At 51.3% G+C, this 50,985-nt stretch overlaps 1 protein-coding gene across 2 annotated transcripts; it reads left to right on the top strand.

Moving 5' to 3' along the window:
- Positions 1–8,980: 8,980 nt before the first annotated feature.
- TRIM62 (tripartite motif containing 62) lies at positions 8,981–45,251 on the top strand. 2 transcript variants are annotated; one of them, XM_030823356.1, is made up of 6 exons: positions 9,024–9,082; positions 9,520–10,051; positions 25,836–25,931; positions 31,460–31,716; positions 33,036–33,151; positions 42,887–45,251. In XM_030823356.1, exons 2-6 carry the CDS (start codon positions 9,644–9,646, stop codon positions 43,435–43,437), a joined length of 1,428 nt encoding a protein of 475 aa, XP_030679216.1. In that variant the 5' UTR covers positions 9,024–9,082; positions 9,520–9,643; the 3' UTR covers positions 43,438–45,251. The 2 variants fall into 2 exon arrangements, with proteins under 2 accessions (XP_003276445.1, XP_030679216.1); XM_003276397.4 differs by having other exon boundaries at positions 8,981–10,051.
- Positions 45,252–50,985: the final 5,734 nt, after the last annotated feature.

Below are 50,985 nucleotides of genomic sequence, written 5' to 3'. Positions count from 1 at the left end.
CTACTTGGGAGGCTGAGACAGGAGACTCACTTGAAGCTGGGAGGCAGTGCTTGCAGTGAACCAAGATCGTGCCATTGCACTCCAGCCTGCCTGGGGGACAGAGCGAGACTCCGTCTCAAAAAAAAAAACAGGATTTTTACTAAAAGAACTTCAGGACCTGCCTAATAGGTACCAATAAAAAGCTGGAAGATGTGCCTGGGAATGGATGTTGAGGCTGCTGAGTCAAGAAGGGGAATGGAACACAGGGATGGCGAAGAGAAGAGTTGCTCATATGGAGGAAGTCTCCGAGCCTCTGCATTTACCACCCTGGCAAGAACACTTGGAGCTGGGATGGTTCCGAGGACAAAAGGATCAGCGTCCAATCAGGAGATAGAAACTACACCACTACTTTAAATAGAGATCTAATGTAATGTATTGTTAAGTAGGTATAAAATTATTAAGTAGGTAACTGCAAAGGTAAAAAGAGAATGCTAAGCTGTCACAAAGGTAGCAATGACAAAAGCAGATACCATGCCTACGGCTGGTGAAACAACATAAGAAGTGGAATTATCAAAATTTAGAAGCTTACAAGAGAAGTTCCAAGAAACCAAAACGCAGATCTCTGAGGAGGAACACCAAAGTGTTGGAAACTGGTGCTAGGAAGTGTTGGGAAACTCAAACTGGATTCAGCTGCTGCTAAGGAAAGATGCTGCTGATGCCAGGGTGAAGAAGCGTTGCTAGGGTGATGCTCACAGGAACAGGAAGCTGACAGGAAGTCAATAGGAAGAAGCAAGTCCCTCCTTCCTGCAGCTGCAGCATCAATTCCCTCCTGCCCTCCTCACTGGCAGGCATAACAGGCAGCAACTTGCAATGCTGGAATGTGAATTCCTGAACCCCAGCCCCAGCACTACACAAGTTGATACAGAAGGGTGGCTGTGGCGCTAAGAGGCGACAGCTTAACAACTGACAAGAGTTACAATAAACAATGTAGAAATGCATGAAATGACATAACTGGAGAAATCAGTCAAAAGTTCAGAGGAGAAATGTATTGTCTGAAACCGAAAGACCACCAGCTTAGTAGCTTAGTATGTTTCCAGTACACCTTCACTGGAGCAATAAAGAATGAGCTCCTGAAGGGGCACTGACATCATTGAGCAACTCAGTGGTAGCTGTCCCTTCTATGTTATGTTGTAGCTACTAGGGAACTGGAGTTCCTACTGTCTGTTAACGGTGACAATAGGATTCCAGAACAGCAGAGACCAGGTAGCAGCACTTAACCATCAGACACATAGTGTATGGAATTACCATAATGGGCAGCAAAGTCAGAAAGTCAACCAAGGGGCCCTTACCCACAGAGATCTGTGGAATTGCTAATCTACCCTGAAGTTCCTAAGGGCAAGATCACTGGGTGACTAACAAGGGTATTGCTGCCCAATATAATAAAAACAAGTGCATGTAATGTGAAGACTGAGGTGAGCCATCACAGTGGAAAATCACTATCCCTCGCCCATTTTTCATGCTTAAGCTAGTCCTCAGACGCAGTACCACAGTAACTGTACACAGGAGAACAAAAATATCCAGATATTTCTATAGTTGTGGAATTCAGGGTCCGGACTGACACTGATTCCAGAGGATCCAAATTGCCACTATAGCCCTCCTGTTGAAGTAAGGAGATATGGAGGCAAGATGATAGAGTCTTTGCCAAAGCCCATTTTACAGTGAGTCCAGTGGGTCTTCGCACCCCCCTGTGACCATTTTCCCCATCCTTGAATACTTAATTGGGATTAGTAAACTCAGCAGGCAGTAGAAACCTCACATCAGTTTCTTAATCTGTAAAGAAACTGGTGAGGGTCACCCAATGCAGAGGTGACAACAGTATATACATATAGAATATTTGTTCTATAGTCCCCCTTTGTGTTAGCCAAGACTTTATCACAACTAAGCAGTGGGGTCTGGAGCTTGTCCCTCCTCTTATCTGTTATCCTTTCTACCTCTTCCTCCTCCTTCTTCTCCTCTCTTCTTGTAACAAATCGTGACTTTCCACCACCCAAAGAAGCAGTGACAGAACATGAAACTTAAGTTTATCTGAGCAGGTGCAAGGGTGAACTGTGACACATACTGTCAATGCCCTGCCATTGTCCCTCAAACCTGCCAATGTATTTGCAAGACTTCCGACCACCAGCATCCGCATGGTAGCTAAGGGATCATTTTCCCAGAACTATAGAGAGCTGACTGCACGCATCACAGTTCACAAGGGCCAAGGAATTAAACACTACCAAGGAGCAGCCTCAACACTCAAACATGGTGTATAAATACCCCAGCTCCCTCACCCTTTGGGTGGGATGCTTCTGAGGCATTGATCATTCTGAGGTTTTGTACCATTTCCCAGAGTTTCCCTGCAGGATAAATCTTCAGTTCCCCTTTGTGATAATAGTGCACCCTTATGGGGCTGCCTTCCCTTCCCTGTATCACCTTCCCACTTCCCTATTAGTGTTACTTGTGCTCCCCAAATAAACTATTTTCACTTTAGTCCTTATCTTAAGGTCAGTTCTTGGAAGAACCCATGCTAAGACACATGTGGCTCAAGGACTATGCATTGAGAAGCACTGATTTAAAGAGTGAACTCATTTCTATTTTTTTAAAATATCTCTCTTTCTCCCTCTCTCCCCTGACTCCCCTTCTCCTTCCTCCTACACCCGAGTGTGTGTGTGCACACATGTGCACACATATATAGAATATGTGAAAAAGATCTGAGGATATGATCCAAGTATTAACAATAGTTCTTTCTGAATGGTGGCTTCTTAGTTTTCCTCTCTTTTGTTTTCCTACAGCAGCAACTATGTCTCCAAAAGTATTTTTAATTGGCAATTAGGAGATGATGAGTGGAGTGGTTGGGAGCAGAGCCAGGCTGCAGGGGGCTGATGCTGGCCCAAGAGGATGCACAGGCCACAGGGGGCTGATGGTGGCACAGGAGGATGTGCAGGCTGCAGTGGGCTGGTCCTGGCCCAGGAGGATGTGCAGGCTGCAGTGGGCTGATGCTGGTCTGGGAGGATGTGCAGGCTGCAGTGGGCTGGTGCTAGCACAGGAGGATGTGCAGGCTGCAGTGGGCTGGTCCTGGCCCAGGAGGATGTGCAGGCTGCAGTGGGCTGGTGCTGGCCCAGGAGGATGCACAGGCTGCAATGGGCTGATGGTGGTGCAGGAGGATGTACAGACAATTCTCTCAAGGTGCTGGGCTAGAGACAGGCAAGAAATGAGGTGGTAGCTCAAGGTGGGGCAACTGTAGAGAGTATCATTGTAAGAGGAACTTGAGCCTGTTTCTAGGCTGAGGAAAAGCAGCCGATGACAAGGAAGAAGACAAAAATACAGAGTCAAAAGTGGACTCATTGAAGGAGTCAGGTCCCAGAAGAGGCCTGAGGGCATTCGAGGGGCCCTAGGGGAGGAATCTGTTCTCAACAGAAGGTGAGCTTCATCCTTTGGGACCAGGGAAAGGGGGTGAAGATGAATAACGTTAGAAATGCATTTATTTCAGTCACTTTTTTGTTCAGCCCTCTCCTTCATTTCACAGAGGACTTGAGGTGTTTCTATAGATAAGTTGATAGGTTGGAGGGACTGGAAGTTGAGACATCCCCACGGAGGGGGCTCCACTTCCTCCATGGAGCAGGAGGCAAGGTCCCCCACTGAGAGGAAGCAGGGGTGTCTCTGTGGGGTTACAGGAGCCAGGCAAAGGTTTGGAATAGGGAGGAGGCACTGAGCAACAGAGCCCAGCTTGCCCATTTATAAAGCCTGCTGGGTGGAGCTGACCACTCCAGCCAGGCTGCACAAAGTGGAGTCATCTCCAGCTGCTTGGGCCTCAGGCAAGAATCACAGGAGGAGCCCGGGCCGCTTACTTGTTCTGGTTTTAGATAAGTCGCTTCCCCACTACGAGCCACAGTTTCCTCATCTGCCAATGGGGAGAAACAAGTCAAATCTGGAGATTTGATCCTATTGCGAGGATCAAATCAAATAACACATACGAAGCACCTAGCACAGTGCCTGGCACTCGGAAGTTGTTCAATGTTCCTTCTTTTGCTCCTCTGCCTTCAAGTGGGCTTGAGCAAATGTAACCTGGATAGAAAGGGATGCGGATGTTGTATCTTGTATTGGTGGATGCTGTTACATGCAACAATTTTAAATACAGCCGACTCTCATTATGCTCTGTAGCCCTTAAAGGAGCTACAGCATCAGGCTTCTGTGAGTCTCTGGCCATATTTTCAGCAACCAGTCAATATACAACTTTGTTTAATTTATTTATTTATTTAGAGATAGAGTTTCACTCTATCACCCAGGCTGCAGTGCAGTGGTGCAATCTCAGCTCACTGCAACCTCCGCCTCCTGGGTTCAGGTGATTCTCATGCCTCAACCTCCCAAGTAGCTGGAATTACAGGCACCCACCACCATGCCCAGCTAATTTTTGTTTTTTAGTAGAGATGGGGTTTCACCATGTTGGCCAGGCTGGTCTCAAACTCCTGACCTCAGGTGATCCACCTGCCTCAGCTTCCCAAAGTGCTAGGATTACAGGAGTGAGCCACCGGGCCCAGCCACAACTTTGTTTTATGTGTGTTTCTGCTTAAAGACACCTTACTTAATATATAAATTGTTGATTCATTAGCATTGAACTCACAGCCAACACTACTGTAACTCGTGTCTGAACAAAGCTGATCAAGCACACGTATTTTACCCTTAAGGCACATCACAGCCTTCTTGTGCTTGAGAACACCAGAGAGCACTTCAGCACAATGCTTGGGGCCATTTTAAATAGCAAAATCACCAACAAAAAGCACGAAAAATGAGAACAATTCACACCAAATAAGTCACAAAAAGAGTATTTGTTTACACTACAACAGCTGAGACAAGAAGGCAGGGTGTCCCTTTGTTCAACTTCAGCTGTGAACATATGTGTGGGTAAGTCAAGATTTTCACCTCTGCACATAAGTATGTCCACAAATAATAACAATTGTGCCTCAAGTATTGATTTGAGGATTACAAATAAATTTTAGAAATAGGTGATTTTGCAAATATGGAATCCATAAACAATGAGGATCAATTTTATCTTTATTTTTTCTGACTACAAAAATATGTAAAATAAACAGAGCTATCTAACGTAAAAGTTAAAGGCCCCTCCATAATCCCAGCCCACAGATGAACACAATTAGAATATAGTTCTATAGAATTTTTGTTATGCAAATAATGCCTGTGATTTTGTCTAAGTCTGTGGGTGTCTATGTGTCTATGTGTATTTGGGTCTTTCTTTTCTTTTTCTCACTCAACAATAACTCTTGGATAGCTTTCCAGAAAAAAAAAAATTCCTGATGTTAATTTTTGGAGTATGAATGGAAGCAGATGGCACACGCTGCAGTCGAGATCTCCAAGTCTTAGTTCAGACCACTCAACCACATCAGATGTGGAGAGAGCAATGACTTGCCAGATGTAAAGATAATCAACAGTTTTAGTGTTCTGCATCTTAATGGAGATGGAAAAAGGTCAAGAGAAGAACTGCTCAGAGGATAAAAGTACTGAACACTGGAAAGTAAAGTGAAAGATAAGAGACTGGGTCGGGCACAGTGGCTCACACCTATAATCCCAGCACTCTGGGAGGCCAAGGCGGGCAGATCACTTGAGGTCAGGAGTTTGAGACCAGCCTGGCCAACACGGTGAAACCCCCTCTCTACTAAAAATACAAAAATTAGCTGGGCGTGGTGGCAGGCACCTGTAATCCCAGCTACTTGGGAGGCTGAAGCACGAGAATTGCTTGAGGCTGGGAGGTGGAGGTTGCAGTGAGCCAAGATTGTACCACTTCACTCCAGCCTGGGCAACAGAGCAAGACTCCATCTAAAAAGTAAAAAAAAAAAAAAAAAAAAAGAGACTGTGGCTTTCAGCCAAAGAAAACCACATTCTGTGTCCTTTGGAAGAGATTAGACCTACATATTAAGACTATCTACTGAAAGGATTTAGACAATAGAGTAAAATAGTACCAGAGTCTCTTCTAAAAACAGCTGCAAAATTGGCTGGGCACAGTGGCTCATGCCTGTAATCTCAGCACTTTGGGAGGCAGAGGCAGTTGGATGACCTGAGGTCAGGAGTTTGAGACCAGCCTGACCAATATGGTGAAACCCTGTCTCTACTAAAAATACAGAAATTAGCCAGGCATGGTGGTGTGCGCCTGTAGTCCCAGCTACTAGGGAGGCTGAGACAGGAGAATCACTTGGACCTGGGAGGCAGAGGTTGCAGTGAGCCAAGATCACGCCACTGTGCTCCAGCCAGGGTGACAGAGTGAGACTCTATCTCAAATAAATAAATAATAAAAACAGCTGCAAAATAGTATGGAGAAAGCTGGGCTGCTGCAACAAAAGACCCAAAATACAATGGCTCTTAGAAAATAAGTTTACTTCTCACTCTCTAGTCCATGTCAGGGTGGCTGTACTTCAAGCAGTCATTCAGGAACCCAGGATCCTCCCATATCTTTGCTCCATCAGCCCTTTTGAAGCATTATTGAAGCTGTGTCTCTGGTACATCTGTGTCCCCACTCAAGAGAAGAGAAAATGGAGCATGGAAGGGCAAAAGCCTCATGCCTTAAGGTCTATTTCTATTAATGTTCTATTAGAAAGATCTTAGTCACCAAGTCTCACTCGGCTGCAAGAACAGCTGGGATGTATGATCTCTAGTGGACCAGCCATTCCTCTGACTGCTACTCTATTACATAGAAGAACAGGAGGATGAAGTGTAGTGGACAGCTAGCAATTTCCATCACATCTCCTTTATTTGAGCCTTGGTATCTTCCTCTATAAAACGGGGATAATAATATAAACTAGTTAAGGCTGCTTTGGGACTCAAATCCAATAATATATGTGAGAACGCTTAGCAAGCCCTACTGTGCCTGATAAGAATTTCTCATTGATTTTGCCCTCTGGACTGCCAGCTCCTTGGGAGCAAGGAGCATAGTTTATTCCACCTCCTCACAAAGACCTGCTTGGAGTCAGCATCAGTAAATACATGTTGAATAATGAAGTCACTGTTTCATCCATCATCAAGCCTTTTTTTTTTCATTTCATTTCAAATGCTTCAATAATTTAGACTCTGCCCTGTTCACCTTCCCCACCCCCTCATTAGGGGTGCACGTCAGTATATCAGTTGGGATTCTCTGGGTTGCAAAGTGACAATGCACTACTATTAAACTGGCTTATGCAATAAGATGGACCATCTCACATATCCTGAAGTCCAGACTCTGCATCAGAATAAAAGCTTATCTTCGCTAGGACTCTCTTGGCCTTGCCCTCCCTTCTGTATTTGCTGCATCCTCAGACTGGGAGCAAGATGGCTGCTGCAATTCCAAGCATTGCCACCAAACATATCCCAGCAAAGGGGGCAGACTGTTTTGCAAAGTAAAGAGACCATTTCCTGAATTCGCCTGTCTGCCATAGGCTTCCCTTTTAGTTTTTCAGGCTGGACCTGCCCAAACCATCACGGGCAAGAGGAATGAGACCACCATAACGGACTTGGACCAAACAAGACTCACTCCTGGAAATGGGCTGGGGTCAGCCTTCTTTGGGTCACTTGGAGAAGGGGGCCACCTGAACAAAATCAGGGCTCTGCCCATAAGAAAAAGTCAAGAAATTGCTGTTGCATGAGCAACGAACTATTTTTCTGCCAATGATGGAGATTCTGGGCCAGATGAGGGTGTGATAGAGAAAGTGTTAACAATAGAGAAGTAAACTGAGAGCTTTTTCATAAACTGTACCTCAATGAAGTTTAACACCAATGAACATATTTCTGGAGGAGGCAGAAACTGGTAGCCACCCTCTATGGCTCATTTCTCACACCCCCGTATCCAACCATCACCAAATGTCACCGTGTCTGTACTTGCAATACCCTAGTCTTCTCTCCTTACCCACTGCTGGGGCCCCAGTTTGGGTCTCGCCTCCTGCAGGCACTATGACAACAGCACCTTAGAGGTGCCCAGTCTTTCCTTCCTCCTGCAACCCATGGCGTTGATGCGGTTATTCAGCTACACACCTTTACTGTGTGCTGAGTGCTCTGCATGCGCAGACACATTGGAAAAGTTCCCTGTCTTCTTCACCTTGCAGATGATATAATTATTATCTCCGAGACTTCCTGAAACCCAATCGGACCAGGTCATTCCCTTGCCTGAAAGCCCCATGCCTTCAAGAAATTCTTTACCATGACCCACAATGCCCTCCAGCCCACCCAGGCTCCTTCTCCACCCCACCCCCCAACAGTACAGAATTACTCGAACTTCCTTCACTGCGCCCTCCCCTTTCACGCCTCTATGCTTTTGGACAGGCTGTCTCCTTTGCCTAGAAATCCCTTATCCCTCTCCATCTGGCACACAAGACAAGTTCTCCCATTACTTTTTCTCCCTCTCTCCTGCTCCACCCCTCACCCCCTTACACACACACCACACACACACACACACACACACAAATACAACACTCCAGAACTGTTTGCCAATGGAGGCAGCCTCCCGGGCCAGATGTTAGCCAGGGCTTTCCAAACTTCTCCCCAAGCACTCCTTAAGAAAGTGAAGAGGAAATGGGACCCCAGGGCTTAGGAGTGTGAGGGCCTCGAACTTGCTCTAAGCAAGCAGGGCATTTCAAGAGTTTTATCTTTATATTTTATGCAGAAGTTGTATTCCAAACATACTCTTGTTCGTTTTAATACAAAATATGATTTTTTTCTACATCTTCAAATCGATGATCCAGAAGGATGCTCCTTGTTTATCTGTTGTGCTCTCAAATTAGCAGCTCCGCCTCGCCGCGGGGACCCTAAGCGAGACCTGGATGCAGTTCCAAGTACACCCCCCGAAGGAACAGCGGGGCTTCGCTTCCCCGGGAGCTGGAGGATGGTGGGGGCGGGGCGGGGCGGGGCGGGGGGGGGGTGTCAACCGGCTGGTGGCCCCGCCCCGCCCCCGCCCGCTGCGGGGGCGGAGTTGCTTGGGTCCCGCCCACGGGGGCGGGGAGGCAGCCGCGGCCACCGGCAGCTCCGATTCGGCTGGTTCCGGGTTGAGAGGCTGCGCTGGACCGAAGCGGTGGCTGCTAAGCCCGCGGGGGTAAGGGGTCGCGCTGGGCCAGGGTTTGGGGCCGGGATCCGGCAGCGGAGCGGGCCGGCACCCCTCCTCTTCTCTGCCGGTCACAGCCAATGTACGGCTCGGCCTGGCTGCCCCCTCCCTCAGGATTCCCCATCCCCAGCTTCTCGCCCTCCCCGCACCGCCCCCACCCCGGGATTTCGACCCCCTCAAGGGCTCCACCCCGCTCCGGGATCCCCTTCTCCCAGCTCCTATCCCTTAGGACTGCCCCGCCCCCTAGAACCTCCCCGCCAGGATCTCCGTCCCTCAGCCGCTCACAGCCTCCTCCCAGCGCCCATCGCCTTGAGCTTCCCACTACCTCTAGACCGCCCTCCCGGGCTGGCGTCCCAGGGAGTCTCAGCCGCGCACCCCTTCCTCGCGTTACCCTCCTTCCGGACACCACCCCCTCCCTTCTCCGGTAGCTCCTACCCCTGCCTGTGCGGGCCTCGTCCCCGCGCCCAGCCCTCGGTGCTGCCTCCGACAGCGCCGCGCTCTCTCAGCCGCCCCCCTGCCCCTCGGGCCCCCCTCTCTGCTGCCCCCGGCGCCATGGCGTGCAGCCTCAAGGACGAGCTGCTGTGCTCCATCTGCCTGAGCATCTACCAGGACCCGGTGAGCCTGGGCTGCGAGCACTACTTCTGCCGCCGCTGCATCACCGAGCACTGGGTGCGGCAGGAGGCGCAGGGCGCCCGCGACTGCCCGGAGTGCCGGCGCACGTTCGCCGAGCCCGCGCTGGCGCCCAGCCTCAAGCTGGCCAACATCGTGGAGCGCTACAGCGCCTTCCCGCTGGACGCCATCCTCAACGCGCGCCGCGCCGCGCGACCCTGCCAGGCGCACGACAAGGTCAAGCTCTTCTGCCTCACGGACCGCGCGCTGCTCTGCTTCTTCTGCGACGAGCCTGCGCTGCACGAGCAGCATCAGGTCACTGGCATCGACGACGCCTTCGAGGAGCTGCAGGTGCGCTGCCGGGCCGGCCTGGGGCAGGGGCGGGGCCGGGCTGGAGGTGGGGCCGGGCCGGGGGTGGGGTCAGGGCTGGACCGCGGGCCGGACCCAGTCAGAATGGTCCCGGGGCGGGGCCGCCGGCAGGGTCAGGGCCCTATCAGGAGTAACGCGGGGCAGGGAGGGGCGGGGCCGTGGGGGCGGGACCTTGGGCAGTCCGGACCCGGCGGGATCTCAGACAGACCTGGAGTACGGGCTGGTCCGCGGTTAGGGAGAAGCCGGGGATGCGGTTGGGACGGCGGAAACAAGTGAGATCAGAACTGGACCAGATACTGGGCTGGGGCAGGGTTGCGGACGAAGCGGAATCAGAGTTGGGCAAAGGCAGGGCCACTGTCAGACTGAGGGCGAGGCCGCCAGGATGGGTCTGTATTAAACCGGGTAGCTGAGCTCTGGCAGGCTGGGGGTTCTGTGGGGGCGGAGACTGGATCAGATGTGCATCAGGACTAAGGGGAGTACGGGGGCTAGAATGTGCTGGACAGGTAAGGGTGAAACCTAATAGAGGGGTATAAGTTAGGGTGCCAAACTGCTGAGAGGGCAGGTTTGAGTGCCGAGGGTTAGGCCAAGGTGTATGAGGGGTTAAGACTGAGATCAGGTCCAGATATTCTACAACAAGTTTAGGTTTAAGCCAGAGTAGAGGCCAGGTTGAGTGGGGCCAGGACTTAAAGGTAAAGATTTGGAGAATAAGGCCCAGATGTAAGGTGATTCAAGAAGGGAGGGGCTAGACCTCTAGGAGTCTCTAGGGGTTTTTGATGACCTCTTCGGCTCTGTCCCCCACAACAGGACTTTTGAAGACTAAGTGAAAAGGTACATGCAGAGTGACCTGAAGTATAGTTGGCACAGAACTCTAATCGGTCTCCCTTAAGACTTCCTGTCTTCACTGACAAACTCCTACTCAACTTTTAAGGCCTTGCTCAAATGTCCTCTCTATGAAGCCTTCTCCAAGCTCCACTGGTCAAAAAAAAAAGCACTAGAACTGCATTTCCCCAAATGCTGTCTATTAATAAGTATGGGACATGTAGTATATTTTTTATACCCACCCCCTTGGAGAATTTTCAGTGTGCATTTGCATATTAAAAGCTTAGAGAAATCTTGTTGCAAATAAATCTATTTTACTGTGTTTAATAAAATGGTTCCCAAGCTTATTTGGGCCTGGAATCCTTTTTTCAAGCTAAGTCACTTAAATCCAGCAGTCCCATGTTCCTGGCTTTGGGATACTAGTCAAGCACGTAGTTCTCTAAGGCCATAGACAGAATCTTATTTCTCCTATCTATGGCCCCAAGGCCTGGTGCAAGGCCTGGCCCACAGTACACACCAGTATAAGGCTGAATGAATGAATGAAAGAATGACCAACCCTGGCCTAAGCTGGACCAGACTGTGGAGTGTTTGGAAGCAGAAGGTCTTTGCCTCAAACATTTTATGAAAATGGAGTGGGCTAACTTGGGAGGTAATGAGCTCTCTGGCCTCGAGATACTCAAACAGAAACTAAATAACTACTTTCCCCTGTATTGTAGGGGCTCCCAACCCCTCCACACACTAGTCTTTGAGTAGGCCTGCACCCAGCAGATGCCCATGGGCCTCAGGAGAAATGGCCCCTGTTCACCATCGCCCCTTCCCTGTCCCTTTTATCTCGAAACTACAACTGACTCCCTTCCAGTCTAGCTGTCTGAGGATGAAGGCCCCATCAGAGGGTGAGCAAGGGCCTGGGCCTCTGCAAGCCTGCACAAGGCTTGGCCCTCCACCCCCAGAGCCGTCGTGCTAGGTGCTGCTGCTGTCCCTCTCCCCATCTATGGAGTCACATAAGCAGGAAGGGTTTGAAGGGACTCTGTCTGAAACCATCTGTCCAACCTCTTCATCATGTAGGGGTGGAAAGTGAGGCCTGGAGAAGTGATGTGACTTGCCCAAGGCCACACTTCCAGACAGTGAGAGAGCCAGGGCTATAGGGCACAGCCTGACCCAGATCCCTCTTCTCTGATCTCTCCCCTCCTTGTCTGACCTTCTAGCCTCTGCGTCAGAGCCTTGGTTCTCCTGTCTGCAAACCAGGAAATCCAAATTACTGTATGTTGGGCTTCTGTACTCTATCCCATGACCTGGGGGACACAGGAGAAATTGAACATGTATTACCTACAAATATTATTGAAATGCTTCATTATTGGGTGAAAAGTAAAACAGGATTGCCACTTGCTTACTCTCTAGCGCACTGTCCTGGGGTTGGACACACTTGGGTTCCCAACCTGCTGTGGGCACTGTGTGCACCTTGGTGAGTCACTTCATGTAAACGTTGATGCCCTGTCTGTACAATGGGGTGGGGATGCTTCCTTCCTACCAGGACTTTTGTGAGACTGACCTGGGATTAACCTGCTATTTGAGGTTCGAAGGCACACAGTACGGGCTGGAATAACATACAGCCCACCTTTTCTGTTTCTGCCTGTGAGAGCTCATGTGCCCAGCTGAGTGAATGCCCAGACTCTCCTCTCTGGCCCGAGAAGGAGGCCTTGCTTTATAGTATGTCCTCTGGGCCTGGCAATTTGGTGGCAGAGAAATCTGCCTCCCATCCAGAGAGGATGCGCTGCTGGGCGAGATTCAAGGCACCCTCCACCCCACCTGCCTCTCCCTCCACATGGGGAAGGCAAGGCTTATTGGCTATTTATGCAGCAGAAATAAGGCTGAACCCACCCTCACATCCCCTTCTCTCCCAGCAGCTGATGGAGCTGGGGCCCTTCTCCTGCAGAATTACAGACACAGAGCCATGCAGATCATCTGGTGCCACATCCACTTGACAGATGGGGAAACAGGAGAGGGAGAAGGAGGAAGGGGATGTGCCCAAGGCCTGGAAGCCAGAGGACGCTGGGCCTATACTCACCTGGAGTCTCCCAACACCCTACCTAGCAGTTGGCCTGGAGCTTTTACACTTATTATAAATCCTTGAGGCATCAGAGCAGAGAAATTAAGAGCCCTGCTTTGTACTCAGGTAATCTCAATCCTGGCTCTACCATTTACTGTGTGACTTCGGGAAGATTAGTTACCATCTCTGAGCCTCGGGTCCTTCATGGACAGCATGGAAGTAATTATATTAGGATTAAACAAGATGATGTTTATAAAAACTTAGTACTGCACTCGGCACCTAACTGCACTCAATAAATGACAGCTATAGTAGGTTACATCGTGCTCGGCACTACCGACATTTGGGGCTAGATAACTGTTGTGCAGGGCCATCTTGTGTGTTATAGGAAGTCTGGCAGCATCCCTGGCCTCTACCCACTAGATGCCAGTAGCAAACTCCACCCACCCCCCAAGTTGTGACAATCAAAACCATCTCCAAGCATTAACACATGTCTCCTAGAGTCAAAATCACCTCTAGTTGAGAAACCTGACCTAAAGAAGTCCTACTCAACTTTAAAACTTCAGGTCAAATATCACCTCCTCTGTGAAGCCTTCCCTGACCTATTAAGCACAATTGCTTTGTACTCCAGATTCCATCACAGGGGTCAGATCCTGACATGCTGTGTGTCCTTGGTCACATCACTTTTCTTCTCTAAGGCTCCTTCTCTAAGGTTCATCTATAACACGAGGATATGACATTCCAGGGAAGGGTGTTGTGAGGGTTAGGGATCCTTTATCAGAAGTGCCTAGTACTGTGCCTGGCACAGTGGGCACCCAAAACTCTTTTTAAATATCTTTATTCTGATTATAAAATTAACATAAGAAGCAGAGCTGTATAATGTAAAATTTAAAGTCTCCCCCCATAATCATACCCCATGAAACATGGCAGAAGCTACTATATAGTTCTAAGGATTTTTATGTAACTGTGGGTGTGCATGTGCATGTGTGTGCATGTGTGTGTGTGCGTGTGTGCTGTGTGTGTGCATGTGTGTGCATGTGTGTGTGCGTACGTGTGTGCATGTGTGTGTGTGCGTACATGTGTGCGTGTGTGTGTGTGCGTGTGTGTGTGTGCATGTGTATGTGTGTTGGTGTCTTCCTCCCCACCTCCCCTGCTGAGCACCTGGACCACTGAGCAAAGTGGAGGGACGGAGCCCATTCCCAGAGCTCAGGGCTTCTCAGCCAATACTCACTGAGCCCGGTCTGAATGCCTGGGACTGCACTGAGAGCTTTTCTTGCATTACCTCATTTAATCTTCATAGCACCCTGTGGGATGGTACTGTTATCTATTTCTTTTACTGATGAAGAAACAGACTCAGAGGAATTAAGTGACTCATTTGGTCACCCAGCTGGTAAATGGCAGGCCTAGCATTTGAAGCCAGTCTGACTAGGCCACATATCGTCCCTTAGCTACCTCTGAGGGCTGGGTAATTGTCTCCCAGCCACCCTGCCTGTCCTGTATTGACAGGGCTAGGCCATCTGTGCCAGCTGATGCCCCAAGGGCAGGTGGTTGGGACGTCATCTTGGTCAGAGCAGGCGTGGCATCCGGCTCTCTGGCCATCTCAGGTTCCTAACCCCCAGAGAAGGGATCCGATTCAGTCTCAGCCGCCCCCTCCAGGCCTCATGTGACCATTGGAGCCCTTCCCAAGGCTTCCTTCATGCCAGAGAAGACAGCAGTGGATCAGCCTCGGACACAAGCCCTGGCAGCCGGGGTATGGTGATCCAGTGACACCAAGGCAGCCACCCAAGGAGGGAGCGGGGCTGGGGGCCAGGTTCAAATCCCAGCTCTGGTTTCTTCCAGGAGAGGGGGTGACACCCTCTTACCCAATCTGAGAAATGGAAGTAAAAACTAGCCCTCCTGCTTTATGTATAAAGAGAGAGAATGAGTTGCTAAATATCCAAAGAAATGAGAGATTCAGAGGCACTTTATTTTGTAGCATAGACAGGAAGGCAGCTGGGTTGTCTGTGTTGTGGGGAAGTGGCTCTGCTGTTACTTTTCCAAGGAGAGGGCAGGATTTCTATGCCAACAGCAGCCTCTGTGAGGGCAAAGCTGGCTGTGGGTCAAACTCAGAGCTGGCCGCTGGCATCTCCACATCCCTCCGCACAGGTGTCTGGGCAGCCAGGATACCTTGGCTGAGCACGGGCCACAGTGTAGAAACTTAGGGCCGACATTGGGGACCCCAAGATGTTTATTTTATAGAAAGAAAAGAGACCTGGTAGGGACTAACAATGATGAAACAACGACTCTAAAAAGTTATAGCCCAAGTTTTGGGGACACTAAGTTATGGGGGACTTACTGTGTGCCAGCTGCTGTGTTATGGGCATTTGATCCTCACAAGGATTTTTTCGTTCCCTACTCCCTGAGTGGGACTGAGATCAGTACCATGTCACAGATGAAGAAAACGAGGCTGAGAGACTCAGTAACCTTCCCAAGATCACACTTCAAGTAGGAGGAAGAGCTGAGATTCAAACTGGTCTTTCTGACTCAGAATTCACCCTCCTTCCCAACACGCCAACTGTCCCAGGGAGCACCCAGATGGGGAGGAACCTGAGAAACCATCTAGTTGACAGGCTCCCCACTTCGCAGATGGGGAGACCCCCTTGCCCAGGGTGAGATCAGAGCTCAGTTCTCCCGACTCTCAGTCCAGTGTTGTTTTCCCAGTGCCATTTACCTTCCTGATCCCCATCTCTGCTTGAACACTCAGAGTGGATGATGAGGATTTGGAGGTGAGTTCTGTCTTGGATTCAGGGATTCATTTAATAATTTCTGGGCCGGGCACAGTGGCCCACGCCTGTAATCCCAGCACTTCAGGAGGCCAAGGCAGGCGGATCACCTGAGTTTGAGATCAGCCTGGCCAACATGATGAAACCCCCGTCTCTACTAAAAATACAAAAAAAAAAATTAGCTGGCCATTCGTGGCACGCGCCTGTAATCCCAGCTACTCGGGAGGCTGAGGCATGAGAATCGCTTGAACCCGGGAGGCAGAGGTTGCAGTGAGCCGAGATCATTCCACTACACTCCAGCCTGGGTGACAGAGCAAGACTCCATCTTAAAAAAAATACATATACATACACATATACATATACATCATATGCATATACATATACGTGTGTGTGTACATATATATATAGTGTGTGTACATATATATGTACACAAACACGTAATTCCTTTAGTCAGTATCTGTGCCATGGCTACAGAGGGCCAGCCCTGTGTTGGGCCCAGGAGAGAACTATACAAGACCGGGCCCTCTGTGGTCCTGAGAGATAGGCCCATAAACTGGTAGGTTGCTGTAACTGAAGCTTGCTCTGTTGAGCTGAATCCTAAAAGATATGCTGAGTGCTTCAGGCCAGGGAGCAGAAAGAAAGATGTTATGGAGAGAGGGAATAAAAACATGCACAGCCTGGTGCAGATTGTTCCAAGGACCGGGTTCAAGGCTTTGACAGGCAGGCACGCTCTCCTTCTCTCTCTCTCCCCCAGCCTGCCTCTCATTTAATTCTAACAGTAACCCTATGAGATGGATCTCATTGCCCCATTTTATAAGTGGAGAAACTGAGGCTCAGAAACTATGCCTGGCTGGGCACAGTAGCTCACACCTGTAATTCCAGTACTTTGAGAGGTCAAGGCAGGAGGATTGCTTGAGCCCAGAAGTTCGAGACCAGTCTGGGCAACATGGCAAAACCCTATCTCTACAAAAAATACAAAAAAATTAGCCAGGCATGGTTTCATGCACCTGTAGTCCCAGCTATTTGGGAGGCTGAGGTGGAAGGATCACTTGAGCCCAGGAGGTTGAAACTGCAGTGGGCTGTGATGGTGCCACTGCACTCCAGCCAGCCTGGGCAACAGAGTGAGACCCTGTCTCAAAAAACCAAAAAGGAAAAACAGAAACTGTGCCTAAGGGCCTGGAAAGGGAGAAGGGAGAAGCAGGGGGAGGAAGAAAGGGGGAAAAAGAATATAAATGTATTTACTACCTCTGAATTGTACACTTAAAAATGGTAAAGATGATAAGTTATATACGTATATTTTACCTCAATAAATTTTTTTTAAAAAAGAGGCTGAGCACAGCGGCTTATGCTTCTAATCCCAGCTCTTGGGAGGCCAAGGCGGGAGGATCATTTGAGGCCAGAAGCTAGGAGTTCGAGACCATCCTGGGCAACACAGAGAGACCCCATCTCTACAATAAATTTTTAAAAATTATCCAGGCATGGTGCATGCCTGTGGTGCTAGATACTTGGGAGGTTGAGGCAGGAGGATTACTTGAGCCCCAGGAGTTTGAGGCTATAGTGAGCTATGATTGCACCACTGCACTTCAGCCTAGGTGACAGAGTGAGCCCTTGTCTCTAAAAAAATTTTTTTTTAATTAGGGGAAAAAAGAAAAGAAAGAAACTGTGCTTAAGGTCAGAAAACCACTATGTGTCTCTGAAGCTGAAACTTGAACTCAGGCTATCTGAGTGTGACCAGGGACAGGCATGGAGGTGAGCACACATTCAGGTGGTTCGTTGTGGCTGGAGGGGAGGGTGTGGCAGGAGGAGGTAAGAATGGAAGAGCAAGGCTTGACCAGCTCAGGAAGGGCTTTGAATGCTTGAATGTGCACACACATGCACACACACATGTACACACATACACATGCATGCACATACAAACTCACACACACACATGCATGCACCCACTGAGCTTGATCCTTAACATGCTAGGAAGCCAGAAACAGATGTGAGCAGGCAAGTGTAGCCCGGCCAGGTCTGCATGATGGACCAAGCACTCTGGAGCAGTGTGCCAGGGGAGCTGGTGGGAGACCCTAGAAGCAGGGAGTGGCCAGATGTTGCCAGAGATTGTGTGGTTCGGAAGTGCGCAAGGAGGGTTGGGGCTCGAAGATATAGAAGAACTCCGGTCTGTTGGGAGGACCAGGAGCATCCGGTTCTAGGTGTAGATGAGGGATTGGGGCTGGGGGAGGAAAGGGAGAGGCGAGTTCAAGTTTGTCACGGTCAGGTTTCTGGCATCCTCGGGTCAGAGAGGGAAAGAGACAGCAGTATCCAGGCATGGAGAAGAGGAGAGGCTTGAGCACCTACTGTGTGCAGCACCGTGCTGGGCCATGTCATCGGTGCCATCTCACTTGGCCTTCATCACAACACTGTGAAAGCTTGTGGAGGTCAGCCCTGAGCGCAAGTCATACGGTCAGGATTTGAACACAGGCTTATCTGATGAAGAGTCCCTGAAGCCAGAGCTGAGATGGCTTTCCACAGCTGCTTCGTCCCCCGGGCCAGAAGGAGGGATGGCCTCACAGCAGGAGAGATCTGGCCTTGGGAACATTTGAGCCCTGCCTCTCTGTGCCCCTCAACTCCTCTGCTGCCCTAGTCCTGGCTTCTTCATACCAATAAAGAACCCCAGAGCCTCAAAGCTGGCCTATTTGTATAACTGTGTGCTCAGGGCTGCGCAGACTCCACAGCCCCACCCTCTGAGGTGTGTCCTCCCCACTCACCTCATCCTGCCCTGCCCACCCCCGCTCCGATGGGGCCCTGTGGAATCCAACTCTCCCAAGCTGACATTCAAGGCCTCCTCCAGTGCCCACCCCTACCCTAGCTAGCTCCAACTGGCCTTTCCAGCTTGGGACTCCACCCACCTGTCACATGCCTGGCTGCAGCCATCCTCAACCACCCCCACTTCCTGCACACGTGAGGGTGGGCCCCTACCCAACCTGTTCTCCCCACCTGCAATGCCCTGGCCCATCCTGGAGACTTGAAGGAACCCTGGCCATCTATCTTCCTTTGTCCTTCCATCAGAAACAAACTCCTTCCTTGAAGCTCCCCCAGTTCTGAGTCCCAACTTTACATATAGTTACTATGATGATAATGACAACTCAGATTGATCGAGCTCACCCTGTACGTCATGTCAGGTCATGAATTAAGTCATTTCATTCCCAGAGCAAGCCTATGGAGCAGGTGCTGTTAGGCCTTAGTTAGTAGATTAGAGGCCCGGCGCCATGGCTGATGCCTGTAATCCCAGCACTTTGGGAGGCCAAGGTAGGCGGATCACTTGAGGTCAGGAGTTCAAGACCAGCCTGGCCAACATGGTGAAACCCCATCTCTACTAAAAATACAAAAATTAGCCAGGCGTGGTGGCGGGCGCCTATAATCCCAGCTACTCAGGATGCTGAGGCAGGAGTATCACTTGAACCTGGGAGGCAGAGGTTGTAGTGAGCCAAGATCGCACCACTACACCCCAGCCTGGGTTACAGAGCGAGATTCTGTCTCAAAAAAAATAAAAATAAAAATAAGACCTTACTTTACAGATTTGGAAACCAAGGTTTCCAAAGGGAGGGCGCTGTGAGCACAGCCAGGTGTTGTCAGCTGTACTGGATCCTAGCAGGCCCTCCATGTTTATCCTGTTCTTCTTTGTATTTTACCTATTCAAGTTTCTTCCTCCTCGACTAACTGCAGATTCTTCAAGGACCATGTATAGGCCCACCCCTGGAGCGGCCAGCACAAAGCCTGACACTCACTGGGTACTCAGAAATTTTTGCTGCATTGATTTGCATGGGAGGTAGGGAGGCCAAGAGATTCTGAACATGGATTTTCGGAGCCACTGAGACCCTCCCCTCTGCCTCTTACTAGCTGTGTGAACTTAGGCAAGCTGCCTAACCTCACTTAGCCTCAGTTTCCCCCTCTGTGAGATGGACGCCATAAAGACACTACTAGCCTTGTGGATTGTTGTGAGAATTAGGTGACAAGATGCCTGTGAAATTCAAACCCAAACCACACCCGCCTCCGGCCCCTCTGGTTCTGGGTCTCTGCCTTTACGTGTCCTTCCTCAGGGTTAAGCTGTATCACTTGGGAGTTTATCAGGCTCCAGTTTCCTGTGTGACCTCTCTGCTGGAGTAAAATTTCCAGTTTGTTCTCCTCTGTCAAGCTGTGTGGCCGTGGGCCAGTCGGTCCCTTCCCTTGGGCCTGTGTTTCCTGTCCTGGCAATCCAAGGGGTTGGACCAGATGGTCCCTGCAGCCTCTTCCTGCTCTGGCCATCTGAGAAGGGAAGGAGGGGCCAACTGGACACAGTGAGGGATGAAGACACAAAGAAGTGACTGGGAAGCCGCATACGGGACACAGTGACTGCTTTGTCTCCTGAGCACCCAGGGTGTGCCCGGCTCTGTGCCCTGTGAGGCCGAACACTTCTTACCATTGTCTCATTTTACCTTCCCAACCCTAGGAGATATGATTATCCCCATTTTTCAGACAAGGCACTGGGGCACAGAGAGGTTAGGTGACATCCTAGGGTCACACAGCCCGATGGGTGGTAGAGCCAGTCTTCTAACCAAGGTAGAGCCAGTCTTCTAACTAATCTCCAACGTGCTGGACAGGGAGGGGTGACACAGCTCAGGCAGCCTTCTAAGTCCTACCTTCTGGACTCTAGGGTTTGGTTTTCCCAAGTTAGCTGTTCCTTTGGGCTCTGCACCAAGCCCACCCAGGGAACTCTGCCTGCTGGGGGCCTTCTCTCCCCTCCCACCCTTTCAGAGGTGAACTCTGACCCAGCCTAGCCTCATCCCTGGGCAGGGACATCCTGAAGACTCAGCAAGGCCAGGGGTGTGTGGCCCTGTCCCAGATACTGAGATTGTGAAAATCTCCCCTTTCCACAGTCCTTGCCCTCAAGAGCCCACAATCTAGTAGGGGAGTTTTTTTTTTTTTTTTAAAGATGGGGTCTCGCTCTGTCACCCAAGCTGGAATGTACAATCTAGTAGGGAAGATTTTTTTTTTTAAAGAGACTGGACTGTGTCACCCAGGCTGGAGTGCAGTGACACGATCTTGGCTCACTGCAACCTCCTGGGTTAAAGCAATTCTCGCGCCTCAGCCTCCCAAGTAGCTAGGATTACAGGCACCCGCCACCATGCCCAGCTAATTTTTGTATTTTTAGTAGAGATGGGGTTTTGCCATGTTGGCCAGGCTGGTTTTGAACTTCTGACCTCAGGTGATGCACCTGCCTCAGCCTCCCAAAGGGTTTGGATTACAGGTGTGAGCCACTGCGCCCGGCCTAGTAGGGGAGATTGACAGGTAACCTTGCAATTAAAATGCAGTGTGTGCCATCTGGGTACAAGTGTGGGACACTGTGCATGCAGAGTTTGAGACATGGACTCCCAGGGGAGGTGACATTTGATCTGAGTCTTGAGAGATGTGTAAAGGCCTGGAGAGCTCTGCGAGCGGCTCAGTGTGCCTGGAGCACTACTGTCCACTAGAACTCTCTGGGAGAACAGGCAGTTCTGTGTCTGCACTGTGTGATACAGCAGCCCAGGTGGCTGGCAAGCACTTGAAATGTGGCCAGTGCAACCGAGGAGCTGAGTTTTCCATTTTATTTCATTTTAATTAATTGCAATTTAAATAGCCACGTGTGTCGTATTGAACAGCACACGTCTGGACCAAGAGCTAGGACTGGAGAAAAAAAGGTTGGGGCCAGCAGTGAAGAGCCTTGAATGTCGCCCTAAGGCTTTGTGCCTTTCTTCTCAGACAGTGTGGAACTCTGCGGACTGGCACAATGGGGAGAGTGAGAAGGGGACGCATTTATAGATCTGCCCTTTAGAACAATCACTGCAGCTGCTGTGCAGGGTACTTGGAGCAGCAGGAGCGCTAGAGGCAGGGAGGAGCCTGGGGCCACAGCCCAGAAAAGAAGTGATGAAAACCGAACCAGAGGCAGCACGAAAAGGGAGGAGAGAACAAATTCCAGACCAAACCTGGGACTAGATTGGTTTGGAGGCAGTAGGAATCAAGGATGACTCTCACTCCGAGGTTTCTGGCTGGGATGGAGTTGGGGGAGGGGTGCCCTTCACTGAGATGGGGAATATGGGGAGAGGAGCAAGTTGGGGATCTCCGAACACGATCGCAGCATTCCCTGTAAGTGTCTGTGTCCCTGACTGTCACCCCAACACATGCACACCTCGTGGCATCATGTTGAGGACTCACCCCTCATCTCTCCCCATCCCTGACCAGCACCATGTGAGGCCCAAGGTCTCACCACACGTTTGTGGAATGGGCAAATGAGTGTTCCGATTCTCCCAGGATCCAGGAGGAAGGAGCAACCCGCCGTCCTTATTCCCTGACTCCAGAATCAGGGAGGAAACGTCCAGGTTTCTCGAGCGCCCTGGGCAATGTGAGGAGCGCAGACTCCAAGGCAATTTCTCAGAAATCCCGAAGAGCTGCCTGGGTGCTGGGTCTTCTGTGGACCCATGGGGACCACCAGGGGGAGAACTGTAGCACTCAGCCCATCTCCTCAACATCTGCCTCTCAGCCACTGTGTCCCAGGTCGGATAGCCCAAGGCTGGCAGAGGCACCTGAGGAGCGGTCTTTCTACTCTCTTAGGCAAACGAGATTCCTCTGCCCCGAGGACTGTGTCCGCTCAAGCTGCACACGAATGCTAGGAATGACTTTCAGCTCTTAGTAACAGAGCCCTGGCTGAAGTAGCTGCAGTCAGATGGGGTGCGTTTCTCTCTCATGTGAGACAAGGCTCTAGGAAAGGACTCCGGGTGGGGTGTGCTGCAGCAGGTCGCACTGGCTCCTGAGAGCTGATTGTGCGTATCTCATCCCAGTGCCAAGTCAACTACTACTTCACACGGATAGCTTGAAATCCACTGAGCGGGAACATTTATGCCATGGAAATTGGCACTGTTGGGGCTTTAAAAAAAAAAAAAGTTAGGCCAGGCGCGGTGGCTCACGCTTGTAATCCCAGCACTTTGGGAGGCCGAGGCAGGCGGATCACGAGGTCAGGAGATCGAGACCATGGTGAAACCCCGTCTCTACTAAAAATACAAAAAATTAGCCGGGCGTGGTGGCGGGCGCCTGTAGTCCCAGCTACTCGGAGAGGCTGAGGCAGGAGAATGGCGTGAACCTGGGAGGCGGAGCTTGCAGTGAGCTGAGATCGCGCCATTGCACTCCAGCCTGGGTGACAGAGCAAGACTCCGTCTCAAAAAAAAAAAAAAAAAAAAAAAAAAGTTTTTCTCTGACAGCCAGCTTCCTAGCATGTCACTGAGTAAACCAATGGTGTGGCAGCCCCACAGTCATCAGGAACTCAGGCTCCTTCTTCCTTCTACTCTTCTGGTTTCAGCTTGTGACTTTGGTCTTTACAGTTGCCTCATGGCCTGAGATGGCTGCCAGAGTTCCAACCATTGCATCAGCATGGGCTCTCAAAACAAGCAGCTTGTATTTTTCTATCTTACCTCCATTTTCATGGCTGGCTCCTCCTCATCCTTCTGCTGTCACCTCCTCAGAGAAGCCTTCCCTGGCCACCCTACCTAAAGTCCCCTCCATCTCACACTGCTTTATTTTCTCTGCAGGACACACCATATTGGTAACCTCACTCCTTTATTATTTTCCTTGTTTGTTATCTGTCTTCCCCACCAGACTAGTCCCTATGGTCAGGGACTGTGTCTGTCTTGTCCTTCACCGTAATCCCAGTGCCTCAACCGTGCCTGGTACATAATAGTTGCCCAAGAAATATTTGTTAAATGAATAATTGATAGTAATCAAAGATAATTTTGTTTCCTGCATTCTTCCATCAGCATGTCATCATGAATATTTTCCCATGTTGCTGCCTAGTCTGTAAAATTAATTGAACTAGACATTTACTGAGGCCCTCCCTAGTCTGACAAGCTGAATGAGTGGGAGGGAGGTGGATGTGAACAGGTAAGTCAGCCTTCCTGGCACTGCTCACAGCCCAGGCTGACTGGGGAACTCAGAGGCCATTTCCAGGAACTTCATTCATGCAGCAAGCGTCATTGAGTCCCATCTCAGTGCCAGGCTGTTGCTGGGTGTGAGGTATATGGAGAGGGAGCAGTAGGAGCCGCCCTGGAGGACTCATGGGCCAATACGGGGACAAAAGGAGAGACAGACAGGAGAACAACTGGCAATAATACAATGGGCTAGATTCCCAATGCCTGCAGACAGCTGGACCCTGTGCTAGGGAGTCCTCACCTCCATACCCCATTTATCACTTGACAAATAAGCACTGAGTCCCTGAGCATAAGGCAGGGAACAAGCCAGACAAGATTCCTACTACTCTCGTGAAACGCACATTCTAGTGAGGACACAAGCAATAAACACACAGTCAAATATATTCAGACAGCAGAAGGTGCAAGGAAGACCGTGAATCCAGATGCGTGACAGGGTATGAGGAGGTGCCACTGTGCGTGGGGTGGTCAGGCAAGACTCTTCAAGGAGGTGGCATCTGAGTTAAGTTAATGGTACAAAGGAGTCACCATGAGAAACTCTGAGAGTGGAGGCCACCAGCCAGAGGAAATAGCCAGGGCATAGTCTGAAGGTTGGAACGAGCTCAAGATGGTGGAGGCACAGGAAGAAGGCCACTGGCTGGATGGGAGTGATGGGGGAGGGTGTTGGAGACAGAGGTGGGATCAGAGGGTGCCCCAAACTCAGCAATCAAGATGAATAATATTTAATGCAATATTTCTTAAATCAAAATTAATGCAAAAAACCCATGATGAACAAAATTCAACATTTCAAACAAGGCTAGGATCACTAACAACGCTCTGCTGAGCCACACTGGAACCTGAGACAAAGGAAAAATCAGTGATGCTCATCATGTTTTTATGTAAAATTGTGATATCTTTTGTGTCGTGGATTTATTGTTATTCATCACGGGAGTCATCATGGTAGGAAACGTGTCACCTGGCATCAAGATCATGGTCTCCACAACCAGGCTGTCTGGGTTCCAATTCCTTCTTTACTGTTATATGCTTATCTGTATGCTGTGGGGCCAGTTTCTTGACCTCTCTGTATCTCTTTCTCCATCAGAAGATGGAGATAATAATTGTGCCTCCCTTAGGGTTACTGATAGGCCCAAGTGATTGAATACAAGCAAAGAGCTAAGAACAGTGCCCAGCCCACCATAGCCCTCGGAGAATGTTGGCAGCTAGTCTGTAGCATTGGACTGGTACAGCTTTGGTTCCTTAGAGCAGCGGTCGCCAACCTTTTTAGCACCAGGGACCAGCTTCGTGGAAGACAATTTTTCCACAAACCGTGGGGGGTGGGGGTGGGGTGATGGTTTCAGGATGATTCAAGCGCATTACATTTATTGTGCACTTTATTTCTATTATTATTTCATTGTAATATATAATGAAATAATTACACAACTCAACATGATGTAGAATCAGTGGCAGCCCTGAGCTTGTTTTTCCGCAGCTAGACAGTCCCATCTGGGGGTGAAGGAAGACAGCGAGTGATCATCAGGCATTAGATTCTCATAAGGAGCAGGCAACCTAGAACCCTCCCGTGTGCAGTTCACGCTCCTGTGAGAATCTAATGCCACCACTGATCCAGCAGCAGGTGGAGGTGAGAATCTAATGCCACCACTGATCCAGCAGCAGGTGGAGGTGAGAATCTAATGCCACCACTGATCCAGCAGGAGGTGGAGTCAGGTGGTAACGCCAGCGATGAGGAGTGGCTGTAAATACAGATGGTTTGCCCCTCCCTACCACCGTTCATCTCCTGCTGTGCGGCCAGGTTCCTAACAAGCTAGGGACTAATACCCATCTGTGGCCTGGGGGTTGGAGACCCCTGCCTTAATTCTAAGCGGGGATCCAGCGCCAAGTGTGGGGAGCCGGAGAGTGTGTATGTGGAGGTTGATTGTCACAGAAGCCTCTAGGGTGGCCAAAGAGGAGGAGGCTGTTGCAAAGATGCTGGTGAAAGATACGGACGGATTCTGGAGGTATTTAGGAGACAGACTCTACAGGACTTGCTGGTGGTTGAACTGTGACGGGAGGAAAGTGTTGGAGGTTGGGGACAGAGGCCAGGCTAACCCCCAGCGCCTGGCAGTGGTCAGGGCTGAATGCCTGGGCCAGGCGTGGCCCCCGCCCCCATCCCGGCCCTGTGTGTGTTTCAGAGGGAGCTGAAGGAGCAACTTCAGGCCCTTCAAGACAGCGAGCGGGAGCACAGTGAAGCGCTGCAGCTGCTCAAGCGACAACTGGCGGAGACCAAGGTGAGCCTGGCCGGGGCGCGGGGGTGGGGCCGGCAGAGATGAGGGCGGGGCCTCGAGGGGCGGGGCCAACTGGGGAAGAGGGGCGGGACCTCGGGTGTGCGGTGGAAACCTGGCTTCAAGGAGCCAAACCTGGAGTGAGAAGAGCAAGGTGGGGAAGAGGGTAGGGCGTCCGTGAAGTTAAATGGGGCGGGACCCACCCCATCCTGACTGGCGGCAAGGATGTGGGCTGGTCCCCTGGTTAAGGATGGGGCCATTTCTCCCTCCCCACTTTGGGTGGAAGTTGAGGCGGGTCCAGGGACCCTCGAGAAACCCCCTGCCTCCTGAAGGGCCGGGGAATGTGCTCAGTCTCTTTTTCCTCTCCCCTTATTAAAAACGCCCAACCCTGGTGTTGTGACACACACTTGTAATCCCAGTCTCTTCAGAGGCCGAGGCGAGATGACGGCTTGAGCCCAGGAGTTTGAGACCAGCCTGGCCAATAATAGGGAGATGCCTTCTCTACAAAAAAAAAAAATTGAATATGACCAGGCATGGTGGCACATGCCTGTAGTCCCAGCTACTCTGGAGACTGAGACAGATGGGAAGATCGCCTGAGCCCAGAAGTTTGAGGCTGCAGTAGGCCATGATCATGCCACTGCACTCCAGCCTGGGTAGACAGAGTGATACCCTGTCTCTAGAATGAATGAATGAATGAACGAATGAGCCCATTGCCTAGGAGTCAATCCTGAGCATGTCCCCTCGAAGCCCTCCAGAGGTGGCCCAGCCCTGGTATCATCTCCCTGTAAGCTCAGGCCATGGGATACGGACTCTGAAAGGTAGGGCCAAACTCTGCAGTCTTGCTACCGTGGTTTGGGAAACAAACAAACAAACAAACCTTTCCACTGACCTGAGAAGGACATGGGTTCTGATCCCACCACTAACTCACTGTGTGACTTTGGGTAAATGGCATGCTTTTCTGGGCCCCCAGCCTTCCCATCTGTCCAGTGGGGACTGCCAGGCTCAGTCCAGCACTCTGGGACTGGAAGGTGCTGGGTGGAGTCCCCACTGTACAGAGTGACTCTGTGTCGTGAGGCCTGGGGTGATTTCAGGCTGCCCGGCTCTGTCAGCAGGAGCTGCAGCAGAGCCTTAGGAATGCGCTGGGCCTCTGGAGGTCATCCTGGGGCCTAGAGACACCATTGGAAACCCAGATCTATGCCCCAGCTTGGCCACCAACCCACTGTGGGGTCTCAGGAGGGTCATGACAAACAATTCTTCACAGAACATTCCAGAGTGCCTCTGGGCAGGACCCTCAGGGGGCAACAGATGATAAACAGTCACAGGATGCTGGCCTCATTGCTTCTCACAGCCTCAGTTTCCCCATCTGTCTGGTGATTCTGTACCTCTTGGATGATGAGAAGCAAATGGAAGCCTCTCTCTGGATGAGAGCGGAGTATTATGGGCTGTTCCTTCTCCCCAGCAGCACTCTCTTCTCTTCTCTCCTCTCCACGTCCCACACCCTCTTTGTTTTTCTCCACTGACCTCTTCCTCCCCCGCTTTCCTGTCCATCTGTCTGCCTCTGGGGGGTCCTGTGGGGCCACATCCCCCTCGAGTTCCCCCAGCCCCACTTCCTGTCTGGACTGGGGTGTTTATACAAGAAATGCCTATGGATGCTTTGGAGGTCATATTTCACCTGGTGCCTGACTCGGCTTTCCTGCTGCGCCTGCCCCTCCAATGGCCCGGCCTGAGGGCCTGTCTGATCTCCCTCCTCAGGCCCTCTGTTTTCCTTGGTCGGCGCCCTGGCGGGGTGATGCATTCTTGGCAGGGTGTTTTTCTGAAAGGGCCCCAGCGCCTCCAGGCCCCAGGGTGTTCCAAGGGATGTGGTGGGTTGGGGTGGGAGCTGTTTCCCCAGCCACAGAGCTGAAGGGAGGGGGTTGGGGAAAGGGTGACCCTGCCCTAGAAAGAACTAGAATAAATGGGGTGCACCAGTTGAGCAGAACTTTTCTCTGTGCTGAGAATCGTGTTCCCCTTCATTATCCTGCCAACCTCACAGAATGTCACCTCCACGAGAGCAGGATTCCCTAAAACCTAGCACAGTGTCCGGCACACAATAAGTAGTTATAAAAAAAGTGACTGAAAAGAAAAAAAAATCGGCCGGGCACAGTGGCTCACGCCTGTAATCCTAGCACTTTCGGAGGCTGAGGCGGGAGGATCACCTGAGGTCAGGAGTTTAAGACCAGCCTGGCCGATATGGTGAAACCCCGTCTCTACTAAAAATACAAAAACTAGCTGGGCGTGGTGGTGGGTGCCTGTAATCCCAGCTACTCGAGAGGCTGAGGCAGGAGAATTGCTTGAACCCAGGAGGTGGAGGTTGCAGTGAGCCAGTATCGAGCCACTGCACTCCAGCCTGGGCAACAAGAGTGAGACTCCATCTCAAAAAAATAAAAAACAACAAAAACAAAAACCAAAAACAAAAAAACAGGAAAGAAAAAAATCGTCCCAGGCAGGAACTGTTGTTATCTCAATTTTATCAGTGAGGAAACTGAGGCACAGAGAGGTTGAGGGACCACCCTGAAGTCCCACAGCTAGAAAATGGCAGCTTGGGAGCTTACCGTCCAGTCCTGTCAGAGCCCAGTGCATATTCCAGCTGGGATGTCTCCTGGGGTGTCCTGGAAGAGCTATGGCTTTGTAATCAGCAAGCCAGGTAGGTCAGTAGGACTTACCGGGAATGTACTTGGGGCTCCAGGGGTGGCTGTCACTCTGATGTTCCACTGCTGGCTGCCCTGTCCCTGCCTTCCCCCCTTTCTGTCCCATCCTCTCTCATCCTTGTGACATTGAAACCCCAGCCTGGAAAGAAGTTGGAGCCTGCACCCAGCTCTGCAGAGCAATCTCGGACAAGCCTTTTTCCCTTCTTCACTCCTCAAGCAACTCCTGATTGCCAGCCTTGTACCAGGCCCTGGGATGGGCACAGGGGTGCAGAGCCAAGGGAGATGTTATTCCTACCCAGCAGGGGCTCACTTACTAGCCAGGGAGACAGAAAATGTGGGACAATGTATTAAGACTGTTGACAAAAGGCTCTGGGAACATCCATCCGCCTGAAAGAGAGGAAAGTTCTCTCTGAAGAGGTCACTTTCAAGCTAGGTCTCGCAGAATGAGTAGGAGTTTGCCAGTTGAATACAGGGTTTGGGTAGGGTCATTCTAGGCAGGTGGAGTCGCAATGCAGTGGCACTAGGGAGGTAAGCTAGGGTTAAATTGAGAAGGTCCTTGAATGCCAGACTAAAGAGTTCGGCATTTTACTACGTGTCAAGAAGCTAAAGAAGGTTCATAAACTCAGGATCGTCTGTGATTCAGTTGGCACTTTAGAAGGATCACTCTGACAGTGAGTTTGCTGGCAAAGACAAGAGTTGACTTGTAGACCAAGTGAGTTGGAAAGACCTGTGGGACCCCAGGGGGATGTGTTGGGGAGACTGTTGGAAAAATGGGTGTGGCACTCAGGAGACAGGCAAGGCCATCCATACGGACTTGGGAACCATCCTTAAAGCAGTTCGAGTTGAAAATGGGGGCAGGTGTAGAGGGTGAGGATGGAAGGCGCTGACCTGGATGAGCCCCGAGGAACATGGGAGGCAGAGCGGCAGCAGTCACAGAGATGGGAGGCAAAGCAGGACTCTCAACTAGGAGAGGGTGGCCAGTGGGCTAAGTGCTGCAGAGTGGTCTAGGAGGAGCCAGAGGAGCAGCTGTGGCGTGTGGGCACCTGTGGAGGGCAGCTCCAGGTGGTGCAGGGATGATGGACCCCATCTTCCCCATCAGCAACATGCCGCTGCAGAGGCCTCCACCCTCCCCGGGTGAGGGGGCTCAGGAAGGCCACGGCAGCCTGGCCTTGCATCCCCAGCCTCTCGTCCGCCCCCTTTTGTCTGCCTGGCGTTCTGGGTGGGCATGCGCAGCGAGGCTGGCCCGCCGCCAGCAGTTCTTCCTGCAGGCCAGCAGCCGCGCATCGGGGAGGGAACAGGCCCTAATTGAGCCTTTGTAGAGCCTCCCACAGAGCCCTGAGCGCTGAACACAGTGGGGTTTCTGACTCCATGAACTCCCAGCCAGAATCCCACAAAGTAAAATTGCAGAGGCAGGCCCCACATGCTGCTGCAGCCTGGCCCCACTTCTGTAGCCTGTGTCGTCCTGACGTTAAGCCCTTCCTCATGCGGCTCCCTCTGCCTGTTCCCCTCCCCACCACCAGCTGACATCCTGCCCATCCCTCAGGCCCCGGCTCGGAACCTGTCGATGAAGACTTCCAGGAAACGCTTATTAGAATTGCAGTCTTCAATAAGCAGGCTTTTTCTCTGCGCCTTGCAGTGCGCACAACACCACCCCCTCATTTCATCTTCACCACAATCCTACAATGCAGTTTTTGTTACCCCTTTCACAGATAAGAAAACTAAGGTCCACAGCTCTTAGGCAACTGACGTTGCCATAGCTAGAGACCCAGAGCTAGAATCCTTACGCAGGCTGTCGGGTACCAAACCTGTGCCCTTCACTACTTCACCCTTCCTGAGCTTCACAGTGCCCTTGGGGGCAGAGAAAACCATGAAAGTTCATGCTTACCTCCCTGATCCTGTCCATAAACACCAGTTCTTGTTCCTTAGCCAGAGGGTCCTCGAGGTAACAGGACACAGCGAGTAACCACCAAGGTTTTCCCAGCACGTTGCAATTTACAAAGCTCTTTGATGTCTGTGACCTTGTCGTCTTTCCTTGAGCCCCCTGAATGAGCCCCATGAATGATTTTTTTTAAATAAAGACTTCAGCCGGGCACGATGGCTCATGCCCGTAATCCCAGCACTTTGGGAGGCCAAGGTGGGCAGATCACCTAAGGTCAGGTGTTTGAGACCAGCCTGGCCAACATGGTGAAACCCCATCTCTACTAAAAATACAAAAATTATCCGGGCATAGTGGCAGGCTCCTGTAATCCCAGCTACTAGGGAGGCTGAGGCTGGAGAATCGCCTGAACCCAGGAGGCGGAGGTTGCAGTGAGCCGAGATCATGCCATTACACTCTAGCCTGGGTGACAGGAGCAAAACTCCATCTCAAAAAAATAATAATAATAAAAGTAAAAAAAATAAATAAAGACTCACTCTGTCCCTGAGAGAACATCTTCACCCTGTCCCCTAGCCCTCACTCCAGCTCCCTCATCCCTCCTACCCCCAAGCCAGAAACCTGGGCATTATCCCCAGCTCCTTTCTCTTCTGTACCCCTCTAGCCAACACAGCAGGGTCAAAGAGGCTGCCCTCTAGATGTTTCTCAAACTGTGTTCCTCACCATTGCTGCTGCTCCTCTAGTTCAGGCCTCATTTTCTCACCTGGGCCATTTCATTAGCTATCTAATGGACCACATAGAACAAACCCATCCTTTCCTACCCCTCCATGCCTTTGCATGTGACATCCCCCCACCAAGCATGCCCTTTCCCACCCTTTCCTCTCTGTGTGTCAAGGCTCTCGATTTCCTCCTCTCACCCAGAGATCACCCCATCTGCTCCCCCAGCCATAACCCCTGACGACTGTCCCCCACAGTCTTCCACCAAGAGCCTGCGGACCACTATCGGCGAGGCCTTCGAGCGGCTGCACCGGCTGCTGCGCGAGCGCCAGAAGGCCATGCTAGAGGAGCTGGAGGCGGACACCGCCCGCACGCTGACCGACATCGAGCAGAAAGTCCAGCGCTACAGCCAGCAGCTGCGTAAGGTGCAGGAGGGAACCCAGATCCTGCAGGAGCGCCTGGCCGAAACCGACCGGCACACCTTCCTGGCTGGGGTGGCCTCGCTGTCCGAGCGGTAAGTGCCACCTGCCAGGGGCCCTCCCCAGCTGACCATCCCCTCCTCGACCCATGCTGGGCAGTGGGAGTGGAGGCAGATGGGATCCTTAGCAGAGAATTCTTTCATTCAAATCTTCATCAAACGTTTATGGGACACGTGCTATGGATAGGACCGTGAAGCCTTGAGTATGAAGCCAACGAGGCTTGAACTAGAGAAGCAGCAGAAGTGGTGAGGAACACAGTTTGAGAACCATCTAGAAGGCAGCCACTTCGGCCCTGCTGTGTTGGCTCTAGGGGTGCAGGAGAGAAAGGATCTGGGAGTAAAGACTTCATGTATTTACCTCATTATATATGTAATATATTCTGTATACATTATAGATAGTAGGTAACATTTAATAGTGTTTATAATCATATATTATAAATATATTACATATTATTTTATTTATGATAGTGTTGGCATTACGTGTTATTATATAAAGGCCTTATATTACTGTAACCCTCTCAGTCCCTTTGAAAGTAGTTACCACTGTCATCATCATTTCATGCATGTAGAAACTGAGGCTCCTGCTGGGCCTGGTGGCTCACGCCTGTAATTCCAGCACTTTGGGAGGCCGAGGCGGGTGGATTACCTGAGGTCAGGAGTTCAGGACCAGCCTGACCAACATGATGAAACCCCATCTCTACTAAAAAAAAAAAAATACAAAAATTAGCTGGCGTGGTGGCAGGCGCCTTTAGTCCCAGCTACTTGGGAGGCTGAGGCAAGAGAATTGCTTGAACCCAGGAGGCAGAGGTTGCAGTGAGCCAAGATCGCGCCATTGCACTTCAGCCTGGGCAACAAGAGTGAAACTCCATCTCAAAAAAAAAAAAAGAAAAAAACTGAGGCTCCGAAAAGCTACATCAGTTGGCCAAGGCTCCCCATCTGGTAACTGGTAAGCCAGGATCCAAGCCTAGTTCTCTGTGACCCCAAATCTTCCCTTAGTAGTAATAACACTTAGTCATTGGTTTGTTGGTGATCAATACTGATTGCTAAGATCATGAATTTGGCGTTGACCATGAGCCGAGCACTGTGCTGAGCATCTGTATATGTTATGCCATGTAACTCTCACAAAAAGCCTAGAAGGCTGATGCTAGCATAACACCCATTTTAAAGATGAGAAGACTGAGGGAATGGTTAGAGAGGCCAGAAGCAGCACAAGCAGGCACTTGAATCTGAGTCCCACAGACTTCTCACTCATGACCGCGTCCTATGCCAGCTGCCCTGAAGGTGGCTGTGGGGCCCCTGGCATTGGGGCAGGAATCCAGTCCCTGCTGCAGCCCCCTTTCCTGCTCTCCTTCCAGGCTCAAGGGAAAAATCCACGAGACCAACCTCACATATGAAGACTTCCCGACTTCCAAGTACACAGGCCCCCTTCAGTACACCATCTGGAAGTCCCTGTTCCAGGACATCCACCCAGGTAAGGCGTGGGTTATCATGGTCCAGAGCTAGGTGGGGCATGTCCCAGCACAGCCCAGCCCCCTGTCCTAAACACAGCATGGGGCAGTTGGGGTGAATGAGCAGAGTGCCTTGCTGAGCACCTAGTGTGTTCCAGGACCTGTCCTGGGCAGCTACACAATCACTCAGCTCAGTGAACCTTCATAAAACCCCATGAGATGGCTGGGCATGGTGGCTCATACCTGTAATCCCAGCACTTTGGGAGGCTGAAGTGGGTAGATCATGAGGTCAGGAGTTCGAGACCAGCCTGGTTAACATGGTGAAACCCTGTCTCTATTAAAAATACAAAAATTAGTTGGGCACAGTGGCACGCACCTGTAATCCCAGCTACTCGAGAGGCTGAGGCAGGAGAATTGCTTGAACCCAGGAGGCAGAGGTTGCAGCGAGCCGAGACGGAGCCACTGCACTCCAGCCTGGGCAACAGAGCAAGACTCCATCTCGGAAAAAAGAAAAAAAAAAAAAAAAACATGAGATAGGTTCCATTAGCAAACCCATTCTCCAGAAGAAATGACTGAGGCCTGGATGCTTCATAGACTCCTTCTCTACAACGGGGTATATAACAGTTCACATCAGGAACTGTTCTAGGTGCTAGAGATACCACAGTGAGCAAAACAGACAAAAATCCCTGCCCTCACGCATCTTACATCCTAGGGTGTGAGAGAGAAAGTAGACAAAAGTAAATCAGAAAAATACACAGCATATTAGATACTGACAAAGAATAAGGAAGGGGGCTGGGAAAGGTGAGACAGGATGGAGATTTTAGACAGGTGGTCCAGGAACCAGCCCGCACTGAGAAGGAAGCATTAGAGTCAAGGGCTGAAGGAGAGTGAGCCATGTAGGTATCTGGAGGAAGAGTGTTCCTAGCATGGGAACAGCAAGTGCAAAGGCCCTGAGGCAGGAGCACATCTCACTCTCACCAGTCTCCCTCTGGTTCCCAGGCAGGAAGAGCAAGGAGGTTAACGTGGCTGGGGAGATGAGTGAGAAGGAGGGTCAAGGTGAAGAGATTGAGAAGGTAGCAGTGGCCAGACCATGAGGGTCTGTAGGCCATTGTGAGGACTTTGGATTTTATGCTGAGTGAGGTGAGAGGCAGTGGAGGGCTTGGAGCCATGAAGTGACGTGAGCTGGTTTAAGTTTTTTAAGGATCCTTCTGGCTACTGGGTTGAGAATAGACTGAAGGGGGTGAAGGATGGGGGCTGGGAAATGGGTTAGGAAACCATTGCATAATCCAGGCAAGAGGTGATGTGGGTGTGAAGCAGGGTGGTGGTAGTGGAGGGGGTGGGAAGGGGTGGGATTTAGGACATATTTTGTAAGGGCAGCCAATAGGATTTGCTAGTGGATTAGCAAATCCAGGCGTGAAAGAAAGACGACGAGGGAGATAGCAATTATTTCGGCCAAAGTGACTAAAAGGATGAAGTTGTAAGCCTGTAAAGTTTGTGATGCCAGTTAGATATCTCAGCACTGATGTCGAAAAGGCAGTAGGGATGACAAGCCAGCAATACAAGAGGAAGGTCAGCACCGGCATCATTAGCATATGGACAGCATTTAATGAGCCCGGACAAGATCACCTAGGAAGTGGGGGTGAATAGAAAAGACAGAGAGCTGCCCTAACATCAGGAGCCCCGGGACACTCCGAGAAGTCAGGGACAAGAGGGAGACCCAGCCAAGGAGACCGAGAAGGAGCAGTCAGAGGGATAGGAGGGCAAGCCAGGTATGTCCTGGAAGCCTGGAGGAAGCGTTTCCAGGAGAGAGTGGCGAACGGTGACAAAGGCTGCTGAGCCAAGCATGGGAGAACCCAGAAGAGACTATTCTCCAGATTTAGCAACAGGGAAGTCATTGGTGGCCTTGATGAGAGCTGATTGGATGGAGCAGTAGGGGCCAAAGCCTGGTTGGAGCTGGTCCAAGAGAGGTGGAGGCAATGCTTTAAAGTTTTACTCAAGCGAAGGAGAGAGAGTGAAGAAATACAGCATATCTGTGAGATGATTGGAAAGATCCAGTAGAGGGGACAGAATTAAGGATGTAGGAGAGGAAGTTGCAGGAGTGACAGCCTTGACTGCCGCCCAGCCTTGACTGCGATCTGCTGCATGGCTGAGAGCCAGCTTCTGCTGGGAGCCCAGACAGTTCATCTCCAGGAGCCCAGAGAAAGTGGAGTAAGTAGGCACCAAAGCCAGTGGGGCACTGGTGGGCACTTGGGGGATTCTCTTCTGATGGCTTCACCTTTCTCAGTGAAGCAGGAAGCAAGATCATCAGCGGAGATGGGAGCAGGGGATGAGAGGTTTGCGGAGAGAGGAGAAGGTCTGAAACAGGTTTCTAGTAGACTTATCAGGTGTTGGGACTGGGAAATCAGTGCCTTCCCAAAATCACAGATCCCCCCCAAGGGCAGATTCAAACTGACTGGCAGCAGAGAACCCTGTGTGTCCCTGAGTCAGGCATGATGTCCTTTAGAGAAGAGACCTGGATAGAGAAGTGAATTCTCCCTAAGAAGTGGGAACTGTTATTATCCTCATTTTTTCAGAATAAGAAATGGAGGCACAGAGCTGTTAGGAACTTGTCCATGGTCACGATTTGGAAATGCTACAGCCAGGACTTAAACCCCAACATCGGGCCCCAGAGCCTGTGCCCTTCCTTACCTACTAAGCTCACTGGCTGTTCTCCAACCTCACACACACCAGGAAGGAGGCTGGGGAGACCAAGGCTCAGGGAGGCTCACTGACTCCCTCAGGTCACACAGGGGTCAGAGTTCCTTCCATCTGGCTGGATTCGTTCTTCTGTTCCACAAACATCAAAAGTCCCTCCAGGCACGTTCAAGAGTCATGGGAGGCCAGGCGTGGTGGCGCATGCCTGTAATCCCAGCACTTTGGGAGGCCAAGGCAGGTGGATCACTTGAGGTCAGGAGTTCAAGACCAGCCTGGCCAACATGGTGAAACCCTGTCTCTACTAAAAATACAAAAATTAGCCAGGCATGGTGGTATGTGCCTGTAATCCCAATTACTCGGGAGGCTGAGGTGGGAGAATGGCGTGAACCCAGGCGGTGGAGGCTGCAGTGAGCCGAGATCACGCCACTGCACTCCAGCCTGGGCGACAGAGTGAGACCTTTGCCTGGCTAATTTTTTGTATTTTTAGTAGAGACGAGGTTTCACCGTGTTAGCCAGGATGGTCTCGATCTCCTGACCTTGTGTTCTGCCCGTCTTGGCCTCCCAAAGTGCTGGCATTACAGGCGTGAGCCACCACACCCGGCCCATCTTTAGATCTTAAATGAGCCATATTCTCCCTCATCTACACGTTTTGTATTCTCCCTCATCTACACGTTTGCACATGCCGTTCCCTTTGGCTGGAGCCCTCTACACAATCCTTAGTCTTTGATGGCCAACTGTTAACTCTCCTTGGCATCTTAGTTTATAAACCCTTCCTCTGAGAAGCCTTCCTGGATTTCTCAAGGCAACCTGGGCTTACATGGTCTCACTGTTTTGTCATTTTCTGTGTGGCTGTCTCACTCACTAGACTGTGAACTCTGAGGGTCAGGGGCCAGGTCTGATTCAATCCCAGCAGCCAGCACAGCAAATGTTTGTCGATGAATGCATAAAAAAAGAATGGATCCTAGTCTCAGTTCTGTTTCTAGAATAGTGCCTCATATAAAATAGGTGCTTAGTAAGTCTTTGTTGACTGAAGAAACTTGCTGCACAGCCTTGAACAAGTCACTGCCTCCTCTGAACTTCAGTTTCTTCCTCTGAAATAGGGATGCTAGTGTTCCCTTCTCAACTCCCTCACAAGTGAGCAAAGGGATGTGGAACTTGCCATCACCCCAGTGCAGGGTTTCTCAACCGCAGCCCCATTGACACTGGAGGCTGGACCATTCCTTGTTGCAGGGCCCCGCTCTGTGCTCTGCGGGATGTTTAGTGGCATCCCTGGCCTCTATCCACTAGATGCCAGTAGCCAGTAGCCACCCCACTCAGTTGTAACAACCAAAAATGTCTCCGGACTTTGCCAGATGTCCCTGGGAAGCAAAATTGGCCCAGTTGAGAACCACTGCTCCAGAGAAAGCTGCCTGCCAGAGAGGGGCTGAGGGAGGAACAGCCTGTGCTCCAACATCCTGCCCAGAGCAGAGGCCCCTGGGGAGTTCAGAGAGCAGCAGCCTGGTTGGCTGGGCCCCTTCCTTTGTCTGTGGGGCCTGTGAAGTCACTCTGGCTCCTCTGCCAGCACCAAAGCCCTTTATGTCCAGATGGGAGGGGTGCCCCCAGGGACCTAGCCCATGGATTCTAGCAGCTTCCTGCCTGCCCTCCCCTCCGGCTCAGGCTTCCTATTGGGTCACCTGAGAACCCCATCCAGCACCTGTCACTCCCCTGCTCTGGCACTTTCACTCTCCCCTACCTGCCACCCCTCTGTCCCACCCCCAGCCTAACATTAGGAAGCTCTCCTCCAACTGTGACCTTCCTACCTACCTGGTCTAAGTCCTCCAACTCCCAGGCACAAACTGCCTCCCAGCCAGGCCAGGCAGCCCATTGGCCCAAGGACACCAGGAGCAGCCTGCCTGGCTCCTGCCTCCTCCCCATCCTGGGCTGCTCTCTCCCCGCCCCCTGCTAATCTGAATCCAGTCATTTTGAGTCCCAGCACATTCCCTGCCTAGCTGTGTGACCCAGAGCAATGCACTCGCCTCTGAGCCCCAGCTTCCTCATCTGTAAAACAAGGATAGTTGCATTTCTCTCCCGGAGTAGCTATGCAGATTAAATTAAATTATTTGTTTGTAATAATGATCCTGTAACACTTGGTAAGTACTTTATTCCTGTCTGTTTATTGTTACTATCATCATGAATCGACAGATGGTTCCCCAGTCTTTTTTTTTTTTCTTTTTCTTTTTGAGATGGAGTTTCACTCTTGTTGCCCAGGCTGGAGTGCAATGGCAGGATCTCGGCTCACTGCAACCTCCGCCTCCCGGATTCAAGCGATTCTCTTGCCTCAGCCTCCCGAGTAGCTGGGATTACAGGCATGTGCCACCATGCCCCGCTAATTTTTTGTATTTTTAGTAGAGACGGGGTTTCTACATGTTGGTCAGGCTGATCTCGAACTCCCGACCTCAGGTGATCCGCCTGCCTCGGCCTCCCAAAGTGCTGGGATTACAGGTGTGAGCGACTGAGCCCGGCCTCCCCAGTCTTGCTGAACAGGCTTTCTGGGGCCACATGCTGGGAGGAACATGATGTGAAAAGACCTCAGCTGAAGTTCCAACTCTGCTTCCTCCCCAAGTGGCAGCCTGAGCAAGCCACTTACCTCAGAGTCGTCTCCTTGTAGCCTCGGCCTCCTCTTCTGAAAAATGGCTAGAACAATTTGTGCCCCTGGGTCTGTCATGGTGCTCCCATGAGCTAGTGAGTGTGAGAATGTTTTTGCACATGCCTGCCCTGTACATCTGAGGGATTGAGGAACCAGGTTTTTTAAAGGCCTGGCCAGAGGAAAACGCTGACAGCCAGCCTTTCATGTTCTGTCAGGCCCCTGCATGCTCGAAGCCTCTGTTCTTGAGAACAAAGAAACACAATCCACTCACTGCCAAGCAGCTGTGCTGGGCTATGCCCCGGGAGGGCTTTCTCCGCTGCTTGGGCAGAATGTGATTGCTCAGTGGTGGCCAGGAAACATCTCCTGGGACCTCCAGAGTCCATGATCCTTCCTGAATGCCTTTGACCTCAAGGTCTCAGAGAGGCTTAAATGAATGGAGAACACACCTGGAGACCAGACGGGCTGCCTCAGTGTCTGGCTTTTTGTTTTTATAAATCTTGGGTCCCGGGACTTAGAAATGAGCTCTGACCTGTATAATAGTGAGCCCCCGGGGACTGCGCTTGTTTTGCTGGGCCTGTCACCTCCTGGAGATGAGGGACAGATGGAGGGACTGACTTCTCAGAGGGGGAAGGGGTGTTGCCACGCCCCTTCCAGGTCCCTCTCTGGTCTAAAGGTTGTTACTTCTGTTAGCCCTGGCCTCAGGGAGGGAGCCCCAGGAGCCAAGACCCTGTGTTAATGATGCGTGCAAGGCCTTGGAGGTGGCTCCAGCCAGGGTGCCAGGCCCTGCCCCAGCCTCACCCCTTGGGGTATAGAAGCCTCCTAAGAGTCAGACCACACCCCCTGCCTAAGAGAGTGGCAGGCCCTGCCCCTAGGCCGGCCCAGTGAGTGGCAGGCCCTGTACCCATCCTGTCCCCTGAGCTTCAAGCAGTGCAGGTCCACTCGCCAGGGCTGGCATTCGGCGGGTCAGGATTTCCTCCCATCTGCAGGCTTATCTTTGTCTACTGGTCTCAGACCCACTGAGAGCCCCCTTGTCTCCCTCCTAGGGTGCCCTCCCACTCATCAGTGGCACCACAAGTGGCTCACATTGTCCTACATAAGCTACAAGTCTGAGGCTGAGCCCTCATGCCTGCTCAAGGGTACCCCCACCCCGCACCGGTCCTTCTGCCCTGAGCCTCTGTTGCTGCCTGTTGCTGGTCTCAAATCACCCAGGCGCCTTAGCTACCATGCCTAAGTTCCCCCAGCACTCTGAACTGCTGCTGTTCATGCCTGGGCACTGTGCATCGCTCTTCTGCCCCTCCACTGTCACACCTGAGTGTGATCCACATGCCACTGTCATAGGGGTGGCCCACCTATGTCTGATTAGTTTCCTCTTCTCAATCTAGCTCTTCCCCCTACCACACACTCCTCCTACAGCTCCCTCCCACTCCCACCTCCCGACCCCACTGTGGGAATTCCCCACATTCCACCAGGCAGGGGCCCCCTGGTTCTGACAAGCTGCCTGTGGCCAGTCAGACCACAGGGTGAAACATCCAGCCACCAACTCAGTGTCCGTCTTCTCTTGGCTCCCCGTCTTCTATGTCCCTGGACAGAGGACTGTGTTTCCATTGACCCTTCTATTCACAGGGCTAATTACTTCCATACAGCCCTCTAAGTCCAAAGGACAGAAACAAAGAGGGTAAAATGCAAAACTAAACTTACTCCTGGCAAAGATCATGAAAGGAACTTGACATAGGTCAGCGGTCCAGTGGGTATATGAACAGAGGCACAGTTCAGGGACTGGCTGTGGCTCCCTGTTGGGGACAGTCCCCATCATTGAGGCATCTTATTTCTGTGCATGAATGCAGCCAACAGAGGCAACTGAAGTAGGGGGAATGTTCCAGCCAAGCATAACCATGTCCCCACTTCGCCAGTAAAGGAAAGAGCCAGAGAGCTGGATGTCCAGGACCCCAAGGAACGGAGGCGATTCCTTCTCCCCACTTTTCCTCACCTCTGTCTTGCTGTTGCCTGGAAATGGTCATTCAGGCTAAGGAAAGCCAATCCCAGTTTCCTCCTTCTCCTCTGGCCGGTTATCAGCTCCCTCAGGGAGCAGAGAGTAAACAGAGGTCTTAACAAGGTTTCATGAAATTTTTAGTCAGACCTGCTAAGCCGGTGTGGCCAGCCCATGCCACCTGCTCAACACAAACATGGCCAGTTTAATTTGGTGAGTCTTTCGGGAAACGTGCCACATGCCAGGCCCTGGGCTGGGCTCTGGACACACAAGGGAGAGCCCCATTAGAAAGTGCACGGTCCTTGCCCTCTTGGTGCAAATGGGGAAATAGGGCAAAATGTGGTCACAGAAGATAATACCCCACGCCGGTAGCAGGGCACAAATAAAGCTAAAGAATTTCAGGCCAGGTGTGGTGGCTCACACCTATAATCCCAGCACTGCGAGAGGCTGAGGCAGCAGGATCACTTGAGGCCAGGAGTTCGAGACCAGCCTGGCCAACATAGCGAAACCTCATCTCTACGAAAAATTTAAAAATTAGCTGCGCATAGTGATGCATGCCTATAGTCTCAGCTACTCAAGAGGCTGAAGCAAGAGGATCACTTAAGCCTAGGAGTTGGAGGCTCCAGTGAGCTATGATGACACTACTGCACTCCAGCCTGGGTGGCAGAGGGAGACCCTGTCTCTATTTTTTTTAAAAAAAAGAAGCAGCCAGCTCAGTGGCTCATGCCTGTAATCCCAGAACTTTGGGAGGCTGAGGTGGGCAGATCACCTGAGGTCAGGAGTTCAAGACCAGCCTGGCCAACATGACGAAACCCTGTCTCTACAAAAAATACAAAACATTAGCCAGGTGTGGTGGCGTGTGCCTGTAATCCCAACTACTCGAGAGGCTGAGGCATGAGAATCACTTGAACCTGGGAGGTGGAGGTTGCAGTGGGCCAAGATCATGCCACTGCATTCCTGCCTGGGGGATAGAGCAAGACTCTGTCTCCAATAAATAAATAAATAAATAAATAAATAAATAAGAAAAAGAAGAAGCAAAAGGAATTTCAGAGGACAGAATGAGCACATCTGCTGGGCAACCAGGAAGGCTTCCCAGAGGGAGGACCTTCTGAATTGAGCCTCTGGGGGTGGTTGCAACAAGCAGAGAGGAGGAGGTGGAGGGAACCGTGTAAGCAGAGGCTTTGGACCTGAGTGGGGTAGGGGGCAGAAGTGAGAGGTTGGCTGGGAGAAAGGACTGGAGCTAGATTGCAGACAGCCTTGGTTAGTCCTGGCTCTGCCAATATTTGCAGGATGACCTAAGTTTGTCATGTCTCCCCTCTGGGTCTCAGTTTCCTCATCTGTCAAATGGAAGAGTTGGCCTAGAATTCATGGTTTTCAATCTTTTCAGACCCATTGTCTACTTTTCATAACAAATCATGTGTAATATCTCAAAGATAATATAACCTTTTTATAATTTCAAGTGTAACCTTTTCATAATTTCAAGTGTTGTGTGTGTATATGTAAATAGATACATACTCTGACTATTCATATAAAGGAAAATAGAAGGAAACTATTAATAATAAAATATTTCGTATGTCAACATGTAGATGCTCACCCACAATCACAACAGAAAACCTGGCAAAGCGGCCAGGTCCTCTTGTCATAGGTAAAACACCATCCTGCCTCAAGTGCCTATACAGGTAGGTTGTCTCATCAGTGGTGTTGCCCTTAGGGATGTATTTTCCAACAAAACAAACAGTTCTTAGGGAAGTTCCAAACAAAACAAATGCAGCCTTCCCTTCGTTTACACGGTGGTTGCATTCTGAAATATTCAGCGTATATTAAAACTGCAAAAAATTATTTCATGTTTATATGTGAAATGGAGTGAGGTTATCGTTTCTGATCCGTATACAAAAGATTTTTCATCCACGTGAATGTCGGCCGGGACACGTGAAACTCACTGGGAGTGGGGGAGGGTGTGGGGCAGAACTTCCCTTTGCAGAACTGTCCTGTCCGGTTCGTGGTCTTTAGCATTCCTGGATCCCAGCTGTCGTTAAGACAACCCGAACACACTCACCAATTTCCCCCTTCCCCCTAGGGGGCAGTAGCAACTGGATCATCTGGAAGCTCCCTTCCAGCTCTAAAATTCCCCAATTCTAGGCCTCATTCTGGTTAATTCAACAAACATTTGCCAGTGCCCACTACGTGCTTCGCCCTGGGCATCAGGCAGTGAACAAGCAGCTGTAGCCTCTGCTCCCCTGCAGGCAATATCCGGAAGGACCTTAACCACCGCCCTTCCATTTTACAGAGGAGGAAGATGAGGCCCAGAGAGGGCAGACTTGTATTCAAGGTCACACAGCAGGTCAGAGGCCTCCTGCATACAAACCAGAACTCTGCCCTCAGAAAAGCACTGCATGGTGGGTCCACAGCCTTCTCCCCACTCATCTTCTCTCCCTCCTCCAACCCCCACAGTGCCAGCCGCCCTAACCCTGGACCCGGGCACAGCCCACCAGCGCCTGATCCTATCGGACGACTGCACCATTGTGGCTTACGGCAACTTGCACCCACAGCCGCTGCAGGACTCGCCAAAGCGCTTCGATGTGGAGGTGTCGGTGCTGGGTTCTGAAGCCTTCAGTAGCGGCGTCCACTACTGGGAGGTGGTGGTGGCGGAGAAGACCCAGTGGGTGATCGGGCTGGCGCACGAAGCCGCAAGCCGCAAGGGCAGCATCCAGATCCAGCCCAGCCGCGGCTTCTACTGCATCGTGATGCATGATGGCAACCAGTACAGCGCCTGCACGGAGCCCTGGACACGGCTCAACGTCCGGGACAAGCTTGACAAGGTGGGCGTCTTCCTGGACTACGACCAAGGCTTGCTCATCTTCTACAATGCTGATGACATGTCCTGGCTTTACACCTTCCGCGAGAAGTTCCCTGGCAAGCTCTGCTCTTACTTCAGCCCTGGCCAGAGCCACGCCAATGGCAAGAACGTTCAGCCGCTGCGGATCAACACCGTCCGCATCTAGTCCAGGCCGAAGGAGACCACAGCCTCCTGGAACCACTGCCACCTGCAAGAGCCCTGCCCAGGAGATAGAAGACCTGGACTCCGGCCCACCGTGGCCACTGGAGACCTCAGGCCAGTTGTTTACCCTCCAGCCTCCAGTCTGTAAAATGGAGGTTGCATTCCCTACTTCCTAAACCCTCTTCCAGCATCGATGTTCTGTAGCTCTGACCTTGATGGGGATACAGCTTTGATCCAAGGATGTGACATGGCTTCTCCTCAGGGCAACCCCTGCCCAACCCTCATCCCCATTCTCTCAGGGGCAGGGGACTACCTACCAGTGTCTCCCTCCAGCCCAGCCCTGGCCTCAGGAAGTGTCAGAGCATGGCCAGTAGTTGGCAGCCCAAAAGACACACAGCACCCTCTTATGTCCCATGGCCTAAGACTTGCCCCTGACCAAGCTAGTGATGGGCCATTTACCCTTCACCCCAGTCCACAGTGGACACAGGTAGTACCTGGTCCTAGGGTTGCCTGAGAGCCAACCTCTCCTGCCACCCCCACACCAAGAACTATATGGTTCCTACTTTTCCCACTGATCTGCTGGTCAGTGATGATGCTGTGGCCTGTGGAAGGCACCTGGTAGTTGAGTCCACACATTATAGTCATGTGCCACCACCTTCCTGCCCACAGGCCCAGGGACAGGGTCAGGGTATAGCCAAAGCTGATGCAGAGCCCATTAGCCTAAAAGCAACTGCAGGACAAGCCTCCCTGGATGATCGAGGTCCCCAGTAGCTCTGAACAAGAGTCCAGCCAACCCTCTTCAGCCAGGCCTCTGTGACCTGCTAGGGTGCAGGAGGCTTCCAGAAGCAGGTGTTGTAATTAGGACCCAAGCACTGGGAGGGGCTGTTGGCTGGACCTCTTGTCAGACTTGGCATCTATCTCAGTTAGGATCGTGCTGCAGAAAACAAGAGCCACTTGTAGCTGGTTTAATTAGACAAGGATTTACTACCTGGCCCCTGGTGGTTTGCAAAATTGTTGGAAGAGCTGGAGAAGCAGACTCTGCTGAATTTCCAGGAACAACTCCCAGCGCTAGATTCATCATGTCTGTTGTGACCAGGAAAGCTGCCCCCATCTGCAGGAAGCCACTGCGCCAGAAAGCTGCTGACTGCAGAACTAGGCTCCCTCTGCCACGGTCCGTGCCAGCCAATAGATGTCCTGAGGCCTGCCCCTCTCCCACTTCACTCAGTTCCCAAATCTAAATTTTTACAAGAGATTCTGTTTGGGGGAACTTAAGTCAGATCCAGAACTTTGGGTGCTAGGGAGTCTGGGAAATGTCGTTTTCCTCTTTCCAACTTTAGTCATACAAAAAGGCTCACTAGAAGGAAGTTAGGGTGAGTGGAGCAAGCCCCACCTGCGTTTTTTTGCCACAGCATCCAATCGTGAAGAACTCGGGAGAGGGTGGAGTCCACATCTAGGGTTGTCCTGCCCCTTGGCTCTATCCCTGCCCAGAGGTGGGAACTGGAGGAGTGGGCTGCAAGACTGAGCCTAAATATCTCCCCAGCCTTGACTTTTCTTTCTAGTCCTGGGGCCTAGATTCTGCACCTGGGGTCTCTGACACAACACACCATCCCAAAGTAGCCAGAAAAGCTAAATATAGGGGGATTCTTACAATGGCTGCCCCCCGACCCGGGCCTCCCTTGGGCAAAAGGAATTGTCAGCCCTACCCCAACCCTCCAACTACCAGAATCTGGGCCACCCCAGCAGTATTTTTATTTAAAATGTTGCCCATTTTATGAGTTATGATCAATTTGTATTAAATTAAAGTTACAGATGTCAGTAGCCAGTTCCATTCATTTTGATAAACACACAGGCCCCCCCAGCTCTGTCCCAGGCAGTGCACACACATGAGCATAGCTAATCCACAAAGCAGCCCGGCTGGGTAAATGGTATTATGCTCATTTTACGGAGGAGGAAAAATGAGGTTCAGAGAGAAGCCAAGACTTATCTGGAGTCTCATATTCCACGCTGGCAAGTGCCACACCACAAACCTGTCCAAAAACTTACCAGCCAGGGAAGGCTGTCAGTCCTTACCTGGAGGAGAGGTGCTGGTAGTCTTGGGAGCGGGCAGCGGGCAGCCCATGGGGCAGTGGCAAGAGCCTGGTCTCGAGAACCACACAGACCTCAGCTCAAATCCAGGCTCCATCACTGTGTGACTTTAGAAAAATGACCACCCTCTCTGGGACTCAGTTTTCCCACATGGAAGATGAGGATAATAACACCGATTTCACATGATTTATTGGTAAGCTGTAAAGTGCAGTGCACTTAAGGAAGCCCTACCCTATCCCCCCAGCTGCCTCCCAGAGTCAGTGCCTGGAGCTGTATGGGTTTCCTGAACCTCTGGGCTGGCTCTGACCCAAGAAGTCTCTCTTCCTCCTTATGGCCTGTGACGGGTATGCAACCACCTAGACCAGGACCATCCTGAGGTCCATCCCACCTCTGACTGACGAGGAAGCATCCTGGCTGGGAGTTAGGACCGGCTCTGCATGTGGACACACAGGCTGTGCACACTTAAGTGGAAAAGACTGCCGACTAAAGAAGAAATATCAAGCTTTTAAAGAATTAAAGTTCACTTTACTTGGAAGTCTTACTGAGTACTATAGACAGGCCTAGAGCCCAGCAGTGGCCCTTTAGAGAGGTTCTATCAGTCAGGCCCAGGACAGTATTTTAGCCCACTGCTTAGATACAGGTGGCGGAGGGTTAGTACACACAAAATCACATCACACTTGCTCAGGAGTAACATGAAAGCGGCCGCGCGCGGTGGCTTACGCCTGTAATCCCAACACTTTGGGAGGCCAAGGCGGGCGGATCACCTGAGGTTGGGAGTTTGAGACCACCCTGACCAACATGGAGAAACCCCCATCTCTACTAAAAATACAAAATTAGCCGGGTGTGGTGGCACATGCCTGTAATCCCAGCTGCTCGGGAGGCTGAGGTAGGAGAATTGCTTGAACCTGGGAGGCAGAGGTTGCAGTGAGCCGGAGATCGTGCCATTGCACTCCAGCCTGGGCAACAAGAGCAAAACTCTGTCTCAAAAAAAAAAAAAAAAGAAGTTAACATTAAAGCGGAATCATATCAACATTTGCATGTAAGAATGTGTCTGGGCTATAGATTACAGAGGCATAATCATGAACGCCATCAGATGCTATCTTCTGTACAGGAAAAGGCAAGGACTAGGTTTATCTATCTTTTAAGGAATATAGTGACTCAGGCAAGAGACATGGGGGGCCATGCCCACTATTCTGTCTTGTCTCCAAAGTATCCCTCCAGAGAGCCGCACATGGTCACAGAGTCAGAGGCTTGTGAAATTATGCTGGCAAGCAGAAATGAGGGAAGCAGCTTCTTCCATTTGCTACTGTGTCTCCCAGGCCACTGGGTGCTCTCTGCAGTGTGCAGGGAGTACAGCACCCCTGGGAGCCCTGGACTGGTGTTGGCTTTCTGTTAAGTCATTTTCACCTAAGCCATCCTCGGCCTCCTCACCCGCAGAATGAGAGAGGTTAGGCTGCAGGCCACAGGTGGATCTTCATCTACAGCCTGGAGCTGGGGAGAGGGAACCACCCCAGTCACTGACTTGCCTGGGTTTCTAGGAAGAAGAATGAGAACGAGGATGGGGGAGGGGCTGTTGGCAGAGGTGGGTGGAGGGGTCTCTGATTGGCTGATGGAGAGCAGCCCAGTTCACAGGGAAGTGACTGGGGTGATTCTTAGACTGGAGTATCCCAAGCCCTCCCCCATCCTCTCAGATCCCTGTGACTGCTCTAAAACCACGCCCTCTCATTTTGGCTCAGTGGATCTGTCTTTGCTCAGCCTTCTCCCTCTGGGGTCGGCGCACCCCCTCCATGCCGCGTTCCACCTTCTCCCCACTCAGCCTCAGCAGCAGCTCCTAGAAATGCTGGCCACTTCCCAGGCTTTACTCACAGTTTCCAAGTGTGTGGAAGTAACTATAGAGGCCGAATTTGCATTATCAACTGGGGACTCCTGGAAATGGGGGTGTCTCCAAGAGATATATTTGATACACATCCAGAGAATTCCTGAAGGAAAGAATCTGGGGTTGTCAGGCTGATATCATGAACCCCACATTTAACACATTAAGTGAAGAGAGGGGACAAAGGCCAGGCTTGGGAAGGAAGGAGGGATCAACAAAGGCCTTACCCAGGACAGATAAAAACGATAGAATGGCAGTAACCCCATTTGGAGCCCCCATTTGTAGTCAGCGAGCAAAGTACTGGTCCTTTTTACATCTTATCTAACCATCGAGACACGCCCCTGAGGCTGGTATCATTATCTCAGTGTCTGAGCAGGGAAATGTCACTTCCCAGAGGACCCACAGCCAGTACTCGGCAGAGCTGGAAATCAAACCAGGTCCATCCAAAGCTAAAGCCAGAGGTCTCTTTACTGGACCTCTCTGGAAATGCTTCTCAACTTTGATGATGGCTGCAGTGACGGGCAGCAGCCACCAGGACTGTGATCCCCCTGGGATTTAAAGTGGGAGGTTAAACCAGGCTCCACGCCACTGCGGAATTGTGCAATTGTTAAGTCTCAATTGTGAGCCAAGCTTCCCCCAGGGTCGGAGGTGGAGTTAGAAAGGCCTCGTGTGACCCTGAGCAAGTCTCTCTCCTTCCCTGGTCCTCAGTTTCTCCATCTCTATTGGGGAAGGGTTGGGTATCTATTCTAGTTGATTAATTGCCAGGGCCTGAGCTCTGATGGTCCAGGATTCTGTAAGTCTGATGTTAGGTCCCACGGCTTGCCCTGCTCGGCACCTAATAAGGCCATTAGCTCTGGCTCCTTCTCTCTGGGGTGGCAGCAGGGACAGAAAACAACACAGATAAGTTCTCTTGGCAGCACAGAACTTGGCTCAAGGGCTCTGGGGATAGGGCCTTCCCTCCTGCCAGGGAGGCCATCTCGAGAGGCTGACTGCTCACACCTGGGCAGCACTCTTTGTCTCCTCCCCTCCTGCCTGGGTCCCAGCTCTGTTCACCACCCCCAAAGCACAGCACCACAAGGTCAGTTGCAAAGGCCCCGGTATCACAGTCTTAAATATAGAGGGCTAGGAGGGAGGTGGGAGGTGGGAGAGGAGGGTGGAGTACTAACCAAGGTGCTGAATTATCACTGCCCATCAGGACATGGTTATTTCCCCTTACTCTGGGACACCAAAGATTCTACACAATCTTCCTATAATCCTGAACCACAAAAGGGAGGCACAGCCTCCAAAAAAATGTAGGAGAGGGGAGGGGGGAAGTACTTTTATTTTGAAATGTGTTCATTTTCCTTTGTTTTATTTTCTATCTTGTTGAAAAGAATGTATTTTTAACCCTAAATACAAAATAGCACAGTTTTCTATTTTTTTTAAGTTCCAGGATACACGTGCAGGACGTGCAGGTTTGTTACATAGGTAAATGTGTGCTACGGTGGTTTGCTGCACCTACCAACCTATCAGAAGAGTTTTCTATCTGCTTTCAAAATTTCGACAGTTCTATCACATTTCTATCACAAAATGCTCCCCCCTCCCTTGAAATTAGATGAAGAGGGGGAAGGGTTGACACTGTGGACCAGAGACCCAGGGACTTCCTACCCTGATGTCATGACAAGGGCTGGGGAAGGGCTTTCAGGAAGCTGGCATCAGAGGCACAAAGCTTCAGGTCCTGGTGAGCTTCCCAAAACTGTGGGACTAGATGTGATCGAATCTGAACGCTGGAAGGGTCTGAGTGATCCTCCAGTCTAACCTGAAGCCCAGAGAGGGTTAGTTTCTAGCTCCACATCACACAGCATATGGTAGAGCTGAGATCAGAACTCAAGTGTCCTGGTTCCCAGTCAGCACATAGGAGAAGGAGACTGACCAACTGAGAGGGCCCCAGCCCAGGCAAAGAAAGGGAACAGAGGCCAGGCTGGAAGGGCCAGAGCTTAGGAGGGAGGTGCTCAGAGGAGAAGGGTCCCACTTCTAAGAAGGTCTGTGAGGGTACAAGAGTGCCTATCAGAGTTGGGGGCTGCAGCTCCTCCGAGAGGAGAAGGAGGAGGCAAAAGGGTGATCAAATCAGGAAGTCGTCCCTGGGGTGAGCAGCCAGTCAGCATCACGGGCCCCAACATGGCCGATGAGAGACCCCTGATCTCAGCCCTGCCATTTACACAGAAGAAAACTGAGACATAGATGTAAAGACAGCAGCCTGCAGGGCACAGTCAGGGCCAGATCCAAGTCTCCTGACTCCCTGCCATCAGGCTCTTTTTATGCAAACTTCAGTCTCCCTCTTGTGGATTCTGGTGCCTCCTCCTACCCCCTGGGAACCTGGAGCCTGAGCAGAAGGAGAAGGGGAGAGAGGAGGGTTCCAATAACCCCAGGCACCAGGAGCAGGGTGCCTTCCTCTGTCGTCCTCCCCGAGGAGAAGAGAGAGCTGGCCTGGACCTCCAGGGCAGAGCCACTTCATACCTGCCCACACCTGGTCCTCCGTTGCTGGCAACAGAGTTCAGAGCTAGCACCAGCCACAGCAAGGACAAAGCCCAGCCCAGGCAGCTGCTGCAGCTGCAGGGAGTCCCAGGTAAGTGAAAGCACTGGGACTGATGGCCCAAGGGGGCTCCCTGATTTCATGGCACTAGAGAAAGCCCTGGGATATCAGGTGGTTTGAATGTTTTGAAGTCTTTTTCCCCAGAAAAGGGGCTCTTGCCCCCTCACTCCCTGCAGGCTGAGCCCCTGTGCCTGCTTCCTCTGCTCACCGCATACCCCAGGCCAAAGGCCCTCCCTGACCAAGCTGCCAGATCTACCAATCAGAAGCGAGGTCCTGAGGCCCAGCAGCACTGTTCTTGCCACTGGGAGAAGGGAGAAGCAGATATGGGACCCGAGAGGTCACCAAAAAAAAGCAGACAGGCTGGAGGTTTGTGCCTCTCACCAGGGTGGGGCCGTGGGTCGAGACCTGGGTAAACCCCAGCTCCGTCTCTGACTCACCAATGACCCTGGACAGCTCCTTCATCGCCACCGTAAGCATCCCTGTTCCTCATCGGCTGAACAAGAGGGACAGGCAAAGGTTCTAGCCTGAGGCAGCTTCCTGGAGTTTGTCCAATGGTACCCCTCTCACCTCCCTTTCCTCTTAGGGACCCCTCTCTGCCACACTCCTGGAAAGTCCTTCCCCACTTCTTTCATTCCTCCATCAAAATGTACCCTCCTGTGTTCCTTAGGGTAACTGGCTTACGGTTTAAGATGTCTCCCTGTCCACAACCTATGCGCATTTATAATAGGAATCACTCCCAGAAGAGGAGCTGATGGTGGGATATCAGAAACCCTGACAGGCAGCAGGGGAAAGATTATGGGGAGGATAGAAAGAGATAGGGGACTTCTTGTGACACCATATGGCAGCACTACAGCAGCTGCTGGTGACTCCTGTCTTTCCAGCTGATCTGTCCCACTCTTGCCCCCATCCTCAGCACTCAGCCCTCCCCACCAGCAGCCCAGTACAGGCTAATGGCCACGCACCACAGCCTTTCTGTTTGCAGGGGCTTCCTCTGCAGGAGGAAAACAACCTATGCATATAAT

The sequence above is a fragment of the Nomascus leucogenys genome, chromosome 12 (assembly GCF_006542625.1).
Source record: "Nomascus leucogenys isolate Asia chromosome 12, Asia_NLE_v1, whole genome shotgun sequence".
Lineage (NCBI taxonomy): Eukaryota > Metazoa > Chordata > Mammalia > Primates > Hylobatidae > Nomascus > Nomascus leucogenys.
The sequence above is the reverse complement of the archived record's forward strand: the minus strand, read 5'-3'. Positions and strand labels throughout refer to the sequence as shown.

Coding starts and splice junctions, on each gene's coding strand:
- TRIM62 (XM_003276397.4), top strand. CDS start 9,644: ATGGCGTGCAGCCTCAAGGACGAGCTGCTGTGCTCCATCTGCCTGAGC. Junction 10,052..25,835: donor ACGCCTTCGAGGAGCTGCAG/GTGCGCTGCCGG, acceptor TGTGTGTTTCAG/AGGGAGCTGAAGGAGCAACT. Junction 25,932..31,459: donor GACAACTGGCGGAGACCAAG/GTGAGCCTGGCC, acceptor TGTCCCCCACAG/TCTTCCACCAAGAGCCTGCG.